Below are 72,089 nucleotides of genomic sequence, written 5' to 3' on the forward strand. Positions count from 1 at the left end.
GTCTAGATTAAGAGAATAATCGAATTTCCGGGCGTTACAACTCTCCCCCACTTAGAATATTTTCGTCCTCGAAAATTCGCCTAACACCATCCCAAACACAAATCTTGTATTCCAAATCTCTTGTCTCCAAGTCGCACTTGGTAATAACTCCAATCGCTACCTCTTCGGCACAACAACGACTCCGTAAGATATAAATCAATGCACACGTTTTTTTCCATGTCGACACCTTTGATATCGAAATACGAACATCGCTTCATTCTCGCACATATATATACCAACTATACACCGATCATTAGCAATAGGTACTAACAACTCTACTCGCCATTACTACCAACAATTTGAGGTAACACAACACCACAAATATTCCAGTAACTTCTCACAAACAGCGAAATAATTCTGATAATCACTCGGTCACAAAAATCCAATAGCGGTTCCATAACGACACATTGCTATTCTTACCAGATTCACAATAATCTACGGCCCAATGCATCATCCGGCTCATCGCACTTATTCCAACAGTCTATCAATCCAAACATCAAGATAACTCCACTGCACAATCTTCTGACATCTCGTCCTTCACTTCTTACAAGTCGTATAACAACAGCGTAACGCAATGCTTCCGCTGCGCAACTCTGATAATTCTTCTTTAAGTTACTGCCTTGTTAAAATTCCGTCAACTTCATGGTTTACGAATTTTCAATCCAACACAGACTTTCCTTAATACTCATCCTCCCATCGTTGTTTCACTTGGTATTTCCAATCTTTCACTTTGCAACACTCGCTTGCATAAAACTCACTACTCTGAATTGTTCAACATTCCTCCACTTTTCCGTGGATATATCCCTGTAAATCCCCATCAACTCAAAAGCAACTATCATTGCAATATAGCATCAATACTCTTTCCTTACTATTAAGACAGCAAGACAAGGCTAAAACATCCAACACGATTTTCGCCTACCATTAACAATAGATCGAGGGTGATCAGTTCCCCAATTTGTCAATTAGTATCCGACAACCATAGTGGAGTATAAACCGTCGTTACTTTGTAATAGCGCCATTTCCGAATTTTCACTCAAATCCATTAACACGTCATAATCCAATAATTCACTTTGGGCTTTAATAATTCCTACAACTTCCTACTCATTATATCTCGTCGATGAGACACCGACATCCAATCATTTTACAAAATCCTCTTCATAGTCACTTAGCATCCCACAATCGTCAACGCCTTTCCATCTCCAAAATTACTTATATACTCGTACTTCATAATTCATCTCATTATCTTTCCGACGATTCAAACGGAACTCAAATCGGATATCCGAAACTCAAGTTATGAAATTTTAAAGTTTCACAATGATTCTGAATTCTCTGCGACTCATTTACGGAGATCCCACTGCGAAACTCACTTTTCTTCGACTTAAGCATGTTCCAAACAGCCTCTAGCGTAACCCCTTATAGCTCGAGAGATGCATTCTTTCATCGAAATTCCAGTCTTAATATCACCGAGACAACCATTCTTTTCACAGGATACGCGCACCTTCGAGTTTCTAACTTGAACTCGTGATTCACCATACTTCATGCATCGACTACATCCGACAATCACTTATGTGAGTCCAACATAAGGTTCACTGCAACTTCATTACTCTATCACTTTTCAAACATCGGCATCCCACGCAAAGGTTACTCGTACCAACAACTTCACAGTCCTCAAATGTGCTGAACATCGCAGCTCTCTAAATTCCGTCTCTCAAAATCATTCTTAACTTCACGTCGTCTTCAAATCCAAATAACCTCCAAAACTCTCAACAAACGCTTGCACCGATGCTTGTCGACAGCATACCAGACTATCTCTTACAACAAAACCCTCTTCGAGAAGCAAGGCTTCTCCCCTACTTATCGTCAAATTACTTCCTGCAACAAAATAAATAAGTACCAATAGTGTTCCACACACGTGTCGCGTACTACAAGATAAAACACTGACAGGTTCAACTGTCGTACAAACTCAACAGACTCGACAACTTGGCCGGACGGACCGACCTGCTCTGATACCACTAATGTAACACCCCATTTCTACTCGGCAATCATAATGCGGAAAATATCAGAGTATTTAAAAATTTCTGGACAAACAAATGAGGCGTCACATATTCATTTAACAATAAATCACATCATCGCATTTAGCGGATACATAGCACTTTCTTTAATCAATCAACAAATACTCAGCATATAATACTTTTCAAAACAAAATAACTTCTTTCATTAGAACATGGTGGAATCATAGTTCTCAATCCTTAAATCAATAACATCTTATTCAGCTAAGATAAAACAATAAACAACAACATCATAACATCATAAATCGTTCCCCCGAGTGCTACGTATCAGAGCGACAACTGACTCGATTAACGGTAACTAAATCTTCATACTTGAATACCTGCACGTTACCAATATAAAGGCAACGGCAAACAAGAGAAAAGGGTGAGATATCAAATCATATAAGTGGGTGCATGATAAATTGTATAATAGGATCCAGGAGTATATAGTTATCACATCGCAAGTATTAATATTGCTATACACTTCATGCTTTCACAAATTCCCAAATCTCACAACAAGTCACAACACTTCATATTCATATCAATTATATATATACTTCATTTACTTTGCAAGCTAAGTCATAATTCATCATAAGTATAAATCACAATTCTAATCCTAAAACATCACCGCATATAAGTCATACATCTAGTCACAAAAACATCACATATAAGTCACCCAGACATATTCAGTTAATTGCACTCACAGGTATTGATATCATCATACTATTCATAAAATCATCAATTCACATTTTCACATACTTCCATCATTTAACAAGTCACCAAATACAATCACAATATATTCACAAAACGTCACAACTACGAATCACATAAGACACATGGGACATGACTCATGTATATGCATGTGGTACCAATCGGAGCTTCAGCCCCCGTCACCAATTGCCCGAATCTGAGGCACAAGGCATAAGCCTTCGTCACTAATTTGCCAATCCAGGCCGTCACAGAGTATGCAAATGAAATGTGACTCGACAAACAAGACAACACAACATACTCATCACAATCACATATCGTCACGAGGCATAAGCCTATATCACAATCAATTACCATTATACGAGGTAACTCACGTCACCATAATATTTCAGCTTCACTTAATCACAAAATTATCGTCACGAATATATATACAACATCACGTATTACCAATCATCACAAACATCGTCATGTTTCCACACCTCACGACAAACATATAATTTCAAACATTAACAAAATCATCACAACATCATCATGTTTCGGTATATCACAACAAATCAACACATTGAGTCAATTCACATTAGTCTCATAATTCTCTATAAATTAATCGTTTAATCAACTCACTAACCCACTATCAACTAACAAAAATCATTCACTTAATATTCTCAAATTAATCAAATATATCCTACGTCACTACCGGTTATCTAATTTTCGGTTAAATCCTTAATATTCGACTTTACAAATTTTCGGGTTATACTCCCAAGTCATAAAACATAGCTCAACCGGTTAGTTCGGATACAATTCTATTCTTTATTAGTTATTCGATTCGTTCGGTTAAATTCTCAAGATACCGTTATTTACCGACAAACTGAATAATTAATCTAAGTCTAAGTGTTTTCAATTAAATAAACTAATTGAGATTAATTCAACCATTAATTTAATCGACCGATTAACATCACAATTTTGACAAAATAACACCACCACGTTAATGTACTAATTAAACTTAGATACCACGTCAAATTTCATCAAATTCCGAACAACTAATTATACCGCTTAATTCGGCTATTTCTTTCAAACAGAACCGTTTTGACATTTTATTATAACTGCTGTTATATAACTCCACGGTTCATTTCATTATAAATATATATATATATATATATATATATATATATATATATATATTCATTAATTAATTAACAGTATGGTAAATGGCATATGAGGATTGGAAAGTAAACAAATTAACTCACACAGTAACTAGCATACAAGTATGTGCGTGAACAGTCAGTCAATTTGGAAACCACATGCCGCCGCCGTCGCCCTTCATGCCGTACTCCCCTTGTCGTGGATGCTGTATTGTCATGGCTCATTCTCTCATTTCTTATGTATTTTAATATTTCAGCCTCACATTTAAAGTACAACATAGCCATTTTGGAAGCATACCAATATGAACATAAACAGCAGCAAGCAAACAGCAAACACACGTATACACAGCATTGGAACAATTTAACACAACAATTGCAATAATATAAATCCCTAATCCCCAATATACAATTGCTCATAGACCCATTATAGGAAGAGAACCCCACCCTTACCTTATCAATTGAAGCAACTCAATGGGTCTCCAATTTGACACCATGGATGGAAGTTTCTAAGCTTTGTTCTTCTCCTTCAAACTTGCCTCTTTCTCTTCTATTCTTCTTTTCTCCAAAAATGACAACTATTCTTTCTCCTCTCTAAAACCCTAATTTATCATTTCAATTGGGCTTAGATAACAATTCTTCACAACCAATTTAGGCCCAATAACATAAATGACCCGAAATAACCAACACATCACTTTATAATATTCCGTCGATATAATAAATTCCGACTTGTAATAAATAATATTATTCTTAATATTATTTTCCGACTTCAATTTAATAATTCCAAATGTGCCCTAAAATAACACCGACAATACAAATTCGACCAATATATCATATTTCCGGTCTAATCTTAATTACTCAGAAAATTCCCAAAACTTCAAATATTATTCCAATAATATTTCTAATACTGAAAATATCAAAACTCTTGATTAAATATCGACCCGCTATCCCGAACTAATACTGACCAAATCGTCTCAAAATACGAAAACTTCACTAAACACTCCGAACGTCTAGATTAAGAGAATAATCGAATTTCCGGGCGTTACAACTCTCCCCCACTTAGAATATTTTCGTCCTCGAAAATTCGCCTAACACCATCCCAAACACAAATCTTGTATTCCAAATCTCTTGTCTCCAAGTCGCACTTGGTAATAACTCCAATCGCTACCTCTTCGGCACAACAACGACTCCGTAAGATATAAATCAATGCACACGTTTTTTTCCATGTCGACACCTTTGATATCGAAATACGAACATCGCTTCATTCTCGCACATATATATACCAACTATACACCGATCATTAGCAATAGGTACTAACAACTCTACTCGCCATTACTACCAACAATTTGAGGTAACACAACACCACAAATATTCCAGTAACTTCTCACAAACAGCGAAATAATTCTGATAATCACTCGGTCACAAAAATCCAATAGCGGTTCCATAACGACACATTGCTATTCTTACCAGATTCACAATAATCTACGGCCCAATGCATCATCCGGCTCATCGCACTTATTCCAACAGTCTATCAATCCAAACATCAAGATAACTCCACTGCACAATCTTCTGACATCTCGTCCTTCACTTCTTACAAGTCGTATAACAACAGCGTAACGCAATGCTTCCGCTGCGCAACTCTGATAATTCTTCTTTAAGTTACTGCCTTGTTAAAATTCCGTCAACTTCATGGTTTACGAATTTTCAATCCAACACAGACTTTCCTTAATACTCATCCTCCCATCGTTGTTTCACTTGGTATTTCCAATCTTTCACTTTGCAACACTCGCTTGCATAAAACTCACTACTCTGAATTGTTCAACATTCCTCCACTTTTCCGTGGATATATCCCTGTAAATCCCCATCAACTCAAAAGCAACTATCATTGCAATATAGCATCAATACTCTTTCCTTACTATTAAGACAGCAAGACAAGGCTAAAACATCCAACACGATTTTCGCCTACCATTAACAATAGATTGAGGGTGATCAGTTCCCCAATTTGTCAATTAGTATCCGACAACCATAGTGGAGTATAAACCGTCGTTACTTTGTAATAGCGCCATTTCCGAATTTTCACTCAAATCCATTAACACGTCATAATCCAATAATTCACTTTGGGCTTTAATAATTCCTACAACTTCCTACTCATTATATCTCGTCGATGAGACACCGACATCCAATCATTTTACAAAATCCTCTTCATAGTCACTTAGCATCCCACAATCGTCAACGCCTTTCCATCTCCAAAATTACTTATATACTCGTACTTCATAATTCATCTCATTATCTTTCCGACGATTCAAACGGAACTCAAATCGGATATCCGAAACTCAAGTTATGAAATTTTAAAGTTTCACAATGATTCTGAATTCTCTGCGACTCATTTACGGAGATCCCACTGCGAAACTCACTTTTCTTCGACTTAAGCATGTTCCAAACAGCCTCTAGCGTAACCCCTTATAGCTCGAGAGATGCATTCTTTCATCGAAATTCCAGTCTTAATATCACCGAGACAACCATTCTTTTCACAGGCTACGCGCACCTTCGAGTTTCTAACTTGAACTCGTGATTCACCATACTTCATGCATCGACTACATCCGACAATCACTTATGTGAGTCCAACATAAGGTTCACTGCAACTTCATTACTCTATCACTTTTCAAACATCGGCATCCCACGCAAAGGTTACTCGTACCAACAACTTCATAGTCCTCAAATGTGCTGAACATCGCAGCTCTCTAAATTCCGTCTCTCAAAATCATTCTTAACTTCACGTCGTCTTCAAATCCAAATAACCTCCAAAACTCTCAACAAACGCTTGCACCGATGCTTGTCGACAGCATACCAGACTATCTCTTACAACAAAACCCTCTTCGAGAAGCAAGGCTTCTCCCCTACTTATCGTCAAATTACTTCCTGCAACAAAATAAATAAGTACCAATAGTGTTCCACACACGTGTCGCGTACTACAAGATAAAACACTGACAGGTTCAACTGTCGTACAAACTCAACAGACTCGACAACTTGGCCGGACGGACCGACCTGCTCTGATACCACTAATGTAACACCCCATTTCTACTCGGCAATCATAATGCGGAAAATATCAGAGTATTTAAAAATTTCTGGACAAACAAATGAGGCGTCACATATTCATTTAACAATAAATCACATCATCGCATTTAGCGGATACATAGCACTTTCTTTAATCAATCAACAAATACTCAGCATATAATACTTTTCAAAACAAAATAACTTCTTTCATTAGAACATGGTGGAATCATAGTTCTCAATCCTTAAATCAATAACATCTTATTCAGCTAAGATAAAACAATAAACAACAACATCATAACATCATAAATCGTTCCCCCGAGTGCTACGTATCAGAGCGACAACTGACTCGATTAACGGTAACTAAATCTTCATACTTGAATACCTGCACGTTACCAATATAAAGGCAACGGCAAACAAGAGAAAAGGGTGAGATATCAAATCATATAAGTGGGTGCATGATAAATTGTATAATAGGATCCAGGAGTATATAGTTATCACATCGCAAGTATTAATATTGCTATACACTTCATGCTTTCACAAATTCCCAAATCTCACAACAAGTCACAACACTTCATATTCATATCAATTATATATATACTTCATTTACTTTGCAAGCTAAGTCATAATTCATCATAAGTATAAATCACAATTCTAATCCTAAAACATCACCGCATATAAGTCATACATCTAGTCACAAAAACATCACATATAAGTCACCCAGACATATTCAGTTAATTGCACTCACAGGTATTGATATCATCATACTATTCATAAAATCATCAATTCACATTTTCACATACTTCCATCATTTAACAAGTCACCAAATACAATCACAATATATTCACAAAACGTCACAACTACGAATCACATAAGACACATGGGACATGACTCATGTATATGCATGTGGTACCAATCGGAGCTTCAGCCCCCGTCACCAATTGCCCGAATCTGAGGCACAAGGCATAAGCCTTCGTCACTAATTTGCCAATCCAGGCCGTCACAGAGTATGCAAATGAAATGTGACTCGACAAACAAGACAACACAACATACTCATCACAATCACATATCGTCACGAGGCATAAGCCTATATCACAATCAATTACCATTATACGAGGTAACTCACGTCACCATAATATTTCAGCTTCACTTAATCACAAAATTATCGTCACGAATATATATACAACATCACGTATTACCAATCATCACAAACATCGTCATGTTTCCACACCTCACGACAAACATATAATTTCAAACATTAACAAAATCATCACAACATCATCATGTTTCGGTATATCACAACAAATCAACACATTGAGTCAATTCACATTAGTCTCATAATTCTCTATAAATTAATCGTTTAATCAACTCACTAACCCACTATCAACTAACAAAAATCATTCACTTAATATTCTCAAATTAATCAAATATATCCTACGTCACTACCGGTTATCTAATTTTCGGTTAAATCCTTAATATTCGACTTTACAAATTTTCGGGTTATACTCCCAAGTCATAAAACATAGCTCAACCGGTTAGTTCGGATACAATTCTATTCTTTATTAGTTATTCGATTCGTTCGGTTAAATTCTCAAGATACCGTTATTTACCGACAAACTGAATAATTAATCTAAGTCTAAGTGTTTTCAATTAAATAAACTAATTGAGATTAATTCAACCATTAATTTAATCGACCGATTAACATCACAATTTTGACAAAATAACACCACCACGTTAATGTACTAATTAAACTTAGATACCACGTCTAATTTCATCAAATTCCGAACAACTAATTATACCGCTTAATTCGGCTATTTCTTTCAAACAGAACCGTTTTGACATTTTATTATAACTGCTGTTATATAACTCCACGGTTCATTTCATTATAAATATATATATATATATATATATATATATATATATATATATATATATATATATATATATATATATATATATTCATTAATTAATTAACAGTATGGTAAATGGCATATGAGGATTGGAAAGTAAACAAATTAAATCACACAGTAACTAGCATACAAGTATGTGCGTGAACAGTCAGTCAATTTGGAAACCACATGCCGCCGCCGTCGCCCTTCATGCCGTACTCCCCTTGTCGTGGATGCTGTATTGTCATGGCTCATTCTCTCATTTCTTATGTATTTTAATATTTCAGCCTCACATTTAAAGTACAACATAGCCATTTTGGAAGCATACCAATATGAACATAAACAGCAGCAAGCAAACAGCAAACACACGTATACACAGCATTGGAACAATTTAACACAACAATTGCAATAATATAAATCCCTAATCCCCAATATACAATTGCTCATAGACCCATTATAGGAAGAGAACCCCACCCTTACCTTATCAATTGAAGCAACTCAATGGGTCTCCAATTTGACACCATGGATGGAAGTTTCTAAGCTTTGTTCTTCTCCTTCAAACTTGCCTCTTTCTCTTCTATTCTTCTTTTCTCCAAAAATGACAACTATTCTTTCTCCTCTCTAAAACCCTAATTTATCATTTCAATTGGGCTTAGATAACAATTCTTCACAACCAGTTTAGGCCCAATAACATAAATGACCCGAAATAACCAACACATCACTTTATAATATTCCGTCGATATAATAAATTCCGACTTGTAATAAATAATATTATTCTTAATATTATTTTCCGACTTCAATTTAATAATTCCAAATGTGCCCTAAAATAACACCGACAATACAAATTCGACCAATATATCATATTTCCGGTCTAATCTTAATTACTCAGAAAATTCCCAAAACTTCAAATATTATTCCAATAATATTTCTAATACTGAAAATATCAAAACTCTTGATTAAATATCAACCCGCTATCCCGAACTAATACTGACCAAATCGTCTCAAAATACGAAAACTTCACTAAACACTCCGAACGTCTAGATTAAGAGAATAATCGAATTTCCGGGCGTTACAACGGAGGTGACTCGTTAGTGAAGAAGGTGAAGCTTCAGAGTCTGCGTAAGCAGTATGAGAATTTCAACATGAAGAAAAATGAGAAAGTACCCGATTAAACTCTAGAGTGATTATGGTCACCAATGAGATAAAGGCTTATGGAGAAACGCTCTCTGAACAAGTTATTGTTGAAAAAGTACACAGATCCCTTACCCCTCAATTACATTAAATTGTTGTAGCATTGAAAATTCTAAGAACTTGAGCACCATGATAATTGAAGATCTATAGAGTAGTGTAGAGGCACAAGAGTTGTGTCCGGCAGAAAGAAACTCTGAAAGAGAGGTAGAGCTGGCTCTGAAAGCGTCTACTAGTAAGAAGAATCAGAAGAAGCCTTGGTCAGAGGCCAATAAGAGACATGATGGAGGACTGGTTGAAGTTAAAGTTGGACATTTTTTATCTAATTTAGATTTCATGATTTTATGTATTTCAGAGAAATACTGGTGATTTGCTTAACATTATTTGGACAAAAACACAAGAAGGAGGACTGGTTGAAGTTAAAGTTGGACATTTTTTGTTGCAGAATGAACAATGAACAAATGGAAGCAAGAGCAATCTGAGGTGGATACATTTTGCCAAGTTATTGGAATCAAGAGAAGTATCATCTTGTGTAAAAAAAAAAGAGAAGTATCATCATAGTCTTGATGAGCTTTAAAAATAACATTTTTGCTTAGAGAAATTTTTTCACTAGTTAGATAGTATTTCTAATATTTTCTTTTTCCTTGTTTGACCAAATTATTGATCATACATTTTATTTTTCTACTTTCACATAATTTGCATAATTATATATCTTTGGATGTCATGTGTTTGATGGAGTGTTTGATCCTTATTGTGTGATTAGAGAGTTGAAAAGCATATTTCAAGTGCCATGTATTAAGTAACAACAGAGGTTTTAACAAAAACAAATTAATTTTTTCCTATGATGATTCAATTTAACTCAAATAAAATAAAATATGGTTTTGTTTAATTGACGCTTTTATCCCCTTTCATATAATTTTGCTTGTGTATTAATTTTCTATAAATTAGACAGACAGAATAAAATGATTATAAATTAATCATATAGTGTTGAAATAAATAAAAAAAAGACAAATATTGTTAAGTATTTAGTCAAATAAGAGTACTAGTTTTTAGGATAGTTTGTTAATTGATTTAGTCAAGTTTGTTTCCTTATTTCTAGCTAGAAGTGGGCTGTAGTTTGTTACAGCACATTCGTTTTTCATTCTCTATTTATTTTACAGCATTTCACAAGGAATAAACAGTCATTTCCAGAACTTCTATTTGCTTCTATTCTGTTCCTGTTACATCTAACATTGTGGTATCAAGAGCAGTGACCTAAGAGATGGGTTCAGAAGCAAATTTTGCAGCAGCCTCCATTCCGAAGTTCGACGGCGACTACGATCATTGGAGCATGGTCATGGAGAATCTCCTTCGATCCAAGGAGTATTGGGTTGCTGTTGAATCAGGCTACACAGAGCCGAAGAGTAGAGATGGAATGACGGCAGAGCAAATAAAGAACCTGGAGGAGATGAAGCTGAAGGATTTGAAGGCTAAGAATTACTGTTTTCAGTCGCTTGACAAGTCAATTCTGAAGACGATCACGCAAAAGGAGACATCTAAAAAGCTCTGGGACTCCATGACGTTGAAGTGTCGAGACAATGCTCGAGTGAAGAGAGCTCAGCTCAATCGTCTACGGCGGGACTTTGAGGTCTTAGCAATGAAGCAAGGTGAATCGATCACTGATTATTTTGGTCGAGTAATGACGGTTGCAAACGACATGAGGAATTATGGAGAAGATGTGGATGATGTCAAGATCGTTGAGAAGATTTTGAGAACCCTCACTGAGAAATGGAACTATATTGTTTGTTCCATTGAGGAAGCCAAGGACATAGATGAACTATCTGTGGATGCCTTGCAAAGTTCTCTGCTTGTTCATGAGCAAAAATTCAAAGTAAGTGGAGAAGAGGAACATGCTTTGAAGGTAACTCATGAAGAAAGCTATGGTGGAAGAGGGCGAGGAAGAGCTACTTTTCGAGGAGGTCGGGGACAAGGCAGAGGCAGGGGCAGCCAACCGAGGAGTAAGGAAACAATTGCGTGTTACAAATGTCATAAGCTTGGACACTTCCAGTACGAGTGCCAAGCAAATTATGCTGGTTTGGAGGAATCAGAAGAGATGGTGCTAATGGCGTATGTCGACACGCTTGGAGACGATCGAGATGTTATGTGGTATATTGATTCTGGGTGCAGCAATCACATGTGTGGTGATTCTTCACTTTTTTGTGAGTTAGAAGAAGGGTTCAACAAGGTGGTTAGAATGGGGAATTATGCAAGCATGAATGTTTCCGGAAAAGGAAGTGTTCGATTGACAATAAAAGGAGTAAACCACCTTGTACGGGATGTCTATTATGTTCCCGGTTTGAAGAATAATCTTCTCAGTGTTGGGCAGCTACAAGAAAGGGGTTTTGCTGTACTAATGCAGTCAAATGAGTGTCAGATTTATCACCGCACAAAGGGTTTGGTTTTCCAAACCAACATGACAGCAAATCGAATGTTTGTGTTGTTTTCGAGCACTAAATCAATCAAAAGTGAAAGCAAAGAAGAGTGTTTCCAAGCAACAACCGACGACACCGAAGACGTGGCTCACCTCTGGCACCGAAGATTTGGTCATCTCAGCTACAAAGGGTTGAAGACTTTGCAATCAAAAAGGATGGTGAGAGGCTTGCCAAGTTTCCCGGAGGCTGAAATTGTGTGCACAAGTTGCTTGAAAGGGAAACAACATCGAGACGTAATCCCAAGGAGAAGTACATGGAGAGCGTCGGAAAAATTGGAGCTGGTTCATGCTGATATTTGCGGCCCGATTTCTCCGTTTTCAGAGGGAAACAAAAGGTATTTCATTTGCTTCATTGATGACTACAGTAGGAAGGCGTGGGTGTATTTTCTCGCTTGTAAGTCAGATGCATTCACTACCTTTAAGATGTTTAAAGCTCTTGTTGAAAAAGAAACGGGCATGTCCATTAAATGTTTAAGAACAGATCGTGGAGGTGAATTCACATCAGATGAGTTCAAGGAATATTGTAAAACGAATGGAATCAAGAGGCAATTAACTGCTGCATATACACCGCAGCAGAATGGAGTCGCTGAGCGGAAAAATAGAACCGTGATGAATATGGTGAGGAGCTTATTAGTTGAGAAAAATGTTCCAAGAAAATTCTGGGCAGAGGCGGTAAACTGGGCACTATATGTTCTCAATAGATGTCCAACATCATCGGTGAAGGAAACGACGCCAGAGGAAGCTTGGTGTGGGGTGATACCTTCAGTTACGCACTTCAGAGTCTTTGGTTGTATAGCATATGCTCACGTACCGGATGCTCGGCGGACAAAGCTTGAAGATAAGAGTCGTTGTTGTGTCTTTTTTGGTGTAAGTGCAGAATCAAAGGCATATCGACTATATGATCCTACCTCTAAGAGGATTATTATCAGCCGCGATGTCGTCTTTGAAGAAGATGGGTAGTGGAATTGGGAGAAGAAATCTGAAGAAGATAACACGTTTGATTTGGAATGGGAAGATGGTGACGGTGAAAAGTTGGAGGATTCTGATGATGGTAGTGAAGAAGAAAACATAGCTTCTCCGGTGAGGGGCGAATCCAGTGATGGCAATGAAGAAAATGAAGTGACTCCTCCGATAACACCCCGAGTTAGAAGAGCACCGGCATATTTGAGTGATTTTGTCTCTGGTGAGGGTCTTTCAGATGAAGGGGAAGAGGTACAAACTCACTTAGCCTTGTTTGCTAGTGCCATTCATTCTGATCCAATTTCATTTGACGAAGCAGTAAAGGAGGAAAAATGGAGAACAGCCATGGATGCCGAAATGAGATCAATTGAGAAGAATGGAACGTGGGATCTTATTGAGCTGCCTATAGGAGCTAAAAGAATAGGAGTCAAATGGGTGTACAAAACAAAATTGAATGAGCTCAGAGAAGTGGATAAACACAAGGCTCGCTTGGTCGCAAAAGGGTATGCTCAGGAATATGGAGTTGATTATGAAGAAGTATATGCTCCCGTAGCTCGCATGGACACGGTTCGAATGATTTTAGCACTTGCAGCACAAAGAAGATGGTGTGTGTTTCAGCTGGACGTGAAATCAGCTTTCCTTCACGGGAAGTTAACGGAGAACGTGTACGTGGAGCGGCCAAGAGGTTATGAAATAAAGAATGAGGAACATAAGGTGTATAAGCTCAACAAAGCTTTGTACGGACTCAAGCAGGCACCACGAGCATGGTTCAGCCGGATTGAATCATATTTTCGAAAGGAAGGTTTTGGGAAGGAGGACAGCGAGCAAACTTTGTTTACGAAAGTCAACAAACAAGGTAAACATTTAATCATTAGCTTGTATGTTGATGATTTAATTTATACCGGAGATGATGAGAATATGATGATTGAATTCAAAGAGTCCATGATGAAGGAATTTGATATGACAGACTTGGGTAAGATGAAGTATTTTCTTGGTATTGAGGTAGTTCAGTTTGATGGTGGTATATTCATCAGTCAGTCGAAGTACGTGATGGAAGTGTTGAGACGTTTTGGAATGGAGCATAGCAATTCCGTTGAAAATCCAATGGTTCCAGGATTCAAAATCTCCAAAGATGAAAATGGTATTGAGATGGATAGTTCGTTCTTCAAGCAGCTGATTGGGAGCATGATGTACTTGACCGCTACGAGACCGGATATAATGTATGCAGTAAGCTTATTAAGCAGGTATATGTCAAGGCCTACAGAACTTCATCATTCGGCAGCCAAGAGAATTCTACGTTACTTGCAAGGTACAGCAACGTTTGGCATTCTTTACAGAAGGGAAGGAAGTCATGAGTTGATTGGTTTTACTGACAGCGATTATGCCGGGTCAGTAGAAGATAGAAGAAGCACCTCGGGCTATGTTTTTATGCTTAGTGGAGCAGCAGTGACTTGGTCTTCTCGAAAACAACCGATCGTAACACTAAGCACAACCGAAGCTGAATTCATTGCAGCTGTAGGAAGTAGTTGTCAAGCAATATGGATGCAAAGGGTGCTAAAAAAGATCGGCTACATGGGCAGCGAGAGTACTGTCATCTTTTGTGACAATAGCTCAACAATTAAGTTGGCGAGGAATCCTGTGATGCACGGCAGGAGCAAGCATATTGATGTGCGCTACCATTTCTTACGAGAGCTAGTGAATGATGGAGTTGTACAACTTCAGTTCTGTGGTACAAGCCAGCAAATAGCCGATATTTTCACCAAACCGCTCAAATTAGAGCTATTTCAGGAGCTAAGAAGGAGGCTTGGAGTGTGTGAACTACCACATGTTAACTAGCTGCAAATGCAGTCTAGTTCAAGGGAGGGAATGTTAAGTATTTAGTCAAATAAGAGTCCTAGTTTTTAGGATAGTTTGTTAATTGATTTAGTCAAGTTTGTTTCCTTATTTCTAGCTAGAAGTGGGCTGTAGTTTGTTACAGCACATTCGTTTTTCATTCTCTATTTATTTTACAGCATTTCACAAGGAATAAACAGTCATTTCCAGAACTTCTATTTGCTTCTATTCTGTTCCTGTTACATCTAACAAATATAAGAGATGGTATGTTAGTTTTTCTTTTGCCTATGTTTACGGCGATCAAATGAATATATCCTTTCATTTGGTTGAAAATTTAATTCTTCCATCTTGTTGTCATTTGTGTGTTTGTTCTTATTGCGTTGTATAAGATTTTTCAGTGGTTGGGTTACGATATGGTTCTTCCCAGTAAACTTATTGTCCTTTTTGATTTTTTTTCATCTCATTAGGTGGTAGGACTAAATCTAAGGATAAGTTTTCTAAGATTTAGCTTACTTGTGTCCGTATTTATGACAATTTTTATGGTGCGTCATTTTCTTATTCATTTTGAGTTTGATTGAGTGTTCATTCCTTTCGTGAGTCAATTCTGTTTTGATCCTTATTGTGAATAAAGGGTTGAAAAGCATAGTTCTTGTGTCGTGTATTTATATTTGGAAACAAAATCAGCTAACTATAAGTTCAGCAAGCATGCTAAGAGGCTTGTTCCTTCAACACTTTGATTTAGTTTCTCGAATCCTGAAATGGAGTTCTAGAACTTATTAAGTTGTTCTACATATATATTTATGAACTAGAACAAAGATAACTTTCGTGCAGCCAAATGCATTTATGTAAGCCTATCTTTTGTTCATGTCTTTTTCATCGTTTTGGGGATTAAGATCATCAAATCTTGCAATCATATGATAATGTTTCTGCATCATAAATTAGCACATTAGTTAAAGGAATGTGTCTTATATGATAACAATCAGCTTCTGTTGTGGTAAGTTTTATATGAGATTAGTTTTCAACCTTACATGGAAAAGAGCTCAAAAGACTAGGGTAAAATCTGGCATTCTTTTATTTGACTTCGTAACAAGTAGTATTTCTCTTCAAGGTTATTTTAATCAAAACTTCAAAAGCTCACCCAAAACATACATAATAAAATCTATAGTTTTAAGTACACATCAGTTATAATTTAGCACTATAATTTATCACTGTAACATGCATAAACAGATTCCACAAACCCAAAGAGAAAGGGATCTCCAAATTCAACATAGAAGAATCAAGTACATAAAATAATGAAATATATAAATCCTCTTTAAAACTAAAATAGTAACAATAACTTAGTAAAGCGTAGGAATGTAAACAAATCATAAACATGTTATCTAGTCAGGGAGAGATCTCTCTTGACAAAATTGTGTTAATTACGGCATTCACGCTAATTTCAATCGACTAGTAGTATCTTCCACGGTGCATCTTCTACAAAATAAAGAGGTAATATATATTGCAAATCAAACTTAAAATCAAAACATAACCAATGAAAAGGAAATAGAAAGCATGAAATTCATCACACTATTTCTTAAGTTATCAACTTAAGAGTTTATCAAACACGTGTAAGGAAAGAAATACAAAGTTAGGCAATCTTGGCACAACCAGACAACAAACATAACCATTATAAATTAAAATCTTCGACCCACATTGTGGGAGTATTAATTATATAAAGTGAAATTTGTTTCTCTACCCAATTACTTGCAAAAGTTGAATGCACATTTCCATGACAAATCTATGATAGATTTCTTGGCGGACTGTGCATTTTGAAGCAAGAAGTCGACTACTCCATGAGTTATTGATGAAGTTACGTAGGTAAGGAAAATCAACCTTCCATAAATCAGGAATTGAGTTGAGAATCTAAGGGATGACAAATAATTAGAATCAATTTAAGGGAAGTCAAATTAAAACATAATAAAATTTAGTCGTATTGAAAAAATGTAACAAATAATAAAACAGGAAATGCTTATTTTTTCAAAATTCAAATAAAGGTACCTCAAGAGTCCTTGAAGAGACCGTCAATGATTCCATAAGAGTAAGTTCAGTTATCCAATTTAGTAGAATCAAAGGATATAGCCGTATTCCCACATGAATATGTACATGTTTGATAGAAAAGAGATTGCTATTGCTCTTGCTGAGTTTCTGAACAGGATTGCCGATAAAATCAAAGCTACACTTATTTGGGGTAGATAACTCAAATTTGTAAGAATCAATGATTTTTATTGTTAAATTAACAAGAGTGTCACTTGATATGGAGAGGTTATCTCCATGTCAAACATTACACCAGTCAATGATCAAAGTTTTCAAACATTTAAATGTCGAAAAGGGATCAACATAGCTTTTATCACAACTGCTGCCAAAGGCAAAGTACCGTAAACAGAGGTAAGTTAATGTTGGAAAATTATGAGAATTTTGAAATTCTCTCAAACCACCCATACTGGAAGTAATTGTAAGAGATGTTAAAGTATGAGAAGAAAAGTAGAAAAGTGGAACGCATTTACGACAACAATCCATCGCCATCTCTAATATCTTGACATTGTGGGAAAATGCATATCTTATAACCCTTTTGAGCAGGAGATGGTTCGTAATCGTATGACCCTTACTATAAAATTTGAGAGCGTGTAGAGCTGTTTTGTCATCGCGAAGAGACAAAATTCGAGACACAAGTTTATTGAAACTCGTGAAAGTGTTGAAGGAAACACAATCCAGAGAAAGAACAGGAAGAAGCTTCCAGAGATTCCTCCATCTTGTTTTGAGGATGCAAGTTTGAACAGCCTGTTTGGTGTTCAAAGTGGACAATATGTGAATTAAAACACAATGAGGTAAATCACTGAGTGTGTCTCGATTTTCATCATCTTTGTAATTTCGTCTCATTATTTTCATGGTCTTTGAGTTTTCTTACGAGAAAGAGAAGGAACTTTGATGAAAAAAATAGCTATGCAATGTGCCAAACCCTAATAGCTATACAATATCTTTTTATATTGTAGTAGAAATAATGGATTGTTTATTGTTAAATGATGGTATGGTCTTTCTTAAATACTCATACATTAGGAATTTTAATATTAAATAATTTATTATATCCTTATATGATAAAAGTATTTTTTATTATTTTTCTATTCAATTATTTAGTATCTAAAACTTAAGTGATGAAAATATAATTTGAAGACATTTAAATTAGTTTTAATATCTTAAAGACTAATTAATCGATATGAGAGTGATATTTTAGACTCAATATTTTTAATTAAAATTTATGTTAAAAAATATAAGTTTGTTACTTTGTTTTATGGATGGATTCGTGACTATTTTTTCGCTTTAATTATGTAAGCTTTATAAAGTCTTATACCTTTTCCATTATTATTTTTTATTTTAACATCAAATAAACATATAAATAATTGGTTAGAATGAATATTTTAAATATTTTATAATTCATTTATTTTCTAAAATAGAAAATAATGTAGGTAATTATTTAAATACTTATTTTTTGTTATAAATTTTTTTAAAAAGATACAAAATGCATATAAATATTTAAATATTTGGAAAACTATCTAAAGTTCCAAAGCTGAGCGGAAATTGTAAAGTATTCAACGTTGCACAATTGAGCTAATTGGCTTGGAAAATCCTCAATTCTGAGATGAATTACTGTTTGCCTGTCTTTATTTTGGAAAATTCTCCAATTCTCTTTTGAGTATCCGTAATTTTGAGATAGATTTTTTTTTTTTGTGTAATCAAGATTAAATAAACGAAAGAACTAAGATGTGGTTTTCAAATTCACCTCTATGATCGCTTTGGATTACAACGACATTTGAATTTAATTTTTTTTCGATAACTTTGTGAAACGTGTGAAAACCACAATGTCTTATCTTTGCTACATAAGAAGATGGTTCAACAAAATCTTGAGTTTTTTTTTAATAGGCAATGGAACTAAACAAGGGAGTATAAGGGATACTCTGCGCGAAAACAAAACAGAAAGCTCCTATTACTCAAAACAAATGAGCGGTAGAATAATCCAAATATGAAAATTACAATAATCCCCTAACTTGTAAAAAGACAAAAGCCAATTCCATTAAAATAGAATTATCTCCGACATAAACTCAGTAAAGGTAAAAATCTCATTCTTGAAGATAATCGCATTACGCTTAAGCCATTAGCACCAAACTGTGGCTAACCAAATCACCTCCAGAATGGTCCTCTTGGGCAAGCACTTCACTTTTTCGCAAATACAGAAGAAACCTACAAACTCCTCGAAAGACAACTCCGAAATGGGGCCTATCCACTCAAACACCCTCCTCCAAATACGGGAAGTTACCTCGCAACCACCAAATAAATGCGATAAAGATTATACCTCCGACAAGCACATGACATAAAGTAAGTCACTATTTTCCATCAAAATTCCCCTATTGAACAATTGATCTTTAGTAGTAATTTTGTTATGAATAAAGCGCCAACGGAAAAACAAAAATTTAGATGGAACTTTTACTTTCCACATATTGTTCAAGGCTTTGACCAAGACCGGATCCATAGGAGGCCTTGAGAGTTTGGCTTTGAATCTGTCATAGCATATTTTTACAGAAAACACACCATCTAGAATCGTTCTCCAAACGAAAGCATCCATTGCGCCTTGTTGTAGGCACTGTTGCTGCAGCAAAAGTGATAATTCCTGCATAAGACAAATCAGAACAGAACTATCATTCAAAAATGTTTAAATTGTTGCACATTTCTAGAATATTAAAATAAAAATATATGACAATGTTTAGAGAAAACTAGAATGGAGGCTTCATTCTACTATCAATATCCACATTTTCCAAATGTTTAATTTCTATATATTTGGGGTTTCTAGGTTTGCATCACCCACAAGCACAAACCCTAAACACAAACAAAACTCTCGCATTAGGCCAGATGGAAAGAACAAAGGCAAAGAACAAGGACTTTGCTTCCTTCCGGAGAAAAGGAACGTTGGTGGGTTGAAGTGAACAACGACAAAGATTCCATTGAAATGATGCACGGAGCAGATGGAATTATTTTAACCGTTGTAATTTGTTAGACCTCTTAGTTTGTTTAATTTTTTGTTTGAAATTTCTTTGTTGTATCTCCGTTGTAATATCTCTATTGTTTAATAAATCAATGCAATGTGTGTTTTATGGTTAAAAATGCTTCTGTTCTGGGTTCAAGCTTTATGTTTATGCTTTGTGATTTTTTCTTTTGCTTTACTATATATATATATATATATATATATATATATATATATATATATATATATATATATATATATATATATATATATATATATATATATATATATATATATATATATATATATATATATATATATATACCATTGAGTTCTATTTAACACATCATCAATTTATATGTCATTTAATTTAAGTATTGTTATATTAAAAAAAAAAAAATAAAAGAAATATTAAATATAAAAAAAAAATTAAAAAAAATTCGAAATTCCACGTGGAATTATAAAAAATTAAAATAAATGTCACGTGTGCAGCATATGCACAGTCAGCATTTTTTATTGTCCACGTAGACATTTTTTGGCCAAAAAATGGAACAGGGTCTTTAATGATGGTAATATATTTTGTGAGGTCTGCGGCAATTTTTTTTTTAAGGGGTTAAATCAAAACACGCCTATAGGGCAGGGGGGCAAAAGTCATTTAACCCTATAATCTTCTATAGCATTCTTTTTTTAGGATAATAATATGATATTTTATTATTGCTTATTAGTATTAATAGGAAACTTTTCAAATAAAATTTTTATAATAAAATTTTTAACAATCTAAACTATGATGTTAATCTTCAATAAAAAATACTACGATGCTAATCAATTTATCTATTAAATACAAGTTATATTAAAATATTTTTAAATATTTTAGATATTTAAAAATCTATAAATATTTAACACTGAGATTTTAAAATATTATCTACAAAATATTTCAATAAATAATCAAATGCATTTGTAATTAGCCAGATATGAATAGTAAAAATATTTTTTTAAATGAAAATAATAATATAAAATACCCAAAAGATATATACTATATTGTACGTTTTGTAATTGACTATTTCATAAATGGCAATTGACTAGAAAAAAAATTTAAGATTGGCAAAAGCCCCAACCCACACAACTTAATCTGTAAATATTTTTTTAATAAAAAAATATTGCGAGATCTTTCATTTATGAAATCATTGATATAATTAAATATAGCAAAATAACAGTTTTATTAATTTTATTATTTTATTTATGAAGGATAGAAAAACACTTAGAAAGGGGGGGTTTGAATAAGTGTAGTTTAAAAACTTGAACGATAAAAACAAATTGCACAGTTATTTTTATCCTGGTTCGTTGTTAACTAAACTACTTCAGTCCACCCCCACAGAGTGATTTACCTCACCTGAGGATTTAGTCCACTAATCTCAACAGATTACAATGGTTTTCCACTTAGCCCACGACTAAGTCTTCTAGAGTATCCTGATCACAACCTGATCACTCTAGGAACAAATGCTTAGACACAAGCTAAGACTTTCTTAGAGTATCCTGATCACCACGTGATCACTCTAATTACAACTGCTTAGACACAAGCTAAGACTTCCTAGAGTATCCTGATCAACACTTGATCACTCTAGTTACTTACAAATTAATGTAATCAATTCTAAGAGTATTACAAATGCTTCTGAAAAGCTATAATCACAACAGTGATATTTCTCTTAACGTTTAAGCTTAATCTCACTAATATATTACAACAGCAATGTAGGGAGCTTTGGTGAAGATGAAGTTTCTGAGCTTTGAGTTAAACAGCGTTTCAGCAAGTTAATATTCACAAATCGTCTGGAGTTCGTTAACCTTGCTTCTCATCAGAACTTCATATTTATAAGCAATTGAGAAGATGACTGTTGGGAGCATTTAATGCTTTGCGTGTTCCGTACAGCATTGCACTTAATGTTTCACGCTTTTGTCAACTACCTCGAGCCTTGTTCACGCTGTGTCTACTGGCGTTGCCTTTAATAGCTTCCAACGTTCCTTTTGTCAGTCAGCGTAGCCTGCCACCTGTACTTTCTTCTGATCTGATGTTTGTGTATACAACGTTTGAATATCATCAGAGTCAAACGGCTTGGTGCATAGCATCTTCTTGTCTTCTGACCTTGAAGTGCTTCTGAGCGTGATACCATGAGAACTTCAGTGCTTCTGCTTCTGAACTCAAGTTCTTCTGATGCTTCCATAGACCCATGTTCTGATTCTGCCTTGACCATCTTCTGATGTCTTGCCAGACCATGTTCTGATGTTGCATGCTGAACCTTCTGAGTCAAAGCTTCTGAGCGTTGATTTGTGCATACTCTTTATATATTTTCTGAAAAGGAAATTGCAATGTATTAGAGTACCACATTATCTCACACAAAATTCATATCCTTGTTATCATCAAAACTAAGAATATTGATCAGAACAAATCTTGTTCTAACAATCTCCCCCTTTTTGATGATGACAAAAACATATATAAATGATATGAATTTGCGATCAGAAAGAGCAGACGGCTAAAGACAATTTACACAGCTATAGCATAAGCATGTGAATATGTCTCCCCCTGAGATTAGTAATCTCCCCCTGAGATGAATAATTTCCCCCTGAAATTAATACTAGAAGAATTTTAATAATAAAAGACTTCCCTGAGTATTTCAGTAGAGACGTTCACAGTGCTTGATCTACAGAACATTCATGACTTCTGATTTCTGCTTCCATAGGACAGCTTCAGAACATTGAATTTCTTTAGATCCACAGAACTTTCACAGCTTCTGATTTCTGCTTCCATCGGACAGCTTCAGAACTTGAATTTCTTTGATCTTCAGAACATTCAAAGCTTCTGATTTCTGCTTCCATCGGACAACTTCAGAACTTGAATTTCTTTGATCTTCAGAACATTCCCACCTTCTGACTTCTGCTTCCATCGGACAGCTTCAGAACTTGAATTTCTTTGATCTTCAGAACATCCCCAGCTTCTGATTCTTGCTTCCATTGGGATAGCTTCAGAGCTTGAATTTCTTCTTACATCATTTCATGCTAGATTGTATCAGAACATTGTTGAATGTACCAGAGCATCATCAGAGCATCTCTACATCCTGAAATGTTACAGAACAAAACTAAACGACGAAAGTCAACATGAATGAGTCAGAACATAGAATATGTTTCAGAACACATAATATGTATCAGAGCCATATAGAATGTGTCAGAACACATAGACATAATGTTTCAGAGCATATTCTATCATTAGAATATCTGAACATTCTTCCTTCTTGCTTCTGATTCTGAAGCTTCATAGCACTCAGCTTGCTTCAAGAATCCAAGAACTTGGTTCTCTAAAGAATTGCTTTTCATCATCTTGTTGCTTCTTATGTTGATCTTGTAAAGAGAATCTTCAATTCCTGCAACAACACAACTTAAAGCATAGAACTTTGCAAGTTCTGTTAGTAATGTGAGGCCTTTTTACCCGGTAACTGATAATATTAATCAGATCATTTATCATATATTTTCTCCCCCTTTTTGTCATAACATAAAAAAGAATATAAAAGATTCAGCCAATGGCTCTCCCAAATAAACATGAGTACAAGGGGTACTCTCCCAAATATTACAACACATAGCCGACAAGAAACTTGATCGGCCAATGGCTCCACAAAGAAAAATTACATTGGACATTGCCGGAAGAACCTATGACATTCCAAAGCCACGAAAATAACTTTACCCGATCGACCACTTCATTTACTTGCAGCACCTTGGCATTGAAGATGATATCATTTCTCATGCACCAAATAGCCCATGTAGTTGCTAGCCATAATACGAGTTTTTTCCTAGCACAAACCGCTTGTCCCAACACTTCGCAAAACGCAAGGAGATGATCCACAACCCCCGTTGCAGACACCATATCCGCACCCAGCCAAACAGCAATCCTATGCCAAACTATTTTTGAAACAGGGCAATTTACTAGTAGATGATCCAATGATTCGAAATGAACTTTGCACATAACACGAACCTTATTTCACAGTTGTTAATAATAATACCCTCTTCTAACTAAGAGATCTCTTGTCGCCATACGGTTTCTAATGCACCTCCAACCGAAAATCTTTACCCTTGACGGCACCGCGGAACATCATAATAACTTTGACGCTTTCTGCTGTTCTTCACACTGCTGTGTTAAGGAAGAGCTGCTTTTGAACATATCATACCCATGGTTGTCAAGATCTCGATCTAGATCTTAAAATCTTAAGATTTTACGATCTCACTCACCCCTAACGATCCCGATCTTAAGTAGAATCGCATGTTGTAGTTAAATTGTAAAAAAATGTCCCGTAGTAATTGGCCAAATAGATCCCTAAAGTCTAACAACTTGTCCATGTGGTAGTAATAACGTATAAAAAAACCAGTCATACATGTCTAGTGAATATGAAAAAGAGTCATTTTCTCACTAATACACTTGCCTACTATAATATATCATGTAAAAATACTTCAAATATAGTAGGATCTTACGATTTCGGCTACAATCTTATGTTTTACGATCTTGTTCCCTGCTCTCGACCTTACAAAAATGATTGGGTAGGATCTTCCGATCTTAGCTACGATTTTATATTTTACGATCTTGTTATTCTCTCCTGATCTTATGTAAGATCTCGATCTTGACAACCTTGATCATACCCTTTACTAATAGTATAAACACAGGAGGATTCTCTAAACCACTTGAACTTGCTGGATGGAGCTGAGCCTTTTTTCGGATATCCTAAATTGAGTACTTTGACTATTTCTAGGTTTCAAATTTTAGGTGAAAAAAACCCTTCTCGAATTAACTATACATTCAAATATTAGCCACAACAAAATCAAGTTATCTACTCCAACTTTTTCTACTCTATCTTAGTTATGTTAAACAGGTATTCATTGATGCTTACATCAATTCAATTTTATGATATATATATATATATATATATATATATATATATATATATATATATATATATATATATATATATATTCTTAGCATGATCTCGTTGGTATTAGTCATAATAGAGTTATTAATTTATAATTTTACTCTTTGTTTTCGACTTTAACCTACTTGTAGAATAAAAGTTTTCATTTAAAAAACAAAATTTAATTTTAATTTATAATTTCATTCAAAATTTTCTTATTATATAACTTTTGTACTCTTTAAATAAAATTTAGATAAACCTTACAAGACGTAGAATAAGTTTTTCTTATTCTTTTTTTTTACAGTAACTTTTTATTATTTTTATTATTACTATTATTATTAAATAATAATATTAATTTTTGTTCCTTCACTGTTCACTCCAATGAAACTCGTTCCTTCACGCCCTAGAAACTCGGTCCTGGACGAGAAACCCTAGCTTCTCTCTCAACCATAGTTAATTGGGAAACGATATTTTGACACTGTTTTCTTACACTACACCGTAATAGTATAGGAACAATCTACTATATTAATTTTTTAATAATTTATTTAACCTTGGTTTCCGTGCAAAATATTATGCCTGTGTGTTTTTATACGGTGTAAAATACTGGTGTACAAAATCCAGTGTAAGAATAGCACAGCTGTAGTTAATTACTCAATCCGTTCATTATGACCATCAGTATAAGAACAGTGAAAGCTTGAATTCCAAAATACATCAACTGTACAATTGGATATTCAGTCTAATTTATCATAATCACTTTTTATTCACTATATGCATCAATCAATTATAATGTAAACATCATCAAAGTAAAACCATTTCATATACAAAAGTAAAACCACAACTTTTGTGGTCATGTTCATATAGGTGGGTAAAAGAAAGTGTTATCCTTCAAGACACATTTTATGTTTAGAATAGTAAATTAAATTTCATCATCATCTTAGAAATGGCAAAAGAAAACTCAACTAAGTAAATTTATATTTGCAAGTGTTAATTAGAATGACGAAAATTTCTATCAGAGTGTCACCGTCAAAGTTTTGTATATAATATTTTTATAACAATTATTCCCCCATAATTTATATCTTAGAGGACAATGAATCTGTGATTTTTCAGTACACTGTACACATCAGTTATAAGGAAACAAGTAAAGTAATAGTACTACAAAATGTAGAAAACAAATTCCACAAACCCGAAGAAAAAGACTATGCATAAAAGAATTTGGAAAAGGGGCAGATGAATTTCAGTTAGCAGAATATTTTGGCATTTACATTACAAGAAAATTGACCTTTCGTGACACTAAAAATTTGTCACTAAAAATCATTATTCTGTAGGTAGAAGTCTGAAAAGCTTTTAGTGACACCCCCCTTTGGCGTCAACTTTAAGGGGGTGTGGTGTGACGCTAAAATGAGCGTCATTATAACTTTTAGCTACAGAAAAGTTTTACCTACAATTACAATGACTGTCACTATATGTTATCCTAATTTTATATGTAAAAATTATACCTAGGAATTGTAGGTGTCACTAAATCTTATATAAATACAATTTTTTTATTTTTAAAATACAATAAATTTTATATTTTAGTTTTAATACTATTATTATTATTATTAAAATAAAATTATTCGTTAATAATATTTTACAATATTTTTTCAACCATGACAAAACTAATTAACTAAAATTAAACATTTATGTAAATTCTTATTAAATTCAAACACTACCTTTCATTTCATATGATGTAAATTATAACTACTTCCAAAAAAAAATTATATACTTAAATTTTTAGAATCCAACTTTCATGTTCTTATTTTCTAGATTCTAAAAATTCAGACTAAGCAATTCCTTTCATAGCAATTTCTTTCATAGTCTCCCCATGCAATTCATCAGGACTAAGCAATTCCTTTCATAGCAATTTCTTTCATAGTCCCCCCATACAAGTCATCAGAACCAGCTATTCTTGAAGCATGTCTCAAAAGCTCACTCAAAGAATAGAATAATAATCCTTGTTTCATTGTTAAAATTGAATGGACACCTAAATGTTGATCTGATAATGAATGAGACCTTACCAAAGTGGATGAAAAAACCTTCATAGTGGACGATCTCCTTCTCATAGAAACAATTTTTAGGGAATTTGTTACCTTTGCTCCAAGCCTTATTAGGAATCTGACAGGTATCATAACAGGGTCTCTAGCTCTGCTGTGAAATCTAAAACTCCAAGTTCCAATTATTCTCTTCCTGTTTCTTAATACTCTGCTGCAGCTACTATGCTCAAGAATGATGGTTGGTTTCTCATGAACACGGCGACTGAAGCATGTGCTTTTGATTTTTCTAAACATTTGAATAACAAAACATGGTTTCTTAACTGCGTTAACCATTAAATTGATGCCAGAGTTTCAGGTCAAATTAATGTCAACCAGGTTTGACTAGCACGGAGAGACCAGTCTATATTAGTACAGAATTGAAGTCAACGAAAGTCTTACGAATGCGACCAAGATTTTCCTGAAACAGGGGCATATGCAAGAACATAAACGAAATGCTACACACTAAATTAATTTGAAACAGAAATTGCTAATATGCATAAATTATTTCGGACAGAAGTAACATATACGCAAGCAATCCTAATTTGAAAAAGCAGCATAAGTATGCACAAAATACCATTCGTATCAAAAGCAGCAAATATTCATGAAATTAACACGAAAGCGGAACAGTGTATACACAAGAATTGGATGCAAACGCAAATAAAAAACCTGCATGGATTCAATTCAAAAAACCGAAACAACATATATACAAAATCAAAACAGAAGAAACGCAAGGATATAGCATATAACAAACAAGGATCAGCATTGATGCAATATAAATGCATATATATGAACATGTTTATGGTGATTTTTTTGTTTAATTTCACCAATAACAACACTAGTGAGATATAGAACAAGATCTAGCTGAACTTTGATTTATATGTAATCATACCTTTCCTCCCAAGAATAAATCTACCATGTTGATGTACAAATTTATTTATGAGAGGTCTTCTTCACTCTCATCCTCTGTATCTTCATTTTCATTGTCATTTTGGGGAATGTCCTCTATATTAATTATAACTTCAATGATATCATCACTATCATCAGCTTCTGGTCTAATCAAATCATCATCATTTATCTCTTCCAAGACTTGCTCATGCTCTTTATCTATGTCATTGGATTGAGCATCACCCAAATCATATACATCTCTAACTTTATCGTGCACAACTACAAACCAATCATTTTGTGTTTTATTCTCCACATAGAATACTTTCTTAGCTTGAGAAGCAAAAATAAGTGGGTCATCACGAATTTGCAAATGAAAAATCAAGAAAATTTAAAATCCCTCTAATGTACTCCTCTTGAGTTACAGAGCTGTTTGATATCCAACTCTTATCCATTTTATAAAACAAACTGAAAATATATGACCATATAAATTACTAATTAGAAAATAATAACATCAAAACAATATGTATTAACATTCACTCTGTTTTGGTTGCAAAAAAAAACTATAATTTTCTGATAATATTAGAAAAGCTATGAAATGTTCTGTAGATGATCCTTTCATTTCCAAAAGGATATTCAATATCTGTGAAATGAACTTTATTTGGTTGGTGTTCATAACATTTTATACAAAATTAACTTGAAAAGTTGTCAAAACAATATGTACTAACTTGAAAATTTGTTTGATCAATGGCTTATTTTCAACCACAAAGTTATCACTTTACACAACACAAATCTTATAGTTCTAATATGCTTCTAGCATAGGTAAATAATCGATACAACAAAAACAACAATCATTATAGTCTAATAAAAGATATAATACCTCACAAAGGGTCAGTCTTCGTAAGCTCATATCCAAAAGAGCTTCAACATGTTTCTTAGAGAGACTGAGCTCTGCAAATGGATATTTTCATTCATATTAATAAGCTAAAAGGTAGAGACTTCCAATTCATATTGAGTGTGATGTGTATCATCAAGTATAGCATAAAAATAATTGGTGTGGATAATTAAATCCAAAATTACTCTACTTCAAAATTTATTGAAGATGTTAATTTGTTATATCCCAAATCCAAAATCTCCAAGTCTTTTAAGCCTACAATTTCTTCAGGGCATGCAGCATAATATCAAGGCAGAAAATATTTTGTAACAGGATTATGGAAGAACAATTACAGTGCATGAGCTACAACCATAAATGGGGGAAAACGTAGATCAAAGGATTCCAGACATAATAGAACCAACGGTTGCAAACAGTCAAGAGCGGATCATAGGTCAACATTAATTAATAAAGAGAGAACAGTAAGTAATATTTTCAACTAGCAGAGCTAAGTGGTATCAAGCCCAAGGCCAAATTTCAATGTCTTTATATTTCAATCCTTCCATTGCCCTTAATAGTACAACCATTCAACATAACAGACCCTCCCCCTTTTGCTTTCCATTAGTACCATACAGAAAGGCACAACTTCGTAAAATTGTTGGGCGCAAGACATGTATCACACATGCAAATGGAGCTAATTTCAATACACTCTAATGAGACAATTCAACACTCTCGCAGTTTTAAGGTGCATAACCAAAACAAACAAATTTCACAAAATTCTAGGGAGCACGATAATTTACAAACTCTCAACAAACAAACTGATTCAAGAAAAATTCTAAACATATACAAAGCAATGAAATATGTATTTATTGAGATTTCCATAAGAAATGCCTTGTTTATTGGACCTATAGAAAGCTAAGCACTTCATTTACTAGACTTATTGTAATAGAAACCTAACTACCTAAGCACTTTATTTATTGGACCCATAGATTCAAGAATGATTAGGTTATGGACTTATATAAATGAAGTAGCTGAGCACTAATTGTTGGGGAAAATAGTTAAAATGTCAAATAGCATATAAGTTATTCAAAACATTAGACCCTCCTTCCAAGATATGACAAACTATAAACAAGCACCTCAATCCTATGATAGAAAAGTCAAACAAAATGCATCAGAATCAACAAGGTTTCATGATGGATACATACTAAAGCAAACAATAGCTTCAACATTAAAGTTATTACTTGCAAGTCTTCAAATAGATCGAGATCATATTAAACACTGTTTAGGTCAAATTCATTGTGTATGATGAGATTTTTTGGCACAAATGAACATAAAAAAATTAACATATGAAAATATAATATTCATATATTCAAAACTGAAAGAAGAAGAAAAATAAATACAGAAGTAATTGATAACAACCTTGCTATTTATGAGGGAAAGTATCCCAAATACTAGGTCCTTTTCCATCTTCAAATAATGCACTTTTATACTTCAAAAAAATTCAAATTACAAAAAATTAAATACCTAATAATGCTAATTGAAAGTGATAACAACAAAATTGAAGGATGATTGTTGATACCTGAAATGCAGAAGAGGCTGAAGTAAACAGAAAGATGAAACTATGTTCTAGGGTTTGGAGTTGGGGCTTGAAACTATGTCCTCATCAGACACAAAGAGTCGATGAGGGATCGATTGGAGATTGAGGGGACTGTTGATTTCAATTGGAGAATGAGGAAGGCAATATCGAATGAGGAACGAAAGAACAATCGGAGTAGGAAGACAATGAGGTAGATCGGAGAAAGACGGTGGCGATCGAAGATGGTGATGCTCGGAGACGGTGGCGGACAAGTCGGTCGGAGACTGAGAACGAGATGAATATGGTGAGGTTAAGAGTGAAGACCAAACAGTAGATAGAGAAAATATATTTTTCTATATGAAATTATTTAATCTTATTCATAATAATTGTTTCAATAAAAAATATATATGTTTAGCCTTAGGTACTAGTGAAATAAATAAAAAATATAAATAATATGTCTTTTAAATTAGCTACAAAATTCTTTGTAGTAAAATTATGGTAGTTAATCCTACATTTATTTTAAGTGTTTGTTTAATATGACAATAGTGACATACAACTATAGGTAAAATTAGTATTTAGTGACAAATATTAAGGGCATCACTATATATGGGTGTCACAATAGGGCAATTTTTTTGTAGCGTTAAGATACGAGAATCACAACACAGAATAATTGTGTTTTATTGGTGTAGACTCCTAATAAATCGTCACACTGTAGATTTGGAGTCCTAATTCACCCATAATGGTATCAACCGAATCTCTAAGATGTTTAAAAACAAGAAATTCCGTAGACTAATTTTTGAACAATAACATCTAATAAATAATTATTTTAACTAAAGGGGTGGAGCGTGAATAACATCGTTTGGAATATCATGACTTTAGTTTGGAGATGGTCGTTTTGGTTGGTAATTTTTCTTTTTTCGGGGCGTGTTTTTTCCGCCTTTGTATATGGGATGGGGAACCATAATATTCTTGACTCTAAAACCATACTAAACCAGCAACAGCTCTCTTATAAATTTGATGAATGCCAATGATTCTTTTATAAACAGTAATTGATGTAGTCATCTCGAAATTCAACATAGCAGAATCAAACACATAAAAATGTTTAGGTATATAAATCCTCTTAATAACTACAATAAGAACAATAATTCAGTAAGTAAATCAAGTCGTAGGAAAATAAGAAAATCTTAAACATGCTCTCTAGTTAAGGATATATCTCCTTTAACAAAATTTTGGTAATTATTGCATTCAATTTTATTCCAATCTCATGGGAAAACTAATACTCCAAAAGAAAATCTAGGTAGTATCCTCCACCGTGCCTTTACTGCATAAATATACAAATCGAAAAATTAAATAGAACCAATGAAAAGGAAATAGGAATCATGAAATACAAAGAAGTTAGACATATAATGTACATTCTACCAAAATAAAACTACTTGCAATTCTATATCCAAGTTACTTACAAAATTTGAATGCAAATTTATTATGACAAATCTATGACAAATTTATTATGCAAATTTATTTTCAATGACTTCAAGTTAGGTAGGTAAGGGAAATCAATAATCCATAAATCAGGAATTAAGTCGAGAATCTAAGCAAGGAGAGTTCAGAGTAAATTAGGATTAATTTAAAGCAAGTCATGTTTAAACAAAAAATAATTAAAAAATCACAGCACTTCTAAAAAATTTTAAATATTTTATAAACTAAATTAAAGTATCTCAAGAGTCTTTGAAGAAACCGTCAATGATTCGGTAAGAGCAAGTTGGGTTAGCCAATTGAGTAGAATCAAAGGATTTTGTTTGTCAAAAACTCCTATATGCACATCAATATGTACATGTTTGATAGAAGAGAGACTGTTATTGCTCTAGTTGAGTTTCTGAACATGATTGCCGGTAAAATCAAAGCGACAAAGATTGGGGTAGATAACTCAAATTTGAAAGAATCATAGGATTTTATTATTAGATTAACAAGAGTGGCCCTTGATATGGAGAGGTTATCTTCATCATCAACATTACAATAATCAATAATCAAAGTAATCAAACAGTTAAATGTCGAAAAGGGGTCAACATAGCCTTTATCACCATTGCTGCGAAAGGCAAAGTACCGTAAACATAGGTTAGTTACAGCTGGAAAATTAAGAGAATTTTGAAATTCTCTCAAACCACCCATACTAGAAGTAATTGTAAGAGATGTTAAAGTATGAGAAGAAAGGTAGAAAAGTGGAGGGCATTTACGACAACAACCCATCGTTGTCTCTAATATCTTGACATTGTGGGAAAATGCATATCTTATAACCCTTTTGAGCAAGCCATGGTTTGTAACCGTATGACCCTTACTATAAAATTTGAGAGCGTGCAGAGCTGCTTTGTCATAGCGAAGAGACAAAACTCGAGACACAAGTTTATTGAAACTCGTGAGAGAATTGAAGTAAACTCAATCCAGGGAAAAAACGGGAAGAAACTTCCAGAGATTCTTCCATCTTGTAGAGAGGATGCAAGTTTGAACAGTCTGTTTGGTGTTCAAAGAGGACAATATGTGAATTAAAACACAATCAGGTAAATCACTGAGTCTGTCTCGGTTTTCTTCTACTTTGTAATTTCGTCTCCTTGTTTTCATTCTCTCGGAATTTTCTAACTGTGCAAATTCCTACTTGGGTTTACCGCTAGAATAGGATTCGTTTAAAGATGATTCTCAATCCAACTCTGGTGCTGTTAGCTGGAGATTTCGATTGAAGAAAATGTTTCTTGAAGAGTTAGAGTTCGGAGAAAAAATGGCTTCCGATGGCCGTTCCCGAGAATAAGTGGATTTTAAATGGTCATGTCCGAGGATGTTATTTATAATGAAGATGATTGAAATCGAAGCTGAATCGAGATAAATTGTCTTTGAGACTTAAGTGTTTTTCGAAATACAAGAGTACTGAAGCTTAGCGTATTTCCTTGCATTCTTACTAAAGATCACGTTGCCACGTATCGAAAAAGAATTCAGGCGGGAAGATTTGAATTTTGAAATACTCTGTATAACTGAACAAGGACAGATGGCGCCCCAGGAATTTGAAACGTATGCATGTGAGCAACGTGGTATTTCGTTAGTGTAGGACCGTTTGGATCGAGTTAGTATAAATCAGGGTCTTAGTATCAGGATCCAATGTGTTCATTTTGTACAAATCACTCACAAATCACTCAAGTATCAAGTGTTAAGAGAAAGAGTTCGCTGAGAAATAAACGTATGAAACCACATATTTAATAGGTTTGTATTTCTACTTATAGAATCAAAGTATCTTTAAATTTCCTTTACTTTTTCGCCTAGTCTTTCTTGTAGTTTAAGTTTCCTTATGTTCTTCGATTAATCTTTACATTTATGCACTTTACATTATTTGCACTTTACATTTCTGTACTTTACGTTTCTGAAATTATATTCCTTTATCTTTTCGTCAAAATCTTTTTCTTGCATTTAAAACCAGTTTATGTTTCAGTTGTATACATTATTTGTTAGTTTATTTCGCAAGTTACTTACATGTTCATACTATAACCGAGTTTCGAAGCAAAAGACCAACAAACATGAACCAAATTATCTCAAAAGACAACTATTCGACTATGTCTTAGGATCAATCTAGTCGATCTTGCGAGTAACCAATGTATATATTTATAGTTTGGAGGACTAGCGGTTGTTTATCGGAAATCACCGTAAACAGGTGCAGTGTTGACACCTGAGATAACTTTTGAAGGAGAATCTGCCTCAGAAGGGGATTCTTCCTCTGTAAATGACTTAGAGTCTAAAGGTAATTCTGAAACTGAAGGAGATTTTGAAGGTGAGTCTGACTCTGAAGGTGAATCTAATTCTTATACAAATTATGATGATGATTTAAACTCTGGTGGTAATCAAACCTACGACGGTTGTCATACCTCTGAAGTTGGAACTTCTGAAGGTAGTCCTTCATTTGATAGCGTTCCATGTTCTGAAGTAGATTCTGAACAAGTTCAGAGGGCACAAAAATATGACAGATACCAAGAAAATTTGAAGTGTTTGACATGTTTCAAGATACTGAAATAAACTCTCAAGGAGAAGCCATTTAGTGTACCATGTGTTATCCTAAAAATTCTTAAGATACGAAAGGACACGTGCTCCCAACTGATAGGCTTAAGAATTAAGAAAAGGTTTTTACGAGAGAGAGTTTATGTGGCAAAAAATGCATAGGAGAGTCGAAGTAAATATGTGTCGAAAGGTGATACCAGTCGAATCAACCATAAGTCGTCGACCACAGAGGTTTTCCACACTTAGGAAAATTATTATATTTCGCCCTAAGCAAATGTAGGCGTGATTTATTTGAAAGGATTTTAAAGTATGTTGTTTCACATAATGTCAAACATTTACAAATTCTTGGGAATTATGATTTTAATCTCTTTAAGTCTTTTTTAGCTTCATGTCACACTTTAACATCTCTTTCTCTTTTTATTATTCCGCCCGATCATAAAATATTATTTCCAAATTCCCTCAAATTGAAAGCATTAACAAATTTGGATATAAGTAAGGTAATTTTTCCAGGTGGAGTTGAGCCTTTTTCCGCGTATCCCAAATTGAGTACTTTGACTATACATTCATATATTAACCACGACATAATCAAATTATCTACTACAATTCTTTCTATTATTTCTTTGAGGGGCTTTCCTTTTCAAATACTACCTGGAAGCAATCTTAGTTATGTTAAACATATATTCATTGATGCTTACATCAATTCGCAAGGGAATTTTCTAAGGCCTCTTTCAGATCTACTCAGCTGGTTTCTAGAGCTTACTAATATCAAATCATTGACGGTTTCTTCGAACTCTCTATAGGTAAATCTTAATATTTTGTTTAATTTTTGTATTTTTCTTACACTATTTGCATGCTTGCTTTTTATGTCAATTTATTTCAAAATTATCTTTAAAAAACTTATGGCTCGATTAAACTCATGATTTATTGTTGTCCTTTATTGGTTAGGTTCTCTCCTTAGTTCTTGATGTTGCGAAGTTTGAGTTCCCTTCCTTATGTAAGATAGTATTTCTAAAATTTTATTTTTCCATGTTTGACTAAATTATTGTTGATGCATTTTATTTTTCTACTATCACATAATTTGCATAATCATTCTGTGTTTAATTGAGTGTTTGATCCTTATAATTTTTCTACAACCTCATACAACAGGGTAGCCGGTTGGGTTCTCCTCTACAAGATTAAAAACTTGATTAACTGTGATTTGGAGGTTATTATTTACCACATATATTGTGAAGAGAAAAAGTTGGCAAGTTTGTAAATTTAACAATGAGATTCGGTACAAAAATTCAATTTCATGAAGAGTACACTCAAAAGTTAGCATATATATTCTTAGCCTCGTCTTGTTGGTATAAGTCATAATAGAGTTATTAATTTATATAATTTCTTTTTCTTTTCGACTTTAATCTAGTTGTAGAAAAAAAAAAGATGTGAATGTTGGGAATTTTCTTAATTAATCAAGATTTTATGAACCCATACTCAATTCATGATAAAATAGAAAGCGGAAGCGTACCTTTAAAATCCATGAATTTTTTAATGAGAAGAAGATTATCTTGATAGGAAAATGACCTTTCAATTGTAGATTCCTTAATTGCTTAGTTTCTCTTTCAATTGGATAAAGAGAATAAGTATTTTAGGATATTTTTCTAGTGTCTACAATTGGGGACCATAACCTCTTATTTATAAGAATCACATGTTCTTTCATGAAGAGTCATGTTTATTCAAGTTTAGAATCTTATGCTCTTCCATAAAGTGTCATGATTATTCAAGGTTTCTTATTCCAATTTTACCCATCACAAAAAATAGAAATAAGACTTTTGGTATCTACACAGTATTTTTCATGACAATTACATCCTTAGCCATAAACTTTACATTAAATAGATCACTTTAATTTGGCTACTTAAATAATGGTCCTAACACATTAATTTATTACATGTATGACCCCAAAAATTCTAACAATCTCCCACTGATCATATATGTATCCTTATAAATGTGTTAAACTTTATGAGCTTAAAATTTCCATTATAAACATTAGACATATACTCATCTCGTCCATTAATTACATCAATATATAGGACCAAAGCAGTTTTCATTATATGAGTCATAATTAAACCCACCAATGATCACAAATATAAACAAAACTAAATGACATAGATTAATCAAGAAATTTGAAGCATGAAAATCACATGAAGGTGATCAATATATGTCAATTTTCAACTCGTCCTCCTTTAATGAATTTAATATTATCATACAAAGTGCAATGAACTTAATAACCAAATTTTATTTTTAATCAGAACGTAATAAAATATATGAGTATGCATATATACTATCAAAACATAGAACATAAATAACAACAATGACTAACTCCCACTAAACCAAAGAATCATCTAATTCTATAACACCCATGTGAGCAGCTTGCTCATGAAAGACCTTGGGTGGAAGCCCGTTTGTCAAAGGATCCGCTATCATGGAATTTGTCCTTAAATGTTCTATAAAAATTTGTCCACTTTGTACTCTCTTCTTTTGCCAATTATAGTTTATCTTAAATTGACCAAATTCTGCAGGAAGAGATATTAACACTAAATTGTGCGTCAAATTTGTTGAAAGCAATATTCGACATTTCCATAATATACTTTCTCATGTTTCTTTTGCCTTTATACTTTATAGAAATCAAGCTTTGAAAAAGTGTGCTTGTTATCACTTTATCGCTTTTAGCAAAGCGCTTTTCAATTTTAGCAAGGAAATCTTTAGCATTTTTTATTTCTTTATATATAGGATCCTTGACGGCCTCTGGAACGCCGCACTTTATGATCATAAAACTCATTCAATTAGAGCGATCCCACTTCTCATAATTTTCTTTTCATTAAAAGTATTGAAGTCTATAGGAGAAAGGGATGAGTTATCATTAAAGCAAGGTCAAGATCCATGCAGCCAAAAAACAATTAAATTATTTTTCTTCCTGTCCTTAAGCTTGGCACCATTAAAAACTAGAACTGACAATTAAAAAAATCATAAATAAAATCAAATATTATATGTTCAAATAATGTCATAACCTATTCTAATATATCTAGTGCACCATCAATATCAAGTCTTTGGACAATAATATTAGTTGCTAGTGATACTCTTGATATAACAATCCAACATTGATAATAAAACATGTCAAATAATAAACTCCTCTTTGGATTGATTTATCATTCACATGTGAAGCCTTAAAATTATCACGTGTTTATCATTACATGTGTGTGTATACAATCATGTCAAATATCAATTTTCCTTTGGGCCAACTAATACTCACATAGAAACATATGCACACTAACATTCAACATTTCTCATGTTCAAATCCATAAAAGAAGGGTCACTTGGGTGATTTCTAGTCTCAATAGAAGCATTTAAAATGTCAAATAACTTTAATTTAAAATTATGACAAATTGAATCGAATTAATTTCTAAAACTGAGATATATTTATACCTTATATAAATTTTCATTAATATTCTTTAGACCATTGACATTATGCAAGTGTGAACTTGTATAAGTCTCTGAACATTACAGACTGTTAATTTTGTTTGTTACGTTAATTAGAAACAAGCAAATGGGTTTCAACTTTACAAACCGTTACTTCAATAAAAACCAATTGAAAACAACCTTTATTTCACGTGACCAGTCGCATCCTTCTATTTTCAATAATTGATCAAAAATTGAACAAATACAATAGAAGTGGGACAATTTAGGATCAAATGAAACTTAGCAGTAAAGAAAACAGTTCCTTAAATTTAACGTAACTCAGAGCAATTCAATCTAATATCCATATTCATGAAATTGCTTAATAAATTTTATTCAATAATCCAAAGATTTAACACTAATATCAATAATTATCAATAATTATCAAAATTCGCACATGAATCAAGTATGAGTGGCTCTTATACCACTTGTTGGTAATTTTCTTAATTAATCAAGACTTTATGAACTCATACTAAATTCATGATGAAATAGAAAACGGAAGCGTACGTTTAAAATCCATGAATTTTTAATGGGAAGAAGATGATCTTCATAAGAAAATGACCTTCCAATTGTAGATTCCTTAATTCCTTAGTTTCTCTTTCAATGGGATAAAGAGAATAAATATTCTATGATATTATTTTAGTGTCACAATTGCGGACCATAACCTCTTATTTATAAGAATTACATGCCTTTCATGAAGAGTCATGTTTATTCAAGTTTAGAATCTTATGCCCTTCCATGAAGGGTCATGATTATTCAAGGTTTCTTATTCCAATTTTACCCATCATAAAAAATAGAAATAAGAATTTTGGTATCTACACAATATTTTTCATGACAGCTGCATCCTTAGCCACAAATTTTACATTAAATAGGTCACTTTAATTTGGCTAATTAAATAATGGTCCTAACACATTAATTTATTACATTGATGGCCTAAAAAATTCTAACTGTGAATATTTTTACTCTCATATAACAAAAATTTCATTCAAAAAACAAAACTTTATTTCACTCAATAAAAGAACTTTATTTCTTATTTTATAACTATTTTACTCTTAAAAAAAAATTAAGTTAAACCTTACAAGACGTAGAATAAGTTTTTCTTATTCTATTTTTTTTACAGTAACTTTTTCTAATTATAATTATTAAATATTAAAATTAATTGTTTTTCATTCACTCCCATGAAACTCGTTCCTTCACGCCCTAGAAACTCAGTCCTTGACGAGAAACGGTTGTCCAGCTCTCTCTCTCTCGCCCACAAGAAACCCTATCTTTGCTCTCACCAAAGTTAATTACTCAATCAGTTCATTACCACCGTCACTATAAGAACAGTGAAAGCATGAATTTCAAAATACATTAATTTCACAATTGGATATTCAATCTAATTTCTCACAATCACTTTTTATTTACTAGATACATCAATTATAATGATGATTCAATGGCTGTATACATTTGCAGAGGCTTGAATCGCTGGATGTGAGTATTGAGAACTCAGTTCACTGGTATATTTTCAACCTTGTTATCCCTCTTTGATATGATATATAACTTGTTTGTATCTTTGAATGTTTCTGTACATCCTTGCTATCAAATTCAAATAACCAAAATAAGTTTATTGTATTTTTGTTAAAGGATAAGATCGTTTACTTATGTTTTCTACCAACCTCTCTATTAAATTTTTAATTCCATAGTTTAATATTGTGATAGATGTAATATCACTTTTGTTTTCTAGATGTTCCTTCAAACTAGTGAGTGACAAAATATCTATAATGTGATATTACAATGTCAGTGCAAATAGATTTGGATATGTTGGAATTATAATGAATTGCTTATTAAAAAAAAAAGTGATTTTATTTTTTATTTATGATTTTCTATATTATATATTCTATGACATTCTCCTTCTAGTTTCATCTTTTGAATATTATAATACTCACATTGTGTTTATAGTTAATTAGATTAAAATAAGTTATTTCACTTTTGAGTTGAATTTTAGTTAATAAGCTGAGTTTTAGTTATTTAAGGTTTTGTGGACAACTTATTGCGGTGTTTATTATTTAGTGACTAATGGGTAAATTGTGATTTTATTTCTCTGTTGTTAAAGTTTTATTTGATTGTTTTGTAACAAGTAAATAATATGTAGAAAATTTATTGCAATTCTTGTAACTCTTGTTATTGTTGGGCATTGAGAATATGTTGAGTTTTTATGAGGAGTTGAGAGTACTATTTTCTTATAGAAATTATAGTTGATTAAATAGCCGCACTGAAATGATTAACATATTTAAAAAATTTAAGAACTTTAACTTAAAGCTCCAAGATGTTCTGACAACATTAATTTAATTGTGTTTCTCATTATAGCAATTAATGAAGAGAATATGGGAAGTATAATAAGTAATAATTGAAAATAGAATGATAATTTATAGGCCAACAGTTTATTTAAGTTGGGGGATAACCTATAAAATTGATAACATAGCCCATGCTGATGAAAGCATTGCCCATCCTAATGAAAATAAAATCAGTTTATATGATTTTTTTTTTATTGGGATGGGATATGCTTTCGCCTTCCTAGGTTATGTTGTCAATCTATGAGTTTTAGCCCAATTTGAATGGATTGTTGGTACATAAATGATCTTTCTTTTTTTTCATTTGTTACATATTAAAATACTCATATCCTCTTCATTGTTATCTTAATAATAACTAAAATTACACTTTACATTAATGTTGTCAAAGAATATTTGGCAGCTCTAAAGTGAAGGTTATTATGATTGTTTTAAATATATTAGTCGTTTTGATGTTGCCATTGGATAAACTATTTTTTCATCCATAAGTATAATGAGAGTATAATTAAGTAATAAAATAAATTTTAATAGAAAATTTAAAGAGTGGTTACTATGAGTTTTATGTTATTGATGTTTTATGTTTAATTTAATTACAAAGACAATTAAATAATGTAATTGTTTACATACAAAATTGAGGGAATGCCAGTGATCCATGACATATCTGTGAAATACTTTACATGATTACAAATGGTGTTGTTGAAATATTTCTCTCACATATTCTTGAAATTAATAAGTTACGGTAGTTCTTAAATTTTTGCTGCTATTATGTCCTTTATGTACTCAACCAGTGGTTTTGGTATGAGACATGAAGATCATTTCTCTTCTTATTTATTAATTCTCTTTGCTGAATTCTATCTAGTTTTATTTCTAAAAGTTTGTGTAGGGGTTGAATCCATGACCTTGTTATTGTCAAAAGTATCATATGGACATGCCATTTTATCAAAAATATAGGGGATGAGGCGAGTGGAGGTAATGATGAGGCTATAGAGAAAAAATTGACAAGAAGAGGAAGGAAGTGGAGATGAATGTGAAGAAGAATCCGATGAAAAATGGTGAAGAAGAGAGCATGATGACTACATTGCTTCCATAACTTGACCAGTGTCAATGTGAATCTCTATTTACTTTGTTTCATTGTTTCCTAGTTTAATCTTATTAGGTTTTTAATAATTTATGTGTGTTTTATGTATTTTACTTATAATGCCATAAACAAAAGGAAATTGGAGATATTTATCAATTTGTATTTAGTAAATGAGCATGCCGAAGTTTTCAATAATATGAGTATTTGTCAGGAGATCATTGTTGTTGAATATATGTGTGTTTTCTATAATTTTTTATGTTTTTAATAACACGAAAGACACTGTGATACCCATGTCAGTGATTCCGTATAACACGAAAGGAATGTTTAAGTATTTTATGAGTGATTTCGGTATTGATTTATGTTGATAATCTTCATATGGATTCTTCTTGAGTGTCTCCTCCTCTGGCATTTATTTAACCTTCCATCTCGTCAAGTGGCGTGAGGTAATTTGTTATGTGATCCAACAATCAATCTTGCCTAGTATGGAGATTTATTGCTTTGATAGGGCAGATTCTTGCTTATACCCCTGGCTCTATAACGTTTCCTAGGGTAACACTCCATGACTTCTTAATGGTGACGTCATTTATATCACCAATAGTTATATATAAATGACGACATTAACTTTAGCCATAATATGATTTCAGATTTTTTCTTCCATCTATATCCCCATAGGAACATCGCCGAAACTTGAAAGTTGATACAGTGGAAATTTGATTTCAGATGTGTGATACTGATTTTCCTTGCAGGAACTAAGAAATAAGAAATCAACCGACTATAGAACTATGTAACAATATTTTTTGGCGGCTTAGATTATTTTTTTTTAATAGGCAATTGGATTAAAAAAAGGAACATAAGGGGCGGCTTAGAGTATTATATCTATCTAGCATTGAACTGTTGACCTCAATTCAGACTATAGTCTAAGGATCTTGGCCGTGTGATAATTGTTTATACATAATAGCCAAGTATTTTTAAGGTATAAGGTTGTTTGGTGGAGTAGAAATTGTAGTAATATTGCGACTAAAGTCCCACGTCTTGCAAAAAGCCTATAAAAAACCTATCACCACAAAGGAACAACCAAACTATAGTATTCAAAATTATAATGTTGATACATTACACATATCACATAGTTATCTATTATACGAGACTTTCTTTTTCTTATTGCTTAGCTAACGTTGGTATTGACACTTATGAAACGTCTCTCATACATTCCTTCATATGTATAAGCTATAAAAATTTTAAAGTAGTTTTCTATAAGATTATAAGAATTGACGTTCTATTACATTTATGTAGTTAGTTTTTTGAGTTCATGTAATATCTAATAATACGAGTTTGTAAGCGCATCATTAATAATATGTTTCGCGAAATTATTATCTAATTTTATGGTGCGTCATTTGTTTATTCGTGTTGAGTTTAATTGAGTGTTCGTTACTTTCGTGAATCAATTATGTTTTGCTCCTTGTTGTGCATAGAGGGTTGAAAAACATAGTTCATGTATCCTGTATTTATATTTGGAAACAAAATCATCTAACTATAAGTTCAGCAAGCATGCTAAGAGGCTTGTTCCTTATACACTTTGATTTATTTTCTAGAATCCTGAAATGGAGTTCTATAACTAGAAGATAGCCAAATTGATTTATGTAAGCCTATCTTTTGTTCATGTCTTTTTCATCGTTTTTGGGATTAAGATCATCAAATCTTGCTCAGACGATAATGTTTCTGCATCATAAATTAACTCAACATCTTATGACAAGCACTCTTGTTCAAACATTTCTAGAAATAATCCATACGTTCATATATCCCGTTGCATTATTTGCAATAGTTTGAATCCAGATGAACATTAAAGATGTGTACATCCACCCATCTATTATTTTTTCTATCTAACACTTACTTTAATTACACTATTCTACCAGATTCCTAATAAATCATGAAACTGTTTGTGCTCTACATAGAATTCTAGTGACTGTTGAGAGTATAAGTCAAACTATTAGCTCAGAAGGATATTGTGTTTCTAAACTATCAATCTCAAACTATTAAGTCATTCCTATTACACTATGCCAAATTTATCTTTTAGCAGCACCTCTACGAAAGCGCTTTTAGGAAAAAGTGCTGCTTTAAGTTTCGCTAAAAACAAAATTAAAAAACACGGAAAAAAAGTGCTCTTATAGGGGGGTTACGAAAGCGCTTTCAAAAAGCGCTGCTTTAGGGGAGGATATGAAAGCGCTTTTCAAAAGAGCTCTTATAGGGGGGTTATGAAAGCACTTTTAAAAGAACTGCTATAGGTGTAAGGCTACGAAAGCGCTTTTACCCTAAAAAACTCTGGTAAAGGCCTAGGTACGAAGTCGCTTTTCAGAAGCGTTGTCATAGATTTTTCTATCTTTTGGAGACGATGCAAGTTTGAACGGCTTATTCGGGGTTCAAACTGGACAATATGTGAATTAAAACACAGTAAATCACTGTCGTGGCTTTCGAAGGCATTGTTATTTCGTTTATAGAATAACTTAAATAGGATAAACCATAAAAATTGACAAACTGTTTGGGCAACATCGTGTCACACTATTAGGTAATGGAGGAATCTAAGAGAGCATGTGGAGGATTATATTTTTCTAGTCAACTTTGCTAAAGAGATAAGGGTGAAAGTGAGATATTATCATATGAGTTTAAGCTTGTATGATAAGGTCACCAACAAACAAAGTGCGACACACCAACAAAGATGGACACCTTCGAGCTATTAATTTTTAATTTACCATCTTTTTTTGGAGTTTAACCTACTTGTATAAAAAAAATGTGAATATTCTGGACTTTTATTCAACAAAAATACCACTAAAAAAACAAAACTTTATTTTACTCAATAAAAAAACGTTATTTCATATTATATAAACTTTTTTTTTAATAAGCAATGGAACTAAAGGGAGCAAAAGGGATGCTCCACCCCAAAAATAAAGAGATTACAGGGCAAAACACAAAAGAGGTTGGATATTCCAACCATAACAGTTACACAGCGGCGCTTTTCTTATAAAAAGAACCTAACCAATTCCACGAGATGATAACAATCTCCGACATGCAGTCTATAAAACTGAAGGATTCATCTTTAAAGATAATAGCGTTACGCTTAATCCATAATATCTAAATCGTAGCAAGCCAAGCGATCGACAAGATAACTCTCATAGAAGGACAATTATATAAACTTGTTTACTCTTTAAAAAAAATTAAGTTAAACATTACAAGACGTAGAAAAAGTTATTCTTATTATTATTATTCTATACAGTAATTTTTTCCCATTATTACTAAATATTAATAGTATTAATTGGTGTTCCTCTCCATTGAAATCCTTCCATAAGTTATGATTTATATTCTTAGTATGATAAGTTATGATATATATTCTTAGTAAGATTTTATTGGGAATAGTCATAATAGAGTTATTAATTTCTAATTTTCCTTTTTTATTTATTCGGAGTTTAACCTACTTGTATATAAAAAAAATTGGACTTTAACCTACTTGTATATAAAAAAAAAAAAAGGTGTTAATAATTTTTACTATCACATAACAAAAATTTCATTCAAAAACCAAAACTTAATTTTACTCAATAAAAAAACTTTATTTATCACTCTTTAAAAAAAAAGTAAGTTAAACATTACAAAACGTAGATAAAAGTTCTCTTATTTTTTAAATATTTTATATTAAGTGTAGTTCTTTCAAAGTTAATTACAACTCGCTCTTGCCCTAGCTTCTCTCTCTATCAAAGTTAATTACAATCAGTTGAATATGACCATCACTATAAGAAAAGTGAAACTTTGATTGCATAATTGGATATTCATGAATTGAGTTTCTCACAATCACTTTCTATTCACTAGATACATTTGCAATGATGCTGTAACTGGATTCCAAGATGATAACTGTCGTGGGACGGGGATGTGATTATTGATATGAATAAAACCTATGTTGGTCTAAGTGAGTTTTGAGAACTCAATTCAATGGTACATTTTAAACCTTGTTATCCTTCTTTGATATGATATATAACATGTTTATATCTTTGAATCTTTCTGTTACTATTCTTAAAATGGCCCTACTGCTATTTAAAATGCACCACTGTATATTTGAAATTGTTTTGGCCATTTTGGTACATAGCATTTTGGATGCTTGGTACAGATGAATTATAGTTCTTGTTTATTAACATGGTTTCATTATCATATCATTAAGACATGTTTGAGCATTTTGCAAATAAATATTACACTGTTTATTGTTACACAAGTTTGCACTAGAAAAAAATAAATATTACACTGTTTATTGTTACACAAGTTTACACACTGTTTATGTTTTGTACCAATCTCTATGATGTCGATTCTTGTTAGTTTTGTTTTTTTTATTATTGTCTATATTATATATATATATATATATATATATATATATATATATATATATATATATATATATATATATATATATATATATATATATATATATATATATATATATATATATATATATATATATATTCTAATTGCAGTTAATATCATAGTTCTCATGCTTAATTTTGTTTTGTCAGCTTTTGTAATGGCATTTTCCTTCTAATTGCAATTAACTTATATGAAAGGGATGAATAAGAATTAATAATTGAAAAAATAATGATTGTTGATGGCCTAACAGTCCATACAAATTGGGGGATAGCCCATAACATTTACAACATATCCCAGGCTGATGAAAGTATAGCCCATACCAATGAAAGTATAGTCCATATCGGAGTTATATATTCCCCCGATATAACTCATTTCATAACTCATGTTATAATATGTTATGGAATCAAAAATAGGATTTAAATTGGTTTTTGTTTATTAGTATGAGATATACTTTCGTCTTCCTAGATTATGTTGTCAATGCTATCAGCTTCAGTCTAAATTGGATGGATTGTTACCAATGATCTTTCTTTTTTTAATTGTTACTTATTATTACACCTCTCATATTCTATTCATCTGTTATCTTAATTACAACAAGAATTACACTTTTGTTTATTTATGTTTTCTACCAACCTCTCTAATAAATCTTTAACTCTATAGTTTAATATTTTGATAGATGTAATATCACTTTTGTTTTCCAGATGTTCCTTCAAACTAGGGATAACAAAATATCTACAATGTGATATTACTATGTCAGTGCAAATAGATTTTGATATGTTGGAACTATAATGATTATTACTAATTGATATGAGTTGTCGACTCTTGTTACTTGTTAGCTTTGAAGTAGAGAATTTGGGCCCAACACTGAACAATTTTAAAAGTGGTTTTATTTTATTTTTTACAATTTTTTACAAAATAATCACATTGTGTTTATAGTTAATAAGATTAAAATAAATTAGTTGACTTTTGAGTTGATCTTGAGTTTAAAAATTTGATTTCTTTAGTGAATGAGTTGAATTTGAGTTATTTAAGGTTTTGTAGACAACTTATAGTTGTGGTTACTATTGGTGGCTAATGGGTAAATTGTGATTGTATGTCTCCGTTGTTAAAGTTTTAATTGATTGTTATGTAACAAGTAAATAATTTGTGGATAAACCTCTACTGGTTGAGACTTCGGTCACGAGAGTGTGCTCCTCTCAACATAATGATTTTTGTTGACCGATAGGAATATGTTAAGTTTTTATGTTACCATAATATTATGACCCTAACACATTAATTTATTACATGTATGACCCCAAAAATTCTAACAATCTCCCACTGATCATATATGTATCCTTATAAATGTGTTAAACTTTATGAGCTTAAAATTTCCATTATAAACATTAGACATATACTCATCTCGTCCATTAATTACATCAATATATAGGACCAAAGCAGTTTTCATTATATGAGTCATAATTAAACCCACCAATGATCACAAATATAAACAAAACTAAATGACATAGATTAATCAAGAAATTTGAAGCATGAAAATCACATGAAGGTGATCAATATATGTCAATTTTCAACTCGTCCTCCTTTAATGAATTTAATATTATCATACAAAGTGCAATGAACTTAATAACCAAACTTTATTTTTAATCAGAACGTAATAAAATATATGAGTATGCATATATACTATCAAAACATAGAACATAAATAACAACAATGACTAACTCCCACTAAACCAAAGAATCATCTAATTCTATAACACCCATGTGAGCAGCTTGCTCATGAAAGACCTTGGGTGGAAGCCCGTTTGTCAAAGGATCCGCTATCATGGAATTTGTCCTTAAATGTTCTATAAAAATTAACAAAATAAAAAGGGTTATTACCATTTTACCCCCTTGCCATATAGGTCATTTCTGGTTTACCCCCCTGTAAATTTTTTTTTTTGAAAAACAACCTTGCCATTTCAAAATACTAACTTTTTAGCCCCTAAAGTCAAAATCCGCAGGAAAATCTGCAGGTTTCCTGCGGATTTTCTTTCGGATTTTCCTGCGGATTTTGACTTTAGGGACAAAAATGTTAGTATTTTGAAATGGCAAGGTTGTTTTTCAAAAAAAAAAAATTTACAGTGGGGCAAAATCAGAAATGATCTATATGACAGGGGGTAAAATGGTATTAACCCAAATAAAAAACATTACAAAAATAAAATAACCCAAACCGAAACACATTTGGAAATTTTCAAGTGTATTGAGAGTGTTTTTCTGCGTTGAATGCAAAAGTGAAATTGTGAAAAATTATATGAGGGTATTTTAGTCCAATTTTTTTAATGTAAGAATATAAAACTAATTATAGAGGCACAAAATAAATTTTTCCTTTTTCTTTATGTTTGCCTAAACCTTTTTTCAATTTTCTTTGGTATGTTTTCTATTTTCTCCTCTTTTTTAAAATTTACTTTCTATTTTGAAATTTTGTTAGGTATTTTTTTAATTATAAAATGCGCTTGTTTTGATTTGTAAGAAGAAAAAAAAAAGAGCATTAACCCCTCCGAGTTATATAAACTCCCCGTTCATCTATTAACCCCTCCGAGTTATATAAACTCCCCGTTCATCTATTTTTTTTCCTTCCAATTTTGACTCGTTTCCACTGTTTCGATTACATGATCGATTCAATAGTCAGCTGATACTTAATTATTTCTCCAAGTCTCAGTTCGACCGGTTCAACGAGACGGTCCAAACTGCTTTTTAAATAATGGTCCTAACACATTAATTTATTACATGTATGACCCCAAAAATTCTAACAATCTCCCACTGATCATATATGTATCCTTATAAATGTGTTAAACTTTATGAGCTTAAAATTTCCATTATAAACATTAGACATATACTCATCTCGTCCATTAATTACATCAATATATAGGACCAAAGCAGTTTTCATTATATGAGTCATAATTAAACCCACCAATGATCACAAATATAAACAAAACTAAATGACATAGATTAATCAAGAAATTTGAAGCATGAAAATCACATGAAGGTGATCAATATATGTCAATTTTCAACTCGTCCTCCTTTAATGAATTTAATATTATCATACAAAGTGCAATGAACTTAATAACCAAACTTTATTTTTAATCAGAACGTAATAAAATATATGAGTATGCATATATACTATCAAAACATAGAACATAAATAACAACAATGACTAACTCCCACTAAACCAAAGAATCATCTAATTCTATAACACCCATGTGAGCAGCTTGCTCATGAAAGACCTTGGGTGGAAGCCCGTTTGTCAAAGGATCCGCTATCATGGAATTTGTCCTTAAATGTTCTATAAAAATTTGTCCACTTTGTACTCTCTTCTTTTGCCAATTATAGTTTATCTTAAATTGACCAAATTCTGCAGGAAGAGATATTAACACTAAATTGTGCGTCAAATTTGTTGAAAGCAATATTCGACATTTCCATAATATACTTTCTCATGTTTCCTTTGCCTTTATACTTTATAGAAATCAAGCTTTGAAAAAGTGTGCTTGTTATCACTTTATCGCTTTTAGCAAAGCGCTTTTCAATTTTAGCAAGGAAATCTTTAGCATTTTTTATTTCTTTATATATAGGATCCTTGACGGCCTCTGGAACGCCGCACTTTATGATCATAAAACTCATTCAATTAGAGCGATCCCACTTCTCATAATTTTCTTTTCATTAAAAGTATTGAAGTCTATAGGAGAAAGGGATGAGTTATCATTAAAGCAAGGTCAAGATCCATGCAGCCAAAAAACAATTAAATTATTTTTCTTCCTGTCCTTAAGCTTGGCACCATTAAAAACTAGAACTGACAATTAAAAAAATCATAAATAAAATCAAATATTATATGTTCAAATAATGTCATAACCTATTCTAATATATCTAGTGCACCATCAATATCAAGTCTTTGGACAATAATATTAGTTGCTAGTGATACTCTTGATATAACAATCCAACATTGATAATAAAACATGTCAAATAATAAACTCCTCTTTGGATTGATTTATCATTCACATGTGAAGCCTTAAAATTATCACATGTTTATCATTACATGTGTGTGTATATAATCATGTCAAATATCAATTTTCCTTTGGGCCAACTAATACTCACATAGAAACATATGCACACTAACATTCAACATTTCTCATGTTCAAATCCATAAAAGAAGGGTCACTTGGGTGATTTCTAGTCTCAATAGAAGCATTTAAAATGTCAAATAACTTTAATTTAAAATTATGACAAATTGAATCGAATTAATTTCTAAAACTGAGATATATTTATACCTTATATAAATTTTCATTAATATTCTTTAGACCATTGACATTATGCAAGTGTGAACTTGTATAAGTCTCTGAACATTACAGACTGTTAATTTTGTTTGTTACGTTAATTAGAAACAAGCAAATGGGTTTCAACTTTACAAACCGTTACTTCAATAAAAACCAATTGAAAACAACCTTTATTTCACGTGACCAGTCGCATCCTTCTATTTTCAATAATTGATCAAAAATTGAACAAATACAATAGAAGTGGGACAATTTAGGATCAAATGAAACTTAGCAGTAAAGAAAACAGTTCCTTAAATTTAACGTAACTCAGAGCAATTCAATCTAATATCCATATTCATGAAATTGCTTAATAAATTTTATTCAATAATCCAAAGATTTAACACTAATATCAATAATTATCAATAATTATCAAAATTCGCACATGAATCAAGTATGAGTGGCTCTTATACCACTTGTTGGTAATTTTCTTAATTAATCAAGACTTTATGAACTCATACTAAATTCATGATGAAATAGAAAACGGAAGCGTACGTTTAAAATCCATGAATTTTTAATGGGAAGAAGATGATCTTCATAAGAAAATGACCTTCCAATTGTAGATTCCTTAATTCCTTAGTTTCTCTTTCAATGGGATAAAGAGAATAAATATTCTATGATATTATTTTAGTGTCACAATTGCGGACCATAACCTCTTATTTATAAGAATTACATGCCTTTCATGAAGAGTCATGTTTATTCAAGTTTAGAATCTTATGCCCTTCCATGAAGGGTCATGATTATTCAAGGTTTCTTATTCCAATTTTACCCATCATAAAAAATAGAAATAAGAATTTTGGTATCTACACAATATTTTTCATGACAGCTGCATCCTTAGCCACAAATTTTACATTAAATAGGTCACTTTAATTTGGCTAATTAAATAATGGTCCTAACACATTAATTTATTACATTGATGGCCTAAAAAATTCTAACTGTGAATATTTTTACTCTCATATAACAAAAATTTCATTCAAAAAACAAAACTTTATTTCACTCAATAAAAGAACTTTATTTCTTATTTTATAACTATTTTACTCTTAAAAAAAAATTAAGTTAAACCTTACAAGACGTAGAATAAGTTTTTCTTATTCTATTTTTTTTACAGTAACTTTTTCTAATTATAATTATTAAATATTAAAATTAATTGTTTTTCATTCACTCCCATGAAACTCGTTCCTTCACGCCCTAGAAACTCAGTCCTTGACGAGAAACGGTTGTCCAGCTCTCTCTCTCGCCCACAAGAAACCCTATCTTTGCTCTCACCAAAGTTAATTACTCAATCAGTTCATTACCACCGTCACTATAAGAACAGTGAAAGCATGAATTTCAAAATACATTAATTTCACAATTGGATATTCAATCTAATTTCTCACAATCACTTTTTATTTACTAGATACATCAATTATAATGATGATTCAATGGCTGTATACATTTGCAGAGGCTTGAATCGCTGGATGTGAGTATTGAGAACTCAGTTCACTGGTATATTTTCAACCTTGTTATCCCTCTTTGATATGATATATAACTTGTTTGTATCTTTGAATGTTTCTGTACATCCTTGCTATCAAATTCAAATAACCAAAATAAGTTTATTGTATTTTTGTTAAAGGATAAGATCGTTTACTTATGTTTTCTACCAACCTCTCTATTAAATTTTTAATTCCATAGTTTAATATTGTGATAGATGTAATATCACTTTTGTTTTCTAGATGTTCCTTCAAACTAGTGAGTGACAAAATATCTATAATGTGATATTACAATGTCAGTGCAAATAGATTTGGATATGTTGGAATTATAATGAATTGCTTATTAAAAAAAAAAGTGATTTTATTTTTTATTTATGATTTTCTATATTATATATTCTATGACATTCTCCTTCTAGTTTCATCTTTTGAATATTATAATACTCACATTGTGTTTATAGTTAATTAGATTAAAATAAGTTATTTCACTTTTGAGTTGAATTTTAGTTAATAAGCTGAGTTTTAGTTATTTAAGGTTTTGTGGACAACTTATTGCGGTGTTTATTATTTAGTGATTAATGGGTAAATTGTGATTTTATTTCTCTGTTGTTAAAGTTTTATTTGATTGTTTTGTAACAAGTAAATAATATGTAGAAAATTTATTGCAATTCTTGTAACACTAGTACAAAAATGTTAATTTACACCCGTTTTTTATTAAATTTACACCCATTATTTTTAATAAAAATCGGGTGTATATCCACAGGGTGAGAAATGTCTAACGAATTTACACCCGTTATTTTTAACAAAAATCGGGTGTAATTGGGCGTAATTACGTTTTTAATTACACCCTGTTTTAACAAAAATCGGGTGTAATTGGGCGTAATTACGTTTTTAATTACACCCTATTTTAATAAAAATCGGGTGTCATTGGGTGTAATTACGTTTTTAATTACACCCTATTTTAATAAAAATCGGGTGTAATTTAACGTAATTACGTTTTTAATTACACCTTGTTTTAAAAAAATCGAGTGTAACTGAGCGTAATTACGTTTTAATTACACCCTGTTTTAATAAAAATCGGGTGTAAATGGGCTTAATTACGTTTTAATTACACCCTGTTTTAATAAAAATCGGGTGTAAATGGGCTTAATTACGTTTTAATTTCACCCTATTTTATTAAAAATCGGGTGTAAATATGTTCTTAATTACCCCCTATTTTAGTAAAAATCGGGTGTAAATACGCCATTTATGAATGAACAATTATATCTATTTACACCCTATTTCATAAACACCATTTAGCTATATTTTATTTTCAGTCATAATATTGTAAATACTATAAAATCATACACATAAAAATCACATTTTAACTAAGTCAAAATATTTTTAATATTAACGAAAAAGTATACAAAATCATGTACAGTCATAATATTTCAAGTATTATAAAATCATACACATAAAAATTATATTTTAACTAAGTCATAACACTTTCTTCATATATAATTTTACGCCATGCTTGACGGTTAGCTTCGGTATTCTCTAGTCCAATTGAATCCAACCGCTTTCCACATGTAGCATTGGATTCATCCATGGCCAAAATACCACGTCCTGGAGAAGCAATTGTTTTCTGTATGCAAAAAAACAAGACACAAGAAATTATTACAAGAAAGAGCCACATATATAAATAGTAACCATACCGAGCCGTTGATAGTGCCCCTCCGAGAATATGACAAAAATGCCCGTTCAAGAAACACAGAACGGGGACTATCAAAATCACTAGTTGTCTTAGAAGACCTATTCCTTGAGTGAGCTACAGTATGAGTATCTACACAACAACGTTAAACCCATTAATTTATTATCGTTTCCTCAAAACCTTGAAGCATTTCAGCTCCTTATTGTTGCATGCAAAACAGAAGACATGTAACTCACCGTATAAATAAGGTTCCCAATTGATCGGCTGCATCCGTCGGTAACACCGGCCTTAAAACAGCAAAGAAACACAAAAAATAATAAAAAGTTTGAAAGAGAGCACAAAATTAAAAAGAAAATAGAATATAGAATGAAATGAATACCTCGTGGATAACAGCAATGAGATTGGTAGTGAATTTGTTGTTGGCGATGGTGTTTCGAGCTGTGCGTTCGTCTAAGCCGATCTTTAGAAAGAGATCTAGAGACTTCTCCTTCTCCGAGCTATCTTCCTTCGCAGGCATCTTCTTCTCACGGGCTCCGATTGAAGCTAGATGAAAATTAGGGTTTTGCCTTTTGTGAGTATAGGAAAGAGTGTAAGAATCAGCAGCTTTATTTTAATCACCGGTTTAACAACGAAGACAAAGCTTAAACCACGGATTAACCCGATAATGACTGGATATATAAATAACCAACACAAACAAAATAACCTACCGACGGATGAGGAAGCACTGGCGGATCCGCATCCAATGGTTTTAAAGCGAGCATCGATGACTTTTCCGTATTAATTAATTGAGTTTTCAGTACTAGTTTCTTTATTCTAATGTAATGTCTAACCATAGCTGACCTGCATCCAGTAAGAAAAGAACAATATTGTTAAGAGTAAGACATTACTCAATCAAAGTAACCAAGTCAAAGTGGTTGTGACATTGATGTTGCTTGCTACTGATGGAAGCAATCCTATGTTGCAACAGGAGGCATATCTGCGGAAAACCCCAACAAATGGAAGAAACGGAGAGAGAATAGGGAGGAAAAAAGAAAAAAAGAGACAAAAAACTTGACCTGCAAAAACTTGAGAGAACTGAGAAGAGAGGTTGTGAGACGTGAGAGGAGAGGCTGCAATTTGCAAAGAGATGAAGAGGAAAGACCTGCATCAGCTCCAACCCCTAACATTGCTTGTGAACTTAACAACTCTCAACGCATCACTTGTTTTTGCCGTTCAGACGCGACTGGAAGCAAGGATTTTTTTTAAAGATTTGTACATGAAAAGAAAAACATGTTTTCGAAATAACCATGAATGGAATGAAAACCGGGAAAGTTTTGTTATTAAAAGTGAAACTAGAAATGAAAGCATTAAACTTAAACCAAATATGACCTTTGTGTTTTTAAACTATTGGGAGTCGAAGTCGGGTTTTGATGGATACTCGAGACCTTGTAGAGTCGGCATCCTTCGTATATCTTCTTCTGAATAAGCAGGAATGAACCAGTATTTCTTGTCCATCCCAAAAACCTGATATCAAAGAAGCAACAAAAATCATAATACATATGGGTTAAAGTTAAGACATTTTTTGTTATGAACCAACTATTTCAAGACCATAAACTACTAACTGAAGATTCACTCATGGTTTTATAATCAATAGAGTACAACATATAACATAATACGAAGGGTTTATAACATAATTTGTTGGAATATACCGCAAGCATGAGGAATGTCTATGGAAGCTCAAATTAAAGTCTGAAAATCTTCTTCTATCTCTAAATTCATTTACAATTTATTACAAACTGCTAGAGTTGGTTAATATAATTAGCTTTGGATTCATTCTTCTTTGTAGTATGTAGCAATTAAAATATTCGGATCAATGGTACTGTGCATAAATTACTCTACTCGTAAATCCAACAAGATCTAACATTAAAAACTGTAAGAGTTCAATGTATTTTTCTCTTTAAAGCAACATCATGTCTAACTCTTAAATTTTGTAAGGTAAGACTTCATTTTACTAAAATTACTTAATGCTGGTAACAAAGCCATGTCATAGGGAGTGTGACAGGGGATTTTAGAGGCATGATGTCAGGAAGGTTGCACAATTATAGTAAGAAAAACACAGTGCCTCACATTTTTCTTTTATGGTCATGTATACTTATGTTAAAAAAACTATTGAATAAGGTACTCATTAACTAATGAAAAGAGCTACACCACTAATAACTTCAACTTAACATTAACATTAATATATATCCAAGACTTTGACATTTAGCAATATATCATTAGAGATAATCAAAGATCAAGCATGTTCTTATTATCACTATAACAATGCACATTAATTTCCATTGTACATCATTTGTGGGTTTAATTGTTCCAGATCATCCTTATATATCCAACGATAACCACAATTTTTTACCTCCAAGTGCAAACCAAGGGGCTGCCTAACTATAGCTCTCAATTCAATACTACTAATATCATGCAACGCCTCTGTTAGATAGCTCATATAATAACCAATAAATTCTTCCCTGCTGAAAAAAATTATGTTATATGTTGGATATATTTCATGCATAAAACTATTTCATCAATTTAAATTCAACCAAGGGTTTGTCTGGATTGGGTTATTTGAGGTTATCAACAGATAAAAAAAAATAATCCAAGAAATGAAAATGTTGAGAGCAGAAGAAAAAGACTGACGAATTCGGTTGGGACATTTCATCGAACACCTTGCGAGCTAGGACAAATTCTGCATTTTTCTTCATTTCTACCGGTAAGCTCTCATCCAATTTAGATTTATGATGTTGTATACTCACTTTAATTTTAATCCAAACCAAAAAATGTACCGAAATCGAATCACAATCAAACTGTAGTAGAACCCGTAATTGAGTCGAAAACGTAAATTAAATTCTGAAACAAAACTCTATTTGAAATTGAAACAAACAAGTACAGAAAAATTGGCTCGAATGCAAAATATGAACCTTGAAAAAGCTCCGCTCGAATTCAAACTCCGCACTGAGTCGAAACCTCCAAACTCGAAGCAAAACAGAACTGGTTTCTGAACAAAAAACCTTCGCGAATACCAAACATAGCCGTGAAGCTCAAATAGAACCGCGAAACCGAAATTGAAACAATTCCAAGTCAAAAACGGAATCTGATTGTTGGTTGTTTGTTTTATCAATTTTTTCTGAAAAACTAGATGAAGAATTTGAGTGTATTGTTGTTGTTATGTGAGGAAGATGAGAGAAAAAAATAGCTTTTGGAAAATAAGCACTTTTGTCGGGTTTAGATTAAGTTTGAAGAAAACAATAGTTTTAAGAGTAAATATACAAAATAGATAGTTAAAAAGTGAGTCAATAAAATAGATTTTGGGTTGTAAATGTGTTTAGAATAATATTAATATTTTGAGTAATAAAATTAAATAATTTTTTTAATCAATTTAAATTTACACCCGTTTTAAATTTAACGGGAGTAATTGGGATTCGATAATAATAATATTTTTAATTTACACCCATTATTTTTAAAATAGGGTGTAAATTCTCACGTGCTATTACTTAAAATGATACTATATTTATAAAATTGCCACCATATTTCTTATTTACACCCGTTTTTAGTATATCGGGTGTAAATTTTAAAATTATATTGTTGTTTTTACACTAGTGTAACTCTTGTTATTGTTGGGCATTGAGAATATGTTGAGTTTTTATGAGGAGTTGAGAGTACTATTTTCTTATAGAAATTATAGTTGATTAAATAGCCGCACTGAAATGATTAACATATTTAAAAAATTTAAGAACTTTAACTTAAAGCTCCAAGATGTTCTGACAACATTAATTTAATTGTGTTTCTCATTATAGCAATTAATGAAGAGAATATGGGAAGTATAATAAGTAATAATTGAAAATAGAATGATAATTTATAGGCCAACAGTTTATTTAAGTTGGGGGATAACCTATAAAATTGATAACATAGCCCATGCTGATGAAAGCATTGCCCATCCTAATGAAAATAAAATCAGTTTATATGATTTTTTTTTTATTGGGATGGGATATGCTTTCGCCTTCCTAGGTTATGTTGTCAATCTATGAGTTTTAGCCCAATTTGAATGGATTGTTGGTACATAAATGATCTTTCTTTTTTTTCATTTGTTACATATTAAAATACTCATATCCTCTTCATTGTTATCTTAATAATAACTAAAATTACACTTTACATTAATGTTGTCAAAGAATATTTGGCAGCTCTAAAGTGAAGGTTATTATGATTGTTTTAAATATATTAGTCGTTTTGATGTTGCCATTGGATAAACTATTTTTTCATCCATAAGTATAATGAGAGTATAATTAAGTAATAAAATAAATTTTAATAGAAAATTTAAAGAGTGGTTACTATGAGTTTTATGTTATTGATGTTTTATGTTTAATTTAATTACAAAGACAATTAAATAATGTAATTGTTTACATACAAAATTGAGGGAATGCCAGTGATCCATGACATATCTGTGAAATACTTTACATGATTACAAATGGTGTTGTTGAAATATTTCTCTCACATATTCTTGAAATTAATAAGTTACGGTAGTTCTTAAATTTTTGCTGCTATTATGTCCTTTATGTACTCAACCAGTGGTTTTGGTATGAGACATGAAGATCATTTCTCTTCTTATTTATTAATTCTCTTTGCTGAATTCTATCTAGTTTTATTTCTAAAAGTTTGTGTAGGGGTTGAATCCATGACCTTGTTATTGTCAAAAGTATCATATGGACATGCCATTTTATCAAAAATATAGGGGATGAGGCGAGTGGAGGTAATGATGAGGCTATAGAGAAAAAATTGACAAGAAGAGGAAGGAAGTGGAGATGAATGTGAAGAAGAATCCGATGAAAAATGGTGAAGAAGAGAGCATGATGACTACATTGCTTCCATAACTTGACCAGTGTCAATGTGAATCTCTATTTACTTTGTTTCATTGTTTCCTAGTTTAATCTTATTAGGTTTTTAATAATTTATGTGTGTTTTATGTATTTTACTTATAATGCCATAAACAAAAGGAAATTGGAGATATTTATCAATTTGTATTTAGTAAATGAGCATGCCGAAGTTTTCAATAATATGAGTATTTGTCAGGAGATCATTGTTGTTGAATATATGTGTGTTTTCTATAATTTTTTATGTTTTTAATAACACGAAAGACACTGTGATACCCATGTCAGTGATTCCGTATAACACGAAAGGAATGTTTAAGTATTTTATGAGTGATTTCGGTATTGATTTATGTTGATAATCTTCATATGGATTCTTCTTGAGTGTCTCCTCCTCTGGCATTTATTTAACCTTCCATCTCGTCAAGTGGCGTGAGGTAATTTGTTATGTGATCCAACAATCAATCTTGCCTAGTATGGAGATTTATTGCTTTGATAGGGCAGATTCTTGCTTATACCCCTGGCTCTATAACGTTTCCTAGGGTAACACTCCATGACTTCTTAATGGTGACGTCATTTATATCACCAATAGTTATATATAAATGACGACATTAACTTTAGCCATAATATGATTTCAGATTTTTTCTTCCATCTATATCCCCATAGGAACATCGCCGAAACTTGAAAGTTGATACAGTGGAAATTTGATTTCAGATGTGTGATACTGATTTTCCTTGCAGGAACTAAGAAATAAGAAATCAACCGACTATAGAACTATGTAACAATATTTTTTGGCGGCTTAGATTATTATTTTTTTAATAGGCAATTGGATTAAAAAAAGGAACATAAGGGGCGGCTTAGAGTATTATATCTATCTAGCATTGAACTGTTGACCTCAATTCAGACTATAGTCTAAGGATCTTGGCCGTGTGATAATTGTTTATACATAATAGCCAAGTATTTTTAAGGTATAAGGTTGTTTGGTGGAGTAGAAATTGTAGTAATATTGCGACTAAAGTCCCACGTCTTGCAAAAAGCCTATAAAAAACCTATCACCACAAAGGAACAACCAAACTATAGTATTCAAAATTATAATGTTGATACATTACACATATCACATAGTTATCTATTATACGAGACTTTCTTTTTCTTATTGCTTAGCTAACGTTGGTATTGACACTTATCAAACGTCTCTCATACATTCCTTCATATGTATAAGCTATAAAAATTTTAAAGTAGTTTTCTATAAGATTATAAGAATTGACGTTCTATTACATTTATGTAGTTAGTTTTTTGAGTTCATGTAATATCTAATAATACGAGTTTGTAAGCGCATCATTAATAATATGTTTCGCGAAATTATTATCTAATTTTATGGTGCGTCATTTGTTTATTCATGTTGAGTTTAATTGAGTGTTCGTTACTTTCGTGAATCAATTATGTTTTGCTCCTTGTTGTGCATAGAGGGTTGAAAAACATAGTTCATGTATCCTGTATTTATATTTGGAAACAAAATCATCTAACTATAAGTTCAGCAAGCATGCTAAGAGGCTTGTTCCTTATACACTTTGATTTATTTTCTAGAATCCTGAAATGGAGTTCTATAACTAGAAGATAGCCAAATTGATTTATGTAAGCCTATCTTTTGTTCATGTCTTTTTCATCGTTTTTGGGATTAAGATCATCAAATCTTGCTCAGACGATAATGTTTCTGCATCATAAATTAACTCAACATCTTATGACAAGCACTCTTGTTCAAACATTTCTAGAAATAATCCATACGTTCATATATCCCGTTGCATTATTTGCAATAGTTTGAATCCAGATGAACATTAAAGATGTGTACATCCACCCATCTATTATTTTTTCTATCTAACACTTACTTTAATTACACTATTCTACCAGATTCCTAATAAATCATGAAACTGTTTGTGCTCTACATAGAATTCTAGTGACTGTTGAGAGTATAAGTCAAACTATTAGCTCAGAAGGATATTGTGTTTCTAAACTATCAATCTCAAACTATTAAGTCATTCCTATTACACTATGCCAAATTTATCTTTTAGCAGCACCTCTACGAAAGCGCTTTTAGGAAAAAGTGCTGCTTTAAGTTTCGCTAAAAACAAAATTAAAAAACACGGAAAAAAAGTGCTCTTATAGGGGGGTTACGAAAGCGCTTTCAAAAAGCGCTGCTTTAGGGGAGGATATGAAAGCGCTTTTCAAAAGAGCTCTTATAGGGGGGTTATGAAAGCACTTTTAAAAGAACTGCTATAGGTGTAAGGCTACGAAAGCGCTTTTACCCTAAAAAACTCTGGTAAAGGCCTAGGTACGAAGTCGCTTTTCAGAAGCGTTGTCATAGATTTTTCTATCTTTTGGAGACGATGCAAGTTTGAACGGCTTATTCGGGGTTCAAACTGGACAATATGTGAATTAAAACACAGTAAATCACTGTCGTGGCTTTCGAAGGCATTGTTATTTCGTTTATAGAATAACTTAAATAGGATAAACCATAAAAATTGACAAACTGTTTGGGCAACATCGTGTCACACTATTAGGTAATGGAGGAATCTAAGAGAGCATGTGGAGGATTATATTTTTCTAGTCAACTTTGCTAAAGAGATAAGGGTGAAAGTGAGATATTATCATATGAGTTTAAGCTTGTATGATAAGGTCACCAACAAACAAAGTGCGACACACCAACAAAGATGGACACCTTCGAGCTATTAATTTTTAATTTACCATCTTTTTTTGGAGTTTAACCTACTTGTATAAAAAAAATGTGAATATTCTGTACTTTTATTCAACAAAAATACCACTAAAAAAACAAAACTTTATTTTACTCAATAAAAAAACGTTATTTCATATTATATAAACTTTTTTTTTAATAAGCAATGGAACTAAAGGGAGCAAAAGGGATGCTCCACCCCAAAAATAAAGAGATTACAGGGCAAAACACAAAAGAGGTTGGATATTCCAACCATAACAGTTACACAGCGGCGCTTTTCTTATAAAAAGAACCTAACCAATTCCACGAGATGATAACAATCTCCGACATGCAGTCTATAAAACTGAAGGATTCATCTTTAAAGATAATAGCGTTACGCTTAATCCATAATATCCAAATCGTAGCAAGCCAAGCGATCGACAAGATAACTCTCATAGAAGGACAATTATATAAACTTGTTTACTCTTTAAAAAAAATTAAGTTAAACATTACAAGACGTAGAAAAAGTTATTCTTATTATTATTATTCTATACAGTAATTTTTTCCCATTATTACTAAATATTAATAGTATTAATTGGTGTTCCTCTCCATTGAAATCCTTCCATAAGTTATGATTTATATTCTTAGTATGATAAGTTATGATATATATTCTTAGTAAGATTTTATTGGGAATAGTCATAATAGAGTTATTAATTTCTAATTTTCCTTTTTTATTTATTCGGAGTTTAACCTACTTGTATATAAAAAAAATTGGACTTTAACCTACTTGTATATAAAAAAAAAAAAAGGTGTTAATAATTTTTACTATCACATAACAAAAATTTCATTCAAAAACCAAAACTTAATTTTACTCAATAAAAAAACTTTATTTATCACTCTTTAAAAAAAAAGTAAGTTAAACATTACAAAACGTAGATAAAAGTTCTCTTATTTTTTAAATATTTTATATTAAGTGTAGTTCTTTCAAAGTTAATTACAACTCGCTCTTGCCCTAGCTTCTCTCTCTATCAAAGTTAATTACAATCAGTTGAATATGACCATCACTATAAGAAAAGTGAAACTTTGATTGCATAATTGGATATTCATGAATTGAGTTTCTCACAATCACTTTCTATTCACTAGATACATTTGCAATGATGCTGTAACTGGATTCCAAGATGATAACTGTCGTGGGACGGGGATGTGATTATTGATATGAATAAAACCTATGTTGGTCTAAGTGAGTTTTGAGAACTCAATTCAATGGTACATTTTAAACCTTGTTATCCTTCTTTGATATGATATATAACATGTTTATATCTTTGAATCTTTCTGTTACTATTCTTAAAATGGCCCTACTGCTATTTAAAATGCACCACTGTATATTTGAAATTGTTTTGGCCATTTTGGTACATAGCATTTTGGATGCTTGGTACAGATGAATTATAGTTCTTGTTTATTAACATGGTTTCATTATCATATCATTAAGACATGTTTGAGCATTTTGCAAATAAATATTACACTGTTTATTGTTACACAAGTTTGCACTAGAAAAAAATAAATATTACACTGTTTATTGTTACACAAGTTTACACACTGTTTATGTTTTGTACCAATCTCTATGATGTCGATTCTTGTTAGTTTTGTTTTTTTTATTATTGTCTATATTATATATATATATATATATATATATATATATATATATATATATATATATATATATATATATATATATATATATATATATATATATATATATATATATATATATATATATATATATATATATATATTCTAATTGCAGTTAATATCATAGTTCTCATGCTTAATTTTGTTTTGTCAGCTTTTGTAATGGCATTTTCCTTCTAATTGCAATTAACTTATATGAAAGGGATGAATAAGAATTAATAATTGAAAAAATAATGATTGTTGATGGCCTAACAGTCCATACAAATTGGGGGATAGCCCATAACATTTACAACATATCCCAGGCTGATGAAAGTATAGCCCATACCAATGAAAGTATAGTCCATATCGGAGTTATATATTCCCCCGATATAACTCATTTCATAACTCATGTTATAATATGTTATGGAATCAAAAATAGGATTTAAATTGGTTTTTGTTTATTAGTATGAGATATACTTTCGTCTTCCTAGATTATGTTGTCAATGCTATCAGCTTCAGTCTAAATTGGATGGATTGTTACCAATGATCTTTCTTTTTTTAATTGTTACTTATTATTACACCTCTCATATTCTATTCATCTGTTATCTTAATTACAACAAGAATTACACTTTTGTTTATTTATGTTTTCTACCAACCTCTCTAATAAATCTTTAACTCTATAGTTTAATATTTTGATAGATGTAATATCACTTTTGTTTTCCAGATGTTCCTTCAAACTAGGGATAACAAAATATCTACAATGTGATATTACTATGTCAGTGCAAATAGATTTTGATATGTTGGAACTATAATGATTATTACTAATTGATATGAGTTGTCGACTCTTGTTACTTGTTAGCTTTGAAGTAGAGAATTTGGGCCCAACACTGAACAATTTTAAAAGTGGTTTTATTTTATTTTTTACAATTTTTTACAAAATAATCACATTGTGTTTATAGTTAATAAGATTAAAATAAATTAGTTGACTTTTGAGTTGATCTTGAGTTTAAAAATTTGATTTCTTTAGTGAATGAGTTGAATTTGAGTTATTTAAGGTTTTGTAGACAACTTATTGTTGTGGTTACTATTGGTGGCTAATGGGTAAATTGTGATTGTATGTCTCCGTTGTTAAAGTTTTAATTGATTGTTATGTAACAAGTAAATAATTTGTGGATAAACCTCTACTGGTTGAGACTTCGGTCACGAGAGTGTGCTCCTCTCAACATAATGATTTTTGTTGACCGATAGGAATATGTTAAGTTTTTATGTTATCATAATATTATGCAAGTATCTTTCAGTGTTAAAAAAGGTTATAGAAGAAAACTTTGTTGTAGGTTTAACTAACATATACAATCATTTCTTTGTTACTACCGAATAAAAGGGCTCCAAAGTGACAATTTCTCCTTTTCTATATTTTGATGGAGACTTTGGTATGATTCTGCTATGGAGAAAATGAAGATCATTGAAAAAGAGTTGAAAAAGAATGGGGAGGAGACTATGAAAATATGTTGAAGATACAAGTGCTAACTAGAGGCGTAAAGATTATGAGACATTAAGTGATCCAAAAGTATGTCACCTCTCTCTTTAAATTTAACCCTTTGACTTTATTTCTTGGTGTGTTCTACATTTTAATCAAGTATACAATATCATTATATGAGATATACTATTTAGATTTAATTGAGTGTTTAAATTTCTTACTATATTAATCAATCACAATTTAATATAATTTTTCTAAACATTTCTCAAACAATAATATAAGTACTTATATCATTGTAAATTTTACAAACAAAAAATAATTTTTTTGCTGGCATTAATAAAAACTCATTTGTTGCCTGTTTTTTATGATGAACACTTGTTATAAAATTTTATTGTTAAAAAAAAGAAGTTATGGTAAACATTTCTATAATCATAAAAGAGTAAAAGTAGGAGTTGTATCTACAATAAATAAATAAGAAGGGAGAGGCTCTCTCTATCTTAGATCAAGATCAATTGTTGAATATGTGAGGGACATAATAGCCGTTAATGTTGAGAAGCACCAGTGCTTTTCAAATTCAGGAATTTGGTAGAGAAATATTCCCACCACACCAAATGAAATTGTGTAAAGTATTCCACTTATATGACATGGATCATTTACAATTTCTTCACCGTTAATTAAACGACTACACCTTTTAATTGCCTTACTAATTAAATTAAACATAAAAACATCAATGAACATATTCATATTAACAAATCAATAATTTTTTAATTATATATTATTTTCTTAAGTAACTATATTGATGCTTATAGAAGTGTTTAAAGTTGATTCAATGGCAGCACCTCAACAACTAACATAGCCTCCAAGATGTTCCCTGACAACATTAATTTAATTTTGTTCATTTGTTATCTTAAATTAGAACATGAATTACTCTTTACACTAATGTTATCAAAGAACATTTGGTGGCTCTAAAGTGAAGTTTTTTTTATTTAAATATACTAATCGCTTTGATGCTGCCATTTGATAGACTATATATGCTTCTGTAAGTAAAATGTGAGTATAGTTAAGAAATAAAATAAAATTTAATTGAAAATATAAAGATTTTTTAATGTTTTTTAAGTAATTGATGTTTTATGTTTAATTTATTTACCACGAGAATTAAAACATGCAATTATTTACATAGAAGTTGAGGGAATGTCAATGAGCCATGTCATATCGGTGAAATACGTTACATGGATAAATTTGGAACGGTTAAAATATTTCTCTCACATATTCTTGAAATTGATAAGTTGTGGTGGTTCTCAACTTTATTTGTTATTATGCCATTCATGTATTCAACAATTGGTTTTGGTATTATAGATGGAAATCCGTTGTCTCTTTATTTGTTGAATTCTATCTAGTTTTATTTCTAAAAGTTTGAGTAAGCGTGGTATCCATGGCCTTGCTATTGTCAAAAGTAGCATATGCACATACCATTTCATCCACAGATTTGGGGATGAAAAAAGTGGAGGTGATGTTGAGGCTAAAGAAGAAGAGGAAGAAAGTGGAGATGAATAGGTAGAAGAATGCGAGAAAATTATGAAGAAGAAGAGGATGATGACTAGAATGTTGCCATAACTTGACCACCGTCAATGTGAATCTTTATTTACTTTTTTTCATTATTTCATGGTTTAATATTATCACTTTTTTTAACAATCTATGTGTATTTTATTTAGTTTACTAATAATGTTATGGACAAGAGGAATTTAAAGATGTTGATCATTTTGTATTTAGTATTTAGTATTTAGTACATGAGCACGTCTAAGTTTCCAAACATCTAAGTATCTATTGGGACATCATTATTGTTAAATGTATAATGAATGTGTGTTGAATATCAACTAGTACAACAAATAATGATAAAAGTTGAATAAGACCAGCTTCACATGGATTATCCCACAGATTAATAGATGCCTTATTAGTAACTAGTGTCTTACCCGTGCGTTTGCACGGGTACACGTCGGTCTTGAATAGAATATGAAGAATTAAAATATATGGGTAAGTTCATCTAATAAGCTTAAATGATTGGTTATTGTATGTAAGTTAATAGGACATTAAAGTTCATTGGGCCTTAGATGGTTAGCCTTGATGGTTATTATATGTAAGTTAATAGATCATTAAAGTTCATTAAAGTTCATGCTGAAGATTACCTCTCCATATCAAGCGCCACTCTTGCTTTAAATTGATCCTAATTTCCTATGAACCATATTGCTTAGATTCTCTACGTAGTTCCTGATTTATGGAATATTGATTTCCCGTACCTACATAACTTGAAGTCCCTGAAAATAAAAAAGTACGGAACTTCACCAATACCTCATGGAGTAGAGGATTTCTTGCTTCAAAATGCACCGTCCGCAAAGAAATCCATCATAGATTTGTCAAGGTAATGGTGCATTCAACTTTTAAGCACAGAACATTTGCCTTCTTTTAAGCACTGAGCATTTGCCTTCTTCTTTGTTTTGGACTGATTAGAAACATATATTGCCTCTATTTTGCAGATAAAGCAAGGTGGAGGATACTATATAATTATTTGGTGCATTAGTTTTCCAGAGATCGGATTAAGCATGGACGCGGTAATTACCACAATTTTGTCAAGAGAGATCTATCCATAATTAGATAGCATGTTTAAGACTTGTTTATTTTTCTTGGACTTAATGAATTATCATTCCGATTTTAGTTATTAAGCGGATTAATATATTTCACCATTTTTGTATAATTGATTGTTCTATGTTGAATGTAGATTGCTACATCGATGAGTATATTTAAACTCTACTACTAGTACTAGCCTTATCTGTTGTTGTTGTTACAAGACTATATGCATCTCAAATTTATAATAGAGGTGTTTCTGTTACAATTATAGCAAGTATGCTTTTAGAAAGACGGATCATGAAAAATATTCTTGAATCTCACCTTTTGTCTCTTCACGATGAGCCTCGCCTATTTTTTTAATAGGCAAGAGATCTATTAAAGGGAGCTAAAAGGGAGCTCCATCCCACAAAACGAACACGGGAGCAACCTTACCTCTCGAAACAACGGAGAGGATGATTACTCCAAGTAAAAAAATTACAACAGTCATACAATCGTCAAAACTCGAGGCTATTTCGTTGAAAATAACATTGTTTCTCATTAGCCAAATATTCCAAGCAGCCACTAACCAAATAGTTGACAAAACTCTTCTCTTCACTTTGTTCAGCACTCTTTTACAGCAAGAGAAACAGGTTTTAAACTAATCTATATTCATCTCCCCGAGTCCACCTACCCAACTATAAATTTTCCTCCAAATATTATCGGCAAAGGAGCAAGAAATAAAAAGATGTGCCGCTGTTTCATCCTCCAAACAAAAACTGCAAGCGTTTTGCTCCACATCCAAAATAATTCCTCTTTTAATAAGATTATCTTTAGTAGGAAGACGGTCGTGAATGAGCCTCCATCCGAAATGTTGAATTTTGGTTGGAGTTTCAGATTTCCACAAATGACTAAGAGCCTCTACTACCTCTTCCGTGATGATTGTTGTCGCATTCGGCATTACCATAGAATCATAACAAGAGCGAACCGAGAAAATGCCTTCACCATTCTTCAGCCAAACGAACCTGTCCCTTGCTTCCCTGTCCAACACAATATCGTCCAGCCTCTCCTGAATTTCCAAGCGCAGGTTCTGCCCATCTGTGATAACATTTTCCACAACTTCATCCAAATTCCATCTCCATTCTGTTCCCTGCCACTGGCCCGCCTCTTCGACGCTGCAATATTTGTTACGAGCAGTTGCAAAAACCTCCAGAAACGCTTCCTGCAGGGACTGGTTAGACAACCACTTAGAAAACCAAAACGACGTTTCTCGTCCGTTTGCCACCTTGCTCAGAATGGAACCTGCAAAACGATTAGAAATAGCAGCACATTGATCACAAAGAATTAGGTCTCACCACCATATTGAGTCTTTATTGCTCAGCACAGAGTTGTTCCCCACCATAATTTTCAGTCTCGGATTGCCATATCTAAACGCTAACAGACTACTCCACACCGGCTCGTTCTCGTTGAGGATCCTCCATTTTCATTTATTGAATAAGGCCATATTCATAAACTTTACATCTTTGATTCCTAGTCCTCCCTTATCCATCGGTAAACACACGACGTTCCAATTAATCCAATGGACAGAATTGTTGTCCACATGCCCTTGCCACAAAAAGTTGCTTTGGATGCGACGAATCTCTTTGATCACCTTGGTCGGTGCTTTGTAGAATGACAACGTATAAATGGGGATTGCGTTTAACAGTGTATTGATCAGAACCTCTCGCCTATTCGATAGCATTTTAATACACGCTGTTTCACACAATGTCAAAAACTTAGTTGTCCTTCTCAATTGTAGTATTCAATACTTTCCTTCTTGCATCTTTTCATGCCACACTTTAACATCTGTTTAATTTCTTATAATATATTTATTTTATTCAAATATATATTGGAATTATGTAGAGGCTCCCTTAAATCTACTTAGTTCGTTGAAAGAACTTACTAATATTTAATCGTTGATCGTTTTTTTTCAATAAATAAAGGATTAATCAACGGAGTATAAGGGATACTCCAACCACCATACAAATCAACGGAAGCACCTACGGCTCGAAACAAGCGAGAAAAATCTCTTAACTTGTGTTTAGTTAAAAGCCAATTCCATGAAGAAAGAAAAATAATCGACATGCTTTCTGAGAAAATAAAACGGTCTTGCTTGAAAATAATAGCATTCCCCTTCAACCAAATAGTCCAAAGAGTATTCAACCAAATAGTCGCCATAACATTTCTCTTGGACACACCCTTCACTTTTGTCGCAAAAGAGAAAGAAATTCAGGAACTAATACTTTACTGGTATAACTCATGCAAGTATAATATTTATCAAACTGTATTTTAATTTTATTATCATAACTACAAATGTCTTAGTTAGAGAAATAACTTGTACATTGATTCTAACATGTACGTATGACTAGAAATAACTTTTATTTCATACTTCATACTAGATTGTTAGTTGAAGAAAACTTTAACTCCTAAGTTATGAAAAACGATTCATGATGAATCTTGAATCACATATTTGCCTAGATTGAATTAGCATTTTAAAATATGATCTTATATGTTATAGGGTTCTGACATAATTGTTAGTAGATTTTCTTTACTTGTTTTAATTTCCTTTTCTTATCTTTTGTTTAATGAGCGGCATATTTTCACTACATTTTGAACGTATTTACATAAGGATTGGCTTTCTTTTTCTTCGATTTATACCTGTCTTGAAATTGACATGTTGTTTGGTTCACTTTATGTTGATAATCAAGATTTGTGAAGAACAATCGTTGATTACAGGGTTTGTGAAGACTGGTGGTAAACATACAAAAGTTGGAGGAATTCGCAGTGCCGAATTTTGCCGAAAGATGACTGGAATCAAGAGAACTATCCTCATAGCATAGATGCACTATAACAGGAGCATTTTTGCCAAGAGTAATCATTTCACAAAATTATTATTAATGACAATTTCTAATTTCTCTCTTAAAATCAAAGCTGCTTTTGGATGGAGGTGTTTTATCAATAGACTACCGACAAGGGATTTGCTTGCTTTAAAAGGTATTTTTTTCTTCTAGCAATCTCTCTTGCATTTTCGGTGGCGTTGTCGGCGAATCCTCCGTTCATTCTCTTTTGTCTTGTTGTTATTCGGATTTGGTTTGGAAGGAAATGACTGATTAAATTGGTTTGGAAGATTATAACGGATAGTTTTGAGAGTTTTTTGAGATGGTCCTCTTTGCAAATCTAAGAAAGTTAAAAGAGGTAAAGAAGCATGTGTTTGGTTGGCTATTTGTTGGAGCTTATGAATTATTAGGAATGACATTATTTTTAGAAGTGATACGTGGAACGTCCGCGACATGGTTTGGGGTTCAAAGGATTCGGCATGGAGATGGTATTTTATAGGGAAAATTACTCAACCTAATTGCAACTTCTATCAATTTAACAAAGACCATTTGTTTTATTTAATTTTGGATTCAATTGGAGTGTAATTTTTTTCCGAGTTTTGCCTTGTGCTTTTGTAATCGGGTTTGAGAACTTTGGTTCTCCTATCAATATGTTGTTAAATATATTCTTGCTTAACAAAGAAAATTATGTAGAACACCAAATGACAGTTTATAGTCTGAACGTGAGAGGATTCTTTCATTTTATATGTTTGATGTTAGCAACTTAGCATACTACACCATTAATTTAAAGAAACATAAGTCCACCAAACTTAAGCATATATGTTTTTCTAGGTGCTCGGAAGGCCGTGATGAACGCATCGCACGAAAAGACCCGAGGAATAGGTGAGATGTCACTACAATTGAGGATACATGATTATGACCGCCAGCACATTCCTACCATGGGAACCCACAGAAGGTGTCCTATTACATGGGAACAATTTTAACCGTTCATGCTATATAAATCCCGACACGCACCATTTCAGACACTTTCAACAGAATTGTCTATAAAAGAAAAAGTACAAAGATTTGAAGTAGATAGTTTGATGTTGCCCGGGTAAGAATATGATTGTATCGTTAAGTTGAGAAGGGTGCTACTTGATATGCAAATATTTTGTTCACCTTGAATAGCAAAATGAGAAATCTCCAAAGTACTCAACATTGGAAATGCTAAAAAAAATCTGCTCCGCGTAAAAAGGTAACATACCTTAGATGCACACTGCTTAATGCTTAAAAAAACATAGGATTGGGAAATAATATTTTTTTTGAAACTCTTTAGAAGTGTGGCGTGATCAAAAGCAAGATGGAAAGACTTGAATATTACACTCGACATGGATTTCTAGTTGTTGAACATTGTGCGCAACAACATAATTTAAAATCCTTTTAAATAGACAACGCTTCATTGAAAATGAGAGAGTTAAGGTTAAAGTCGTATAGTGAGGTTGAGGCATCCCGTAGTGATAAAATCTGATTCACAAATTTTGTGAAAGCTTTGCAATGAGTAAAGTGTGAAGAGATTAATGAAAGAGTTGGAAGAGGCTTCCAGAGTTTTGCTATAGTGTGGATAGAATGCAACTATGAACGTCGTTTTTGGCATTTAAAAATGAGGGTATGTGAAGAAGTGTACAAACTGGGTAACTCTATAACCTATCTTCATCTATATTGTTTCTAGAAGAGTGGGAAATTGCTTTGGGATATTTTACCAATGATATTTAAAAGATATTCAACAATTAGAAAATAATTTATAATAATAAATATATGTAATTAGAGTTTAAAATATGTGAATTAAAAATACAATCAGGTAAATCATTGACTCTTTCTCAATTTTCATCAGCATTGTAATTTCATCTCCTTGTTTTTATGGTCTTTGAATTTTCTTACAAGAGAAGGAATTTTGATATAGGGTTTATTTATCAGCCAAACTATCTTTTTATATAGTAGTAGAAATAATAGTATTTTTATTGTTAAATGATGGCATGGTCTTTCTTCTTAAATAATCGTACATTTGGAATTTTAATATGGTCTTTCTTCTTAAATAATCGTACATTTGGAATTTTAATATTAAATACAAGTAGTATAATAGAAGTTTTTATTATTATTTTTTTATTCAATTAGTTAGTATCTAAAACTTAAGCGATGAATTACATAGTTAGATGAAAGTATAATTTGAAAACATTTAAAATTTTAAATGAGTTATAATATTTTAAAGACTTACTCTATATGAGTGGTATTTTAGACTCAATATTTTTTATTAATTTATGTTATAAAATATAAGTTTGTTTCTGTTTCCCAATCTTTAAAATATAAAAGCAGAA

At 32.1% G+C, this 72,089-nt stretch overlaps 2 pseudogenes; both read right to left on the reverse strand.

The window, feature by feature from the left end:
• Window positions 1-17,061: 17,061 nt before the first annotated feature.
• On the reverse strand, window positions 17,062-24,279 carry LOC131659626 (FBD-associated F-box protein At5g44490-like; annotated as a pseudogene).
• A 7,911-nt stretch (window positions 24,280-32,190) lies between these two features.
• Window positions 32,191-32,954, reverse strand: LOC131659627 (uncharacterized; annotated as a pseudogene).
• Between the last annotated feature and the right edge of the window lie 39,135 nt (window positions 32,955-72,089).

This window comes from Vicia villosa, linkage group LG3, assembly GCF_029867415.1.
Source record: "Vicia villosa cultivar HV-30 ecotype Madison, WI linkage group LG3, Vvil1.0, whole genome shotgun sequence".
In the NCBI taxonomy this organism is placed as follows: Eukaryota; Viridiplantae; Streptophyta; class Magnoliopsida; order Fabales; family Fabaceae; genus Vicia; species Vicia villosa.